Source organism: Macaca mulatta, chromosome 3 (genome assembly GCF_049350105.2).
Source record: "Macaca mulatta isolate MMU2019108-1 chromosome 3, T2T-MMU8v2.0, whole genome shotgun sequence".
Lineage (NCBI taxonomy): Eukaryota > Metazoa > Chordata > Mammalia > Primates > Cercopithecidae > Macaca > Macaca mulatta.
The window spans coordinates 5719147-5790188 of record NC_133408.1 but is presented as its reverse complement, the minus strand read 5'-3'; the positions used below and the strand labels follow the sequence as shown (position 1 = coordinate 5790188).

Here is a 71042-nt window from a genome sequence, read left to right as displayed (position 1 = left end):
AGCATTCATGATTCCTCAAAGAATTAAACACAGAATTACTGTACTATGTAGCAATTCCATTTCTGGATTTATACTCGAAAGAATTGAAAGCAAAGACTCAAACTGAAAATCACACATCCATTTCATAGCAGTGCTAGTCACGGCAGTCCAAAAGTGGAAGCAGCCAGGTGTCCATTGACAAATAAGCAGATACACAAAACATGGTCTGTCCATACAACAGAATATTCGTCAGCCTTAAGGAAGAAAATCTTGACCCATGCTCCGACATGGATGAACCTTGAGGACATTATACTGAGTGAAAAAAGCCAGACAGAAAAGAACAATAATGTCTGATTCCACTTATGTAAAGGCCCTGGAGTAGTCAAATCCATAGAGACAGGAAGTAGAAGGGTGGGTGCCAGGGCTTGGGGAGGGGGAATGGGGCGTGACTGCTTCGTGAAGTGAGAGTTTCGGTTTGGGAATATGAAAAAGTTCTGGAGGTGGATGATGGTGATGGCTGCACAATAATGTGAATGTCCTTAGTACGATGAACTATACACTTAATAATGGTTAAGATGGTAAATTTCATGTTAGATATTTTATCACAATAATTTTTTAAAAGCAACATTTAGGGGAGGAATAATTCCCCAACCCCTAAACACCTGAGTGAATGTCCATCCATATATCATCAACTTGTCCAGGGTGGCAAGGACCAGGTGGCAGCCAGGCCTATGAGGGAGGGAGTCGGGGGAGCCAAGGTCCAGGAGACGGAGGCTCACTCCCGCCCCAGATGACAGACCCCTTGCATCACACACCACGCTGACTCCTCCACACCCAGGTGTGGGAGGTGGGGAGGGGAAACACCCGGCCAGCGAGAGACCCGCCTGTCAAACTCCCCCCACCCCACCGTGCCCCCGCCCAGCCTGGCTCTGCATCTGCAGTCCTAACTAAGCTAGGCCACTCTGCCCATGGCCCCTTCAGTGCCTTGGCCTTGAGGAAGCCCCATGTTCTGGGAAGTTGTGGCAGGCAGGGCCGCAACCTGCAAACCTCCCAGCTTCTCGCAGGACATGGCTACAGTGGGCACTTTCCCAAAGACCCAGGTGAGTTCAGCTGACGGGGCCAACCTGTTTGTCTTTGTGATCCCAGTGCTGTCACAGGCCCAGGACTGCCTGTCCAGGCCTGGGGAGGAGTTTCTTGGCCCCAGAATAGCCCCTGCAGGAGGTGAGTAACTACCTGGGCAAAGAGAGAGAGTGTAGGTGTGCCAGGCAACTCACATACCTGACCTCAAACAGACACCACGGGGTTCAGGGGACCTCAGGGGGCCACCCACTTATTGGAAAACTACATTATATTCATAATGATCGTTACTATTTATTGAGCTCTTATTAGGTGCCATCCAATGTGCCTAAGTATTTTGCTAGTAATAATTCATTCATTCTCACAGCCACCCATGAGGAAAGCACTTTCACCCCCATCTTCCAGGTCAGGTAGCTGTTCCAAAAGGTCAAGTCACTTGCCTGGTGTCACTCAGTAAATTTAGAAGTCCATTCCGTGGTCCCCTCTGTGTCCCTAGCCCGTTGCTTGACCTCTGCCTTTCAAGGGTGGATTGGATTTTGGAGATCGACAAGTGCGGACTGAGCCAAGGGAAGGGAGTGATCCAGCCAGAGGCTACGCTATGAGTTCCGCAGCAGGTGCAAGCTCTCCAGCAATAAGCCAAAGCCTGGCCATGTGGGTCCTAAGCTTACCCTGGAGGCAAAGCTCCAGTGGAGAGTCTCCAGGCATTCCAGTTGGGTTCTCTGGGGTCTATCTGTCTCTGCTGTTAGACTGAGCGGTGCAGAGGACTCAGGGCTGCCCTCAGGACAATGCAGTCCTAGGAGGGCTGTCCCCCTCACACACACACACACACACACACACACACACCCCATGTGCAGCATGCCGGGTACACACACAGGGTGTGAGATCAAAGCCAAGCCGAGGGTGGTCGGGGGAGGGTGGGCTTCTGTAGCCTTCAACACCTACCTCAAAAGCCACAGAGCATGCAAAGGACCAGACACAAGGAAAACCCCCTCCCCCCAGGCACCTTCCTGAAGGCACGGGTCAGGCAGATGGTGATGGCGGAGGAATGTATCAGGGGAAGCTGAGGTATAAACGACCTTCAACAAGTTTGGTGACAAGAGAAGAGGACACAGTGGGACTGTGCTAGGGCAGCATGTTGATGAGAGGAGTTTTTAAGGGTGGAAAGTTCTGAGCAGCCATGAGAGTGGAGGAGGAGGCCAGTGATGAAAAGGCTGTGCATGAATTGTGTCCACAAATATGTCCCAGTCCTAACCCCAGTGCCTGTAAATGGGACCTTATTTGGAATAAGGGTCTTAGAAACGAATCAAGTTAAGATGCGGTAATGATGAGTTAGGGTTGGCCCTAAGTCCCATAACACTGGTGTCCCTGTAGAAGGGAAGTTTGGACACAGACCTGAGTGGAGGGAGGATGAAGTGAGGAGGCACACAGGAGCAGGTGGGCCAAGGCTAAGGCGGGGATGCGGTGATGCAGCCACCAGCCACAGAATCGCAGGACCACAGGCCACTGACAGACGTGGGAGAGATGCAAGGAACTGTCCTTCCCCAGAGCCTTCAGACTGAACACAGCCCCGCACACACCTTGATTTCAGACGTCTGACCTCCAGAAGCATGAGAAAGAAAAAATCTGTTGTTGGATTCACCTAGTTTGTAAAATTTGTGGCACCAGCCATGGGACATTCATGCAGAGGGTGACCGGCATGGCTCTAATTCACGAAATCAGCCATGACCTTGTGGTCGCGTCTGTTCTGAGCACAGGGATGCAGCCCACCCCTTCCCTTCTGCACTCTTCCCTGGGACAGCAGGGATCCGAGGAATTCCTCTAGGGGCCTGGCTGCAGGAGACTCTCCCCTTCAAGGCCCAAACGAGGCACGTGGGAGTGTGTGAACAGGACAGGAAACACCGAGCAGGAACCTGCATAGTGTTGGGGAGCTCCCAGGCCTGCCTACCATCTCAACACCAGCATTGGATTCCACTGGGAAGGAAAACAAGAAAACTGAAAAAGACAGAGAGGAGAAGGAGAGTGTGCAAGGGACAGTCTCCGTCTTCCCCATTGGCTGTTTGCCAGAGCGTGGCCTGTTGGCACCCCTTGCTTGTTCATAGCTGGCTGGCAACATAGCCATAAATCCACCTGTGCCAATCCATGAATCGACGAAGGGCAAGAGATGACCCTGCTTCAGCCACGGAGGCCAGTGCTCAGACTCCAGCAGGCTGGAAGCTCCCAGAGGAACTGCTGGACGTAGCAAAAGGCTCCCAGGCAGGTGAATGGGCTTGGGTTTCTAAGACCAACACAGAAATGCCCAGGTACACTTGTGCTGCTTTTCTCTGGAGGAGAGAGAATGTCGCTTTCACCAAGTTATTATTTCTTCCTTTTTAAACGTGATTGTTATAACATTGTTTTAAAAGTTAAGTAGTGCTGCAGGGCTTGTGATAATAAACAGTTGTTATCACTGCACCTCTTCCCACCTCCAGCTCCCTCCCTGTGAGTCATCTGCCTTCAAGTCTCTCAGCTGTTTCTGTTGACCTTGACCTTCACACTTCTAACATGATTACAATACTATTCCTTTCGGTTTTATCTCACTTACACCACCACCTCCCACACACTCCTACCTATTCTACCTACCCAGCATCTTCACAACTTAGAGAATTACACAATTCACAACCTTTGGCCAAGTCAGTATTTAGTTCTGATATTACTATGACCCCCATAAATGTTGTCACAACTAAACCACTTAGGGAGCTAGGATGGTCTTTCCTTTTTAGTACAACTTTTTGTTTTTCCTGAGGTTAACTATTGCCTCATTTTTTCATAAACTTAATTTTTTTGTCTACTACTTACCAATTATCTGCACCCCCCCCCCAATTTGCTGATAGAGCTATAAAAGTCCTCTCAACAAAGTCAAACATACTAAGTAATCATTCTTTTGTTGTTGCTTGTCCTTCCCCTTGGAGACATTCTCTCCAGAGCTCTCTGTCCTCTTATTTGCATCTGGGCTGGCTGACCTCTTGGCTTGTGGCACAGCTCCCCCATGAAAGTTCCCTTCAACTTCAATGAGAATTCCTTCATACTTTTCTGGTGCTAGATCTAATGTGTCCTGTGCCTCACATCTTTCTCTTTTGGGGTTTACTTCCTTGTGCAAGTGACACCCATATCACAGGAACTTCCTGAGAAAGAATGCATGTGAGGTTCAATGATTTAATCCTGCATACCTTCAAACATCTTTGTTCTACCCTTACATTTGACTTTTCATTTATTATTTGAAAATGTGGCTAGCCTTTTCAGTAAGGAAATTCATGTCCTGCAGGTCTGTATTGTTTTGTTTTGTCTTTTGACATCTTTCTCCTCTTTCTGCTCTGCTCTGAGTGCCAACTCCAGAGCTGGTCTGGCTCAATTTCTCTATAGTGTGCACTTCCTGAGTTCTCTTCAGTGAGGTGGATGAGTCATCTAGCCAGGTGGATGACAGAGGAAGTCTCAGGGACTAAGTGTCTCTGACAATACATTCAACCACTACTACAGTGTGAAGCCAGCCCCTCATCCCCACCTTCAGAGACCCCTGGTGCCTCAGATTCCTCGGCCATTCTGGAGCTGCTGTGCCCATGGCTTGTGTAGTCGGCGGTCATTTTGGCAATCAGTGCTGCTTCAGCTTTCACTGTTCTGCCGTGCCAGCCCATCACCAGGGATCACTTTTGGCTGCATGAACCAGAACCCCGTTCCAGAGCTCAACCAAACAACATTTTAATTTTCTTACCCAAGCAAGCAGTCCTGGCTTGTACAGCCTCCCCAGGATGCCACCAGGACCCCAAGCTCCTTCTATCTCACTGCTCTGCCATCCTGTGTCACTTTCTTCCTCATAGAGGCTTCCTGGTCATAAGACAGCCACTCCACCTCCAGCGTCTTGTTTACAATCCAAGGAGATGGAAGGAAAGAAATGATGAGGAACCAGTACTGCTGCAATGTCAGCAACAGTATTTCCCAGGATCTCCAGCAGATTGTTTTTTTGGGTTTTGTTTGTTTGTTTGTTTGTTTTTTGTTTTGTTTTGTTTTTGAGGCAGGGTCTCACTCTGTCACCCAGGCTGACTGGAGTGCAATGGTGCAATCCTGGCTCACTGCAGCCTCGACCTCCCAGGCTCAAGCAATCCTCCCAGAGGTCAAGCAATCCTCGCATCTCAGCCTCCTAAGTAGCTGGGACTGCAGGCACACACCACCATACCTGGCTAAATTTGTTTATTTTTTTTTATAAAGACAGGTTTCACTATGTTGCCCAGGCTGATCTTGAACTCCTCGGCTCAAGCAATCCAAGCTGGTGAGAACATGGAGCCAGTGAAGCTCACACAAGTCACCAACAAGAATGCAAGATGCAATAGCCACTTTGGAAAATAAGTGGGCAGTTTCTTATAAAGTTATACAGATACTTAATGAAGGACCCAGCAATCCTAATCCTAGGTATTTACCCAAAAAGTAAAAACTAGTGATCAGGCCAGGCATGGTGGCTCATGCCTGTAATCCCAGCACTTTGGGAAGCTGAGGTGGGCGGATCACTAGAGGTCAGGAGTTCGAGACCAGCCTGGCCAACATGGCAAAACTCCGTCTCTACTGAAAATACAAAAATTAGCTGGGTGTGGTGGTGTATACCTGTAGTCACAGCTACTCGGGAGGCTGAGACAGGACAATTGCTTCAACTCAGGAGGCAGAGATTGCAGTGAGCCAAGATCATGCCATTGCACTCCAGCCTGGGCAACAGAGCAAGACTCTGTCTCAAAAACAAAAACAAAGCAAAATGAAAACAGAAACAAACAAACAAACAAACAAGCAAAACCTAGAGATCACAAAAAAACTTGGACACAAATGTTTCTGGCAGCTTATTCATAATTGTTCCAAACTGGAGACAACCCAAATATCCATCAATTGGGACATGGATGAGCAAACTGTGGGGAATCCCAACAGCAGATATTATTGTTCAGCAACAAAAGGAACCATCTACTGACACTTGCAGCAACATAAATGAATCTCAGACGTGTTATGCTGAGTGAAAGATGCCAGACACCAAAAGCTACACGCCGAGATCCCATGGAGACGACATTCTGGAAAAGGCAAAACTGTAGAGACGGGGAACAAATCGGTGATTGCAGGGGCTGAGAGAAGGAGCAGGGAACTGGCTGCCAAGGGGCGTGGGGGTGATATAGATATGGTCTATGTTTGGCTCTGGTGGTGGTTACACAACTGTGAGCATTTGTCAAAACTCATAGAACTGTACACTAAAACAATGAGTTTGACTGTATGTTGATTATATCACTCTCTCTTTTTTTAAAAATAGGGTCTCACTCTACTGCTTGTCACTCAGCTCAAGCAATCCTCCCACCCCCGAATTCCTGGTAGCTAGGACCTACAGGTGTGTGCCACTATGCACAGCTAGTTTTAATTATTTGTAGAGATGTGGTCTTGCTATGTTGTCCAGACTGGTCTCGAACTCCTGGCCTCAAATGATCCACTCACCTCAGCCTCCTAAAGTGCTGGAATTACAGGCGTGAGCCACCTTGCCAGCCTATATCTCAATAAACCTGACTTTTAAAAGATTTCAGGCTGGATGCAGTGACTCACAAGACCAGCCTGGGAAACATGGGGAGACCCCATATTTACAAAATGTTTTAAAAATATTAGCCGGGCATGGTAGTATGCACCTGTAGACCCAACTACTGGAGAGGCTAAGGCAGGAGGATCACTTGAGCCCAGGGTTTTGAGGCCACAGTGAGCCATGATCATACAACTACACTCTAGCCTGGATGACAGAGCAAGACCCTGTCTCTAAAAAGTAAAGTGAAAATAAAATTTGTAAAAGGTTTCAATCAACACACTTGTGGAATGCTGCACACCACACCTCTATTTATTGACACTCTGATCATGTGAGCTTAGTCAAGGCCCTGAAAAGTCCTGTAGTTCATTTAACCAAGAGTATTATCCTTTAAGTCTCTTTCCAAGTGACATGTGTTGGCAAGCATCAAGCAAGATGATCTGGAATGTCTCCCTCCGCACAAATAGTCTGTGATTGTCAAGTGGTCAATGGCCTCCCTGAAGGGGGCTATGGGAAGTGGGAATCAGACCTTGTGTTTAGGTTTCTTTGCAGAGAGCCACCTCTTCTCCTCATTCACGTGCTGACTCAGGTCTTCTCCAGCCAGGAAACATGGAAGGAGGGAGCAGACCACGTGTATGTCCACACCCTTGGAAAACAGCGGCTCCCACGAAGGGAGACAGGCTGAGCCCCAGCCCTGTGGATGGTGGCTGCCCAACCCTGGGAGGCTGGGGGCAGCCAAGAGACCAGACCCTCTCTGCCCATGGCCCCACCATCAAGGCCGTCACTGGTGCGTCACTTCCTCATGGGCTAAGCGCTGCTCATCCATTTCTACTTTGACTTTCACAAGTGCCCCTTGAGGCAACGTGGCATCATGTCCATGTGTCATGAGATGTGGCAAAGCCGCTCACCACCGACCAACAGGCCTCCCAGGGGTCAGGAGCCCAGTACCAGACGGGGCAGAACCGTCCTTCCCAAGGTCTGGGCCGTCTGTCCTTAGAGTCAGAGCAGGGCAGGGCCCAAACCCTCAAGTCACTTCCCATTTCCCATTTCCACATCCTTCCAGGTGTTTAGGGAGACAGCTACAACTCAGCCCCCGGGGAAGCACTCACCAGGAACTCCAGCAGGAAAGGAGGGCGGCCAGCCAGCGTGTGGGTGCCTTCTCCTCCAGCTCCACTAGCAGCAAATGGTGTTGGCCTTGGCCCTCCCTCTGCCTCACCCCCAGCCTCCTGCTGCCCAGTCCAGATGCTAAAAATAGCCCCAACCTGCATTCAGAATCCAGCACATCATACCTTCCACACCAGGCATCTGTGCAGTTGAGAGTGGAGGCCACTGTGGCTCCACTACCTCCCCAACACAGCCTTCCACCCACCATGGCAGAGGGAGCTTGCAAAACCAGAGGGTGGGTGCAAGAACTCACACCCTCTCCAAACGCTTTCCAGAGGTGGGCCAGGCGGCCAATGGTTGCCCCTGAAACCCAGGAGAGGAACTGACCTCACTGGCTTTGTAAACACCATGATATTCAAGTTCTCATGTTTCCTATTTCTGAGCAAGCCAAATTAATGTCAACATACATGAAATACATCTATGAATGTGGTCTACAAAGAGATTCTTTATTTTGCAAGACAAGTCCATAGCAAGCAAATCTTTTGATTCCTGAAAATATATTGTTTTTCAAAGTTCCGAGTGACTATTTCATAAACTGGAGCCGTGATCGGGTATACTATTACCCCTTCCTCTAGGTGGTATTTCAAAGGATACGTATTTCCCCCACCGTTCATGAATTAACTCCTTGTTTTACTTTCCTAGGGTGGCAGTCTTAAGACACCACAGACTGGGTGGCTGAAAACACAGAAATGTGTTCTTTGGCAGTTATGGAAGCTACCATGGAATCCTGAAACCAAGGTGTCTCCCGGATGTCTCCAGGGAGAATTGTTCCTGGCCTCTCCCCGCTCCTGGTGTCTGCTGGCACTGCCAGGCGTCCTTCAGCCTGTAACGGCGTCACTCCCATCGCAAGCCATCTTCTCCCTGCCCCTTTACTCCACCTTCCCTCCGTGTGTGTCTGTGTCTGTATCCAAGTTTCTCCTTTTTGAAAGGGCACCAGTCATACTGCACTAGGGTCCCTGCTGATGACCTCATTTTAATCAGATAACTCTGTAAAGGTCTGATCTCTAAGCACAGTCACATTCTAGGGGACTGGGGATGAGGACCCCAATATACCTGTTTTGGGGGGACACAATTGAACCCTAACACTCACAGTTTCTAATAGAAGAGGAGAGGGGAAGGAAGGAGGGCAGGGGGCAGGGGGCGGAGACCTCGGCAGGAGAGAGGGAGAAGCCAGCCTGCTGCCCTGTGCACACTGGCGGTGTTTCTGAGCATTGCGCTTTGGTTCTGCATGCTGGGCGGGCGAAACAGGGTGCTGGCATCCAGGCTCACCCAGAAGGGAGGGGGACCTGTAGGGGGAGGGGAGCACCCAGGGGATCAGGGGAGGAGAGTGTGGACCAGGTGACCTGCCAAGCGAGAGAAAGTGGGGGAAGCTGGACAGCATTTGCAGACAGCATGACAGCAGCCGCTCGCTCCCCTCTGAGCCCCAGGCCCCCAACAAGCGGGCCTCTGGCTCCAGTTCTGGGAGGGGCGTGGAAGTGGACCTTGGCTCTCCCTCCCTGGCAGCACCCCCACCTCCCTTTGTCTCAATTTCCAATAAATAAATGTTGCCTGGGATATACTTATATCAAAAAGTTATGTCACTGACCTAGCATTCACATTTCACTGGGCGTCCTAAATTCTATGTGGTAACCCGACTGCCACCAGACATGCTGTTTACTTCTCTATCATCACGCAACCAGTTGCCACATTAAACACAACACTGCAAACATTGCCAGTGGATCCTGACTTCCTCGTGGACCCTACTGTGTCAGGGAAAAACGAACAAATGAACCCCAGAAGGAAACGCCGTGAGTTGTTAGCAGTGCCTGTCTGGTTGGTGGGCTTATGGGTGGTTTTCTTTTATTTATTTATTTATTTATTTATTTATTTATTTATTTGAGAGTGAGTCTCACTCTGTTGCCCAGGCTGGAATGCAGTGGCGTGATCTCAGCTCACTGCAACCTCCACCTCCCAGGTTATAGTGATTCCCCCACCTCAGCCTCCCAAGGACTGGGATTACAGACGTGCGCCATCATGCCCGGCTAATTTTTGTGTTTTTGGTAGAGACAGGGTTTTGCCATGTTGGCCGGGCTGGTCTTGAACTCCTGACCTCAGGATAGCTGCCTGCTTTGGGCACCCAAAGTGCTAGGATTATAGGCATGAGTCACAGGGCCTGTCTTTAATTTTTTGTTTATACTTTTCTATATCTTTTAATTTTTTTCAACCAACACATATATCCCAGAAAATGTTTTAATGATTAAAATAAAACAATTGCCCTCTCCTCCTTGGAGCCGGGTCCACAAGAGCAGCTTCTGCAGATGTGGGAAGGAGAAGACTTTGTACCTGGGTCCCGGGACACGTGAATAATTAACCTTGTGTAGGGAGCCTTGGGGGTCTGATGAGGCCAGGGCTTGAAGGAAAGCAGCAGACCATGGGAGGATCCAGGCTTGTGGGTGCCAGGGTCCCCAGAAATGGTCCCCAGATGGGGGAGGAACCAGTAGCCCTCACCCCCAACCCCCAGCCACTCCCCTGCCCACTGCCATGTGAGCATCTGGTTTTCCGCACACACCACCCCATGTCACTGGACACAGGCAGGGCCGCCCAACCCCCAAGTCAGAGTCACCCATACAGACGGACACCAGGCACCTTAGCACTTCCATGACCAGAGGCCTCCTAAGGTGGGAACTGAGTCCTGGCTGATCCCAGGCCATCCCCCCAGGACCTTCTTGGGGGAGCGGGGAGATCAGGCTTAGAGGAAAGCTCCACGCCCCAGGTGCAGCCAGGGGTGAGGGGGAAGAGGGGTAAGCACCTGTGTTAGGCACTTTGAACCCCCAGGTCAGGTGATTGCATCCAGCCAAGACTCCTGGAGCCCGGCCTCACCTTCAGCGCGGAATGAGCAGCCGGTCCTGTCCTGTCCGCCCTTCCAGTGCTGCGGAACAGAACGGGAATGGCAAGTCCCCATGTGCTGTCTCCCCGCCCTTCTACAGCACCGGTGGTACAAACGCTGGGGACCGCTCACAGGAGAGCTGCTGGGCCGGCTCCGAGGCTCCCACCAGACCCCACAGGCGCAGGGTGAGCTCTCCTCAGGAGTGAGGCGCGGTGCCCTGCAGAGCGGCCTCCACATCTTTGGCAAGTTGCACCCCCACTTAAAAGAAACCTTGGGAGAGGAAGGCCCTTACTGTTGCCTTCTTCTAAGGATGTCAGCCCCAAGGCCACCTTGGAGGCCTCTCCTCCCAGGATCTCTGTTTATAGGTAAGGAAACTGAGGCACAGAAAAGCTGGGTGACTTCCCAGGGTCACAGAGTGGCACTGTAAAAACAAGCCTTTGTGGGATCTCCCAGCTCCTGTTTCCCTCCCACCCGGAGCGGCTCCTCGCTCCTCCTCCCCTCTACCCTTCTCTCCTCTTTCCACCCCTCCCGTGTCCTGGAGCAGGCAGGTTCCACGTGTCTCCTGTGCTGAGAGGAGGAGGGGGCAGGAGAGGAAGAGAGGGGGTGCAGGGCATGGGGGAGGTGCCTTCCAGCGCCAGGAGCTCACGAGTCCATTCAGGAGTGCCCTTTCACCGGGCCCCACAGCTTCCAAAGAGTGGCTGTGATGGGATCAGTGATTGGAAAGTTTTGGGTGCCAGTTGGGACATCTTACGTGAGTGGATTGTGTGGTTGGCAGGTGGGGCTGCCTGTCCGGTGCCCACAAAACTCAGGCAGACGACAAGGAACTCAGGGAAACCCAAAATTCACAGGAGCCAAAACAGCTGCTAAATAAGCTCTGTTGTGTCTATACGATGGAATACTACCGAAAGTCATGCTGCAGAAGAACCTGCACTGATATAAGAAAGCTTTAAGTACCTATTACGGAAGCAAACACGGAGATTGCGAGGTGGGACATGGATTATGACGCCCATTTATCTAAAAGGAAAAGAATAGGAATTCAGCTGCATAGACAAGAATCTGCAAAATGTTAATTTGTAGAAAGAGAGGAGTTTTTTCCATGTATTTTCCAATTTTTCTACAATGAGCAAACACTGCTTTTTTTTATATCATTAAAATGACACTTTTTTGATGGAAGAGCGGAGATCACCCGTGTAGAAAGGACTGAGAACACGTCTGAAAGTGAATTCAGGTGGCCTGTGTTGAACGCCTTGGAAGAAATCTCACATCTAATCAGGGCCTGTTGCAAGGTTCCTAACCACTGTTTAGCAGCAAGTCCAGACCTCAGGGAGAGCAGGAGTGAGTGGCACATCCACTCCTGGACCAGGCCCTTTAAAACGGGACCATCACCAAGAAGAAGGGCAGCCAGGTTCTGGAAGGGCTGGTCTCTGCAGCTGGCAGCCTGTGTCATGCCTCCGTCCGTGGTCTCTGCAGTAGACAGTCTGTGTCACACCTCCATCTGTGGTCCCTGCAGTGGACAGTCTGTGTCACGCCTCCATCTGTGGTCCCTGCAGTGGGCAGCCTGTGTCACGCCTCCATCTGTGGTCCCTGCAGTGGGCAGCCTGTGTCACGCCTCTATCCATGGTTTTTGCAGTAGACAGTCTGTGTCACACCTCCATCTGTGGTCCCTGCAGTGGACAGTCTGTGTCACACCTCCATCTGTGGTCCCTGCAGTGGGCAGCCTGTGTCACGCCTCCATCTGTGGTCCCTGCAGTGGGCAGCCTGTGTCACGCCTCTATCCATGGTTTTTGCAGTAGACAGTCTGTGTCACACCTCCATCTGTGGTCCCTGCAGTGGACAGTCTGTGTCACACCTCCATCTGTGGTCCCTGCAGTGGGCAGCCTGTGTCACGCCTCCATCTGTGGTCCCTGCAGTGGGCAGCCTGTGTCACGCCTCTATCCATGGTTTTTGCAGTAGACAGTCTGTGTCACACCTCCATCTGTGGTCCCTGCAGTGGACAGTCTGTGTCACACTTCCATCTGTGGTCCCTGCAGTGGGCAGCCTGTGTCACGCCTCTATCCATGGTTTTTGCAGTGGACAGTCTGTGTCACACCTCCATCTGTGGTCCCTGCAGTGGACAGTCTGTGTCACGCCTCCATCTGTGGTCCCTGCAGTGGACAGTCTGTGTCACACCTCCATCTGTGGTCCCTGCAGTGGACAGTCTGTGTCACACCTCCATCTGTGGTCCCTGCGGCAGGCAGCCTGTGTCCATGGTTTTTGCAGTGGACAGTCTGTGTCATGCCTCCGTCCATGTCTTCCAGCAACACCACCTCACTCTGCTTTGCACAATCACTCCACCTCCCCACAAGCCCTGCCCCCACTTTGTACGCACACAGCACACACCTGCGCCCACGCAAACATCCGCTTTCACACATGTCCACTCGCCGAGGTGAACAGGCACACTTAGGTACAAACGCACTCACATTTGGTACATGCAGTTCCAGAGGTGCAAGACTGACCTCCGTCTCAGGAATGGACACGTGACTGAGGGCTGGGTCACTCAGACACTTTGCCCCTCGGGCCCCAGGGATTGGTTTAAACTGTGAATCCCTGTGAGATCCCTTCCTGCCACACATTCCTGCTGATGGGAAACAAAGCAAAGACTTTGAGGGCTTCTGGATGAGGAAGGAGTTTGTGATAAAACAGTTGTGAGAGGAGAAGACCCTTTGCCACCTGCCCTCCTTTCTGCATTGGATGTTGTCCTCAATGGACATGATGCTTGGAGCCCTGCAGCCATCTTGCCTCCATGGGGCAAGCCAGGAAAATCTCGCCGACTTAATGGCTTCCCTCCAGCCTTTCCAAAGCCTTGCTCTGGCCTCAGAGAGTTAGGAATTCTGTCACTTAAGGCCCAGATCACCCTGCTGCTCCCTTCACTCCATAACCAGAGCCACACAGCTAACAGGCAAAGGGCCAGGAACATAGCTCATGTTTTCTGCTCTCTGTACCTGGTCGTTCTGCACAGAATTTGGCTCCAAGGCTTGGCCTGACACCTTTGCACCAAGGTGCGGTAAATGAAACCTTTACTCCTGAGACTTCCTCACCTCTGCATTCCCATGTATCCACAATCTTCTATTTGTAAAATGATTCCCAGTTGTCACGGAGACCAGGGCACCGCAGTGGAGCTGGAATGTTAGGTGGGGTCCAAGGTTCAGTCCTGGGGGTAGGGAGTGGGGCAGGCAGCTTCACTGGGCCCTTTATCTGCCTGATTCTCATCTTTCTTACACAATAGTCTGCTCATTATTCCTTCCCTAAGGGCCGGGACACAGGCCTGCCCCAGGTCACAGGCCCTGTCTTTACAAGTCCTCTCCTTCTGACTCCTGGGTGTGCCTGAGCTCAAAGGAGCCTCCAAGCAAACTTGGCAGGGGGTGTCCCCCAGGGCAGAGGTGGGGCCCTGGCTCAGCACCCCCAGAACTCACAAGGTGGGGGTGGGGGATCCTGCACCTGACCTTCACCTTCGTGTGGATCAGATCAGAGCAGAAGTTCTATTTCTGGAACTGTCAGACCTGCTGACCTCCAGTCAATGGCAGAGGAAAGAAGGCAGGCAGAAGTACAGGACGCAGCTCTTGTTACACCTCCTGCACAGACCAGCCTAGTTTTGGCTCCACACAGCCACTCACAATTTCACTCAATACGTGTTTCTGAGCATCTTCTGTGTGCGTTTTCTCTATCATCAGGTGGGGGCCCCTGCGGTGGGCAGAATAACGGCCGCTGCAAAGATGCCAAATCGAATCCCCAGAGCTTCGGCAGAGATCTTGCAGATGTGATGCAAGTGAGGATCTTGAGAGGGGAGATTCTGCTGGGTCAGCTGGGGGGGTCCGGTGTCCTCCCAGCGTCCTTATGAGAGGGAGGAGGGGAGGCAGAGAAGGAGATGCAAGGACGAAGCAGAGGTCGGAGTGATGTGGTCTGCTGTAGGGACCATGAGGCATGCAGGTGGCCTCTGGAAGCTGAAAAGGCAGGAAGGCAACTTCTCCCTAGAGCCTCCAGAAAAATCTGGCCCTGCTGACACGGACCCAGCAGCCCCTTCCCTCATCGGGATTACAGGCAAGAGCCACCACCCCTGGCCGAGATTCTTAATTACGTCTGCAAAGACCCTCTTTCCAAATAGGTCACCTTCGCAGGTACCAGGGGGTAGGGGCACATCTTTTGAGGGGCCACTACTCACTCTAATACATTAAATTCGAGAAATTATGATCAAGACCAACCCCTCATTTTACAGAAGAGAAAAAGACCTGAGAAGGGAGCCATCTGGCCCCAGCCTCACGGTGCTGCCACCACATGCAGGCCAGTGCTCAGCCACAGCAGCTCCCCCAAGCTTGGACCATGAGGCACCTGCTCTCACCCCTCGCCCGGCCTGTTCCAAAGCACTATCTGAGGCTGGCTATTTGCTTTGCTTTTATAACTCTAGAAGAGCTATAAGCAAACGTAGCTTTAATCAGCATTTACAGTGTGCAGGAGCATCTTTCCTTTAACTCTGCAGGAGGATTCGTGTCCTGTGGGTGCCATAACAAAGTATCACAAACCCAGAAGTCAGGAATCAAGGTGTGGGTAGGGTGAGTTCCTCCTGGAGGCTCCGAAGTCACGTCTCCTCTGCGCCCCCCTTCAGCTTCTGTTGGTCGCTTCCAATCCATCAGGAAGCCAGGGGGCAGAGGGGCAAGAACCTCAGCGTCAGAGACCAGGGTCTCTACCCTGGCTCTGCCCCCTTGGGTGTCATTCAACCTCTTTGCCGCAGGGTCTCCAAAGGCTCTGCCTGCATAATGTGCACAGAACATCTCCTGTGCATGGCCACAACCACAGTTCACAGAGATAATGTCATTTGCCCTGCATGAGATTAACCCTCAGAAAATAGCAGTTAACATTTCATCCAGAAGGCCAGTGCGGTGGCTCACACCTGTAATCCTGGCACTTTGGGAGGCTGAGGTGGGCGGATCACTTGAGGTCAGGAGTTTGAGACCAGCCTGGCCAATATGGCAAAACCCCATCTCTACTAAAACTACAAAAAAAAAAAAAAAAAATTAGCCAGGCACAGTGGCGTGTGCCTGTAATCTCAGCTACTCAGGAAGCTGAGGCAAGAGAATTGCTCGAACCTAGGAGGCAGAGGTTGCAATGAGCTGAGATCATCTCACTGCACTCCAGTCTGGGCAACAGAGCCAAACTCCGCCTCAAACAAACAAACAAACAAACAAAAAACACATTTCATCCAGGCCTGTAAGTCCTCAGGGCGACCTTCCCTGTGAAGACAAGGTCAAGAACGTCAGATCCTGGAGGCTGCAGGCTGCCCACTTGCAGACCTGGATGCTGAGGAGGAGCACAGGCTCCCAGGGACACTCGGAGGGGATGCTGGAGGGAGTCTTGCTGCAGGATGCGGGTGAGGGGGCTCCTCAAAGCCTCCCTACCTCGACGCGTGGCATCTGTCCAGGGAGCTGCTACATCCACAACCAAACAGCCGGAAACAGGACAGTGTGGGGGCTACGGTTCAGCAGCAATGATTTTTTTTTTTATTTTTTGGTAACAGCTTTATTGAGATATAATTCATCCACCATAGTCACCAGGTAAAGTCTCCCAATTCAATGGCTTTTACAATATTCAGTAGTGCAACTATCAACACGGTCAATTTTACTACATTTTTATCACCTCAAAAGAAAGCCCGTAGACTTCGGCTAGCACCCCACAGTTCCTCCATGTCCTGCCAGCCTCTGGCAACCATCAGTCTTCTTTCAGTCTCTGCGGATTTGCCTATCCTGGCCATTTTCTATACAAGGAATCATATCATTGGTGATCTTTGTGTCTGGCTTCTGTCAATGAGCACAGTGTTTTCAAGGTTCATCTACATTGTAGTGTGTGTCAGTGCTTTGTTCCTGGCTGAGTAATATTCCACTGTATGGATGGGCTGCATTTATGTATCCCTCCCTCAGTTGATGGACACTTAGGTTATTTCCACCTTTTGGCTATTAGGAATAGGACTGCTATGAACATGCAAGTTTTTGTGTGGACATATGTTTCCATTTCTCTTGGGTATAAACCCAGGAGTGGCATAGCTGGGTCGTGTGGCAATTCTGTGCTTAACTTATTTGAGGAACAGGCACTGCAACCATTTTACATTTTCATGTATAGCATCCAAGGGCTCCAATTTCTCCACATCTTCTCCAGTTCTTAATATTGTCTGACTTTTTGATTATAGACATCCCAGTGGGTGTGAGATGGCATCTCATTGTGGTTTTGATTTGCATTTCCCTAACAACTAACAACTGTGAGCATCTTTTAATGAGCTTGTTTGGCCATTTTTATATCTTATTTGGAGAAAGCTGCAATGATTTTGAAAACAGGTAAACCTGGAGGCAACAGGGTGTGGAGTAACAGCTGAAACCCTGGAGGCAGGAGGCCTGGCTTTCCGTGTTTGTTCCAGCACTTCGCCGGTGGGTGATCTGAGCCAATAATGACTTTCTGAGCTTCCTGGTGAGGAAAGCCAGAAAAATAACACCAAACCCCCCCGAGTGGCGAGGTGAACTTTTCCACTTACTCATAATGTGGGTCTAGTACCTGGCGCCAAAAAGTTGGAATCTAAATAGCTATTGCTGTTTATTGTGAAGCAAATGAGATTTAGCAGCGCTGGCAGTGACGAGGCTTATGTCCCAGTTTTCAGCAACTGCTCAGGTTGCTTCAGAAAGATCCCAAATCACAGACACCTGTACATACCTTCTGTTGCTGCATAACAAGTTACTCCCAAACGCTGCCGCTTGCAACGCCCATTGATTGACTCACAGTTCTGCAGCCCAGCAGGGCTGGACTCTTCACTCAGGTTCTTTGAGGATAGAATTTGGATGTCGGCCCAGGTGCATTCCTGTTGAGAGGCTCTACAGAGAGTCCAAGATACAGTTTGGGCCTGTGTCCCCACCCAAATCTCATCTTGAATTGTAATCCCCATAATCTCCATGTGTGGAGGGAGGGAGGGAGCTTGTGGGAGGTGACTGGATCATGGGGGCGGTTCCCCCATGCTATTCTTGTGACAGTGAGCTCTCACAAGGTCTGAGGGTTGTATAAATGTTTGACAGTTTCTCCTTTACACACTCCTCTCTCTCCTGCCGCCTTTTGCTTCCCCTTCCATGATTATAAGTTTCCTGAGGCCTCCCCAGCCATGTGGAACTGGGAGTCAATTAAGGCTCTTTTTTTTTTTTTTTTTGAGACAGAGTCTCACTCTGTCTCCCGGTTTCAAGCGATTCTCCTGCCTCAGCCTCCCTAGTAGCTGGGACTACAGGGGGATGCCACCATGCCCAGCTAATTTTTGTATTTTTAGTACAGATGGGGTTTCTCCATGTTGGCCAGGCTGGTCTCAAACTCCTGACCTCATGATCTGCCAGCCTCAGCCTCCCAAAGTGCTGGGATTACAGGTGTGAGCCACCACACCCAGCCCCTCTCCTGTCTTACTGAAGTCCCTTGCCAGAGCTACTGGCCCTCACCCTGCCCCAGTGCTGGCCCTTGTCCCCCACCCTTCTTCCCTCCTCCTTTTCGTCCTCAACATTCCCAATTCTCTACCACCATTTGTTACATCGATCTGCCCGGAACCTGCTGTGAAGAAAAAGACCTTTCTCTTGTTGGGAGGTGCCCTCTGTTGGAAATCTCTTGGGCGCTAGAGAAGAGGTGTCTGGGGACACACCCTCCCTGGTTGCCTTGACACAGATACACAGGGAAGTACCACCTTGAGATAAAGTGCCTTCTCCTATGGGGTTTAAGGCAAGGACATCACACCTGGATGTGGGGCCAGGAGGCTTCCTGGAGAAAGGCAGCGGCCGGGCAGAGGAGGGCAGGGCTTGTGGCCAGGCAGAGGAGGGCAGGGCTTCAGGCCAGGCAGGATGCCCCAGGAGGAGGGGTTGAGTGTGCAAGTCGGACCACGGGAGACGCGGGGCCTGGGACGAGGGTCTGGAGGGGGATCAGAGATGGGGCTGGAGACAGGGTTGCTGCAGGGAAAGGGGCTGAGAGAGGCCGGACGGAGGGAGGCCTAGAGACCTCGAGCCTCTTAGAGCCCTCCCCAGAGAGAAGGAAAGCAGGCGTCAGGGCTCAGATTCAAGGGAGATTCAGGGCAGAACCCAATGCTTGGTTGGATATGGGGAGGAGCATGAAGAGAAGGAAGGCTACCCCAGACTCAGGGGGACACCAGGGACTCCCAAAGGGGCAGGGACAGCAGAGCCCATGGCACGGTTGAAGGACAGATGATGCGTCCTCCTCATGCTGCCTGTTGCTTTGACACCCACCCTGCACCCACACCCCCCCACACACACATACACACTCCCACTCCGGGCATCCGAGGGGCAGGCCTGGCCTGGAGGAAGGATGGATGGACGCACAGCTCTGGATTTCGGCACGGTGTGGGGGGCCTGAAGTAGCAGGCACGCAATCAGCAGCTCGCTGAGATTTTAGGAAAGAGAAAAACAACTCCGCCCGCCCCCAGCTGCTCTAATAGGGTGAATTCACATTAAGACCCCAAAGATAGGATCTGCCCTCAGCTTAACTGCAAGCATGGAGGTTCGGAGCCTGGGCTCTGGGTCTGACCACCCAGGTGGGAACCTAGCCTCCGCTGTGAAACCTCTGCTCTGAGGAAGGTGTGCAGCCTCCCCGACCCTTAGCCTCCTCATTGGAGTGCAGGGGTGAGAATTCCGACATCCGGGCCTTGCTTTGTAGGAAAGGGTGAAGACGCAGGTCGAAGCCTGAGGACCAGGCTCAGCTGAAAGCCTTGCTCAAAAAGGCTCGGTAGGATGAGTGGGAGACGGCTCACGGCTCCAGACCTTGCGCATACTCGCTCCTCCATGTGGCCTTCTCAGTGCTGCAGGCAGGCTGGGGTCTGTATTAGTCCATTTTCACACTGCTGATAAAGACATACCCGAGCCCGGGTAATTTATAAAGAAAACGAGGTTTCGCTGGACGCGGTGGTTCATGCCTGTAATCCCAGCACTTTGGGAGGCCAAAGCGGGAAAATCATTTGAGGTCAGGAGTTCAAGACTAGCCTGGCCAACATGGGGAAACCCTGTCTCTACTAAAAATAATAATAATAATAAATTAGCTAGGCATGGTGGTGGACGCCTTTGTAATCCCAGCTACTCTAGAGGCTGAAGCAGGAGAATTGCTTGAGCCCAGGAGGTGGAGGTTGCAGTGAGTTGAGATTGTGCCATGGCACTCCAGCCTTGGCAACAGATCAAGACTCCATCTCCAAAAAGAAAAAAAAGAAAAAGAGGTTTAATGGACTCACGGTTCTACGTGGCTGCGGAGGCCTCACAATCATGGCAGAAGGTGAAAGGCACTTCTTACATGGTGACAAGAGAGAATGAGAGCCAAGCAAAACCATCAGACCATGAGACTTCATCAAACCATCAGCCCTCATGAGCCTTATTCACTACCACGAGAACAGTATGGGGGAAACCGCCCCCATGATTCAATTATCTCCCACCAGGTCCCTCCCACAACACAAGGGAATTATGGGAACTACAATTCAAGATGAGATTTGGGTGGGGACACAGCCAGACCCTATCAGGGGCCTTAGGAGGAAAGAGCTGGTTGATGCCTGCCCTTCTCCCCCAGTGTTTCCTCCACCTTCAGTGAGAATCCCCATCCTTCCCTCACCTTGTGGGACCGTCCTGGCTGACTAATCACATTAATAGGAAATTAATAGGAAAATGCTGACGACACCTTTGACCAACGGTTAACAGGACTTGAGCTGGTCCTGCCAGCCAGATGTGTGCCACACTGTCCACGTGAAAGTTCACCCAATCCTCCCAGCACTCTTCTGCATCCAGCACTGTCCTCACTCCGTCCTGTGGAAAAGACTGAGGCTGGAAGAGGCTTGGCACTGCCAGGTTCCTGAGCCCGGCTACTGTGGGGTAGTTTTGCCCAGGTCCAGCTCCGTGCCCCTGTCGCTGGCCCCTGGCCCCTGGCCCCTGGCCCAGCACTCAGGGTGGAGCCTACAGCCCCTGCATGCAGGTCTGGGTCTCCTGCGGTTCTGTGACCCTCATAGCGCTCCCCTAAGTCCTGGCCATTGGTGTGCAACAGGAGACTTGCCACTGTGAGGAGCATCCCTCCCTGGACCCCTCCCACCGTGTGCAGCTTTGCAGGCGACAGAGCATGCTGCCTCTGTCAGGCAGGGAAGGAACCTCTCTGCTAGTGGGGTATAGTTCAACCTGGGGAATACACTTATTGAGGGAAAATCCAAATTCCAGAGAATTTAAAAATAAATTTAATTATTTTCTAATAACCAAGCATTACTAGGAAGATGTGACATAAGTACAGATGCCAGATAAAATATAAGGCTCCCAGCTAAATCTGAACTTCAGCTAATTATAAAAAAAAAAATTTAAAGGCTGAGTATGATGGCTCATGTCTATAATCCCAGCACTTCAGGAGGCCAAGGTGGGAGGATCACTTGAGTCCAGGAGGTTGAGACCATCCTGGGCAACATAGTGAGACCTTGTCTCTAGAAGAAAAAATAATAATAATATATATGTATGTGTATGTGTGTGTATATATATGTCTATATATGTGTGTATATATATGTCTATATATGTATATATATAAAATTCCAGCTAAAACAAATAACTTTTAGTATAAACATTCATAAATAATAATGTATAAGTTACAAGTATTCATAGATTATTCATAAACTTTTATTAATGGTATCAGTACATCCCATGCAATATTTGAAATATACCTATGCTAAAATATAATGAATATGTTTAGTAAAAAATTTTAAATAAAATTTTAGTAAACTTGAACTGTTAAACATTGAATTAAATACATAATGAACGACTTTTTAGTATAAGTACATCTCATGCAATAAGTGGGACATACAGTAACAATGATTTGTCGTTTACGTGAAATTCACAGGTAACTGGGTGTCCTGGAGTCATTTTCGTCCTGTACTTTTATTTGGTGAATCTGGCAGGCAGCTTTCCCGGCCTGATGAAGCTTAACAGTTGCTGCAGCCCTCTGCCACAAGGTTGTCTGTGTCTTCCCCTGCTGCTCGCAGGTATACACAGGGTGCATGAGGCAAACCAGCTGCCAGACGCCCTCTGAGTGTAACGGTGAGAGCCCCTGCCTGAGCATTACTCCTGCCCCTTTTAACTCTGCTGGGAGCCTGTTCTTACCTCCGGTGTCAGCCCCACCCCCCTCAGTTCAGCCTTAGCACTCCTGCAGCCCGGGAACCACAGCTGACTCCCTGAGATCCCTCCCTGCAGTAGTGCCCACTGCTCACTCTTCAGGGGACAGGGTGGAAGCCCCAAAAGGGACGAAAGACCCCAAGCTCTGGGGTGAGGGTTGAGCTCAGCCTGTGCTGGCCTGACCCAGTCCGACTCAGGACGGCCGGAGCCTGTGGTCAGGAGGCATGCGGGGCTGTGCCCAGAGCAGCGGGTCCGTCTCTTTGGAGCACTTCCCTTCTGCACACGTCCAGCACCCTGGAATTGATTCACAGCCAGTCTGAATCTGTTTTCTAACCAAGCACCTTCCTCATGATGAACACTGGTGTCCTTTAGAAGAGACCCAAAGCTTAAAGTTGCCTTTGTCAGTTCCCTAAGAACCCACATAAAACTGGCCATGTCCAGGGCTTCTCCTGGCCTCCCCCATACCTCCTGCCTCCACGGCACAAAACAGGCAGGCTGCAGAGCAGCAAGGCCAGCCTGGCCTCCCCACAGAAAGCTCTGCCTCCAGCCAGGTCAAGGCCCTCTTCTCCTCAGCAGAGGCAACCCTAACAGACTCCCTTTCCCAGGAACTGATGGGCGAGTGCCTTAGAGCCCTGCTTTCAGAGCCAGGCAGGCCGCTGCAGAGGCTGCAGGGACCAAACAAAATCAGGTCTGTGAAATGCTCGGTGCGGGGCCCACAGGGAGTCTGGGTTCTCTACATGTCCTCCCTCCCTCCCTCTGGCTTTCCTCCTTCCTTTCCCTTCCTTCCTCCTCCCTCTCTCCTTCTCCTCTTCCTCCTCTTGTTCTTCTTCCTCTTCTTCCTCCTTCTCCTCCTTCCTCCTCTTCCTCCTTCCTCCTCCTCCTCTCTTCTTCCTCTTCTTCTTCCTCCCCCTCCTCCTTCTTCTTCTTCTTTCTTCTTCCTCGACACCACAACACAAAGCAGAATGAAATTCATGCCATAGAGAAGTCCCAGCAAAATGCTGCCAGACCTGAAGAAATGGGGACTGCTTCTGCCTGGATGGCAGGGCTGGAGCAATTTTTAGAGGAGAGAGCAGGTGGCCTGCAGGGCTGGCGAACGGCAAGAGGGACTTGTACGCGCAGAGGTGGGAAAGAGCCATGGCAGCCAGGGTGCCCCCTCCCCTGCGGGGGTGTCATGGAACCTGCACCCTCCCCTGCCGGGGTGTCATGGAACCTGAAGGTCAGCTGGAGGATGGGACACTTCAGAACAGTGTTGTGGGTCCCAAGAAATTCTCTGGAGAAGAGGCCGGTGGCAGGATGAGGCCGGCAGCAAGGACAGAGTGCAAGAGTAGAAGAGGTTAGGAGGTGGCAAGGCTGGGCTAAGTGGGCCAAGAGAGGAGCCATGGGAGACTCCAGGGTTCCCACCAAGGGGGCGGGGCAGGCGGGGGCCTGGCACCTCCAGGAAATGCAGGAAAGGACCGGCAGGTCTGGGGAAATGGGGGCTGGCGTGGATTGATGGAGGGTCCTGTGTGCTGAACACTGCAAAGGCATGACTCACCCTGACCCCGGAGTGGCAGACCGGGACTCAGGCCCAGGTCTCACTGACACCGAGGCCTTGCACCTCTGGGCACCAGCCTCCTGTCCCTGCACTGGGAGAAGTGGAACCCCAGGCCCCTCACCTGGTACCCACGGGCTGCTCAGGCCTGGCTCCCACTGCTAATGTCTCCCCTCGCAGGGATGCACACAAGGCTGGACTCTCGGCCTGTCTTGGGGCCTGAGCTAGTCCATGTCCTAGGAAAAGATGACCATGGCCTCCGTTTTAACAAACACAGACTAGATCAGTTGTCCCCTGGCTGTCACGTCCTAACCCTCCCAGTGGGTGGCGGGACAGCACGCCCCCTGGCCCTGAGCTGTAAGGAGAGGGGAGGCCTGCAGGTAGGTCGCCCACTGGGGAGGCCACCACCGCCCCAGGGAGGCCTGCTCAGGTAGATCACGGTGATGATTTCCGGTGGCAGGTCGCAACAGGCTGCGCTGGCTCTGAGAAATGAAGGAAAAATGTGCCCGGATAGGTAGAAGCGGTTCCTGGTGTCTTGGCAGCCTCAGAGGCTGCCCGGCTGTCTGGTTAACCCCTTCCCTCCTGAAGCGTGGCCCAGCACACATGTGGGACTTCCAGGTCACCCTGCACCCCTGGGAAGCCAGGCACACTGGGTCCCCCTCCCCTGAGTTCGCCCCATGCAGAATGGAAATGATGTTGCCTGTCCCCCAGTAGTGGAAGCCAATAGGAGCTGGGATGGCGTGCACAGCCCTGAGGCCAGTGCAGACAGGAAGGGCACAGGCAGGCTCCTTGGGGGCTCACAGCTCCCCAGGCACAGTGAGGGTGGAGGGGACCTTCAGGAGGGTCAGATTGTGGCCAAAACATCACCCGGAAGACCCCACAGCGCCCACTGTGGCTCCTCCTTCCTGGGCCGACCCCGCTGCTCCACCCGGGCGTCTGGAGCTGCTCATTACAGCCGCCTCCACAGTGCCCTCCAGGAAAACCCACAGGGCCTCGCCCCACAGAGTGCTTCTGTGCCCGGCACCTCCCCGGGCCCTTTGGGAGTCTTTCTGATCTGCTCTTTTAGAAGCGCTCCCAGGAAGGTGTGGTCTTCAGGGCGCCCCCCTGAGCCACCCCTTCCCACAAACGTGTTTCATGGGAGCTAAGGTTTGGGCCACGCAGGGAATTCTGACCAGGGAGACTTGGCTGAGTGTTCCCACCTGGCACCTGTCTCCCAGCCAGACCCGGCCAGACGCTCTCCTCATCAGCACCTCCTTCCTGTGCTGGGGCCCCAGGGAGAAAGCTCTAAGCCACTGCCCAGCTGGCTCCAAAAAGGGTCCAGAAATCACTTTGAGGGTGACCCTGGGGCTGCTCCCAGCATCCCCACGTCCTCCCCAATTCCAACGAGCAGCACCTGCCCCTGGGCACTCCCCAGCGTGCCCTCCTTCTCCTTGGCAGAGGGTCCTTCCTGCTGCTTCTTCCTGCAGGACAGTCAGGTGTGTGAGGGCGGGCCCTCCAGCCTGGGCACCTCCTCATGTGGCTCCCTTGGTGAGCCACCATCACACAGTAGGTGGGTAGAGGGAAGAAGGCAGTGGACTTGGTGGTCCTGACCCTTGTAAACCCAAGGACAGGAAGTGACCACCAGTGCGCTGAGCTGGGTGTCTCTGGGAGATTTTGGGCTCCCTGGTGCCTTGACTGTCCTATTGGCAGCCAACTCCCTTGGCGTGTGGTCCCGTGCAGTACACATCTATCAAACGACTGCAGAAATGAATGAATGAATGCTTTAGTCTGACTTCATACCACATAGGTAGGTTTCAGGATGTTAGCACAGCTAAAAAGCAATCGGGCAAATTACGAAACAAAAAAAGGAAGGTTGGAAAAAAAAAACTGTCATGAGCATGCCTGGCCTCACAGCAACCCTCCAATGGGACCGGAAGAGTCACGTGAACACACGCCCATTTGCTGGCTTTAGCTCATGTCCTGGCCATATAGGACTTGCCTCTGTTTCGCAGCCACATTGGTGTTGAATTTATTCAGGGAGAATTCATATAGCATAAAACCGAGCATTCTAAAGTGAGCAATCCCTGGCACTTAGTGCATTCACAATGTTGTACAACCAGCCTCACCCTCTAGCTCCAAAACATCCCTTCTCACCCAAGTAAAACCCTGGCCCTGTGAAACAGTGTCTCCCCAGCCCCTGCAGCCACCAGTCTGTCTCTGTGGATTCACCTGTTCTGATATAAAATGGGTGGTACCACATGTGGCCTTTCCACCTGCCATCTTTCACTCAGCATCGTGTTTGAAGGGTGTATCCACATGGTAGCCCGTATCAGAACTTCATTCTTTTTCATGGCTGAATAATATCCCATTGTATGGGTAGACCACATTTTGTAGGTCCATTGATCTGTGGATGGGCATGAGGGCTATTTCCTCTTTCAGTCCTGTGAATAGTGCTGCTATGCAAATACACACGTGTACATGTAGTCATTGGAGTCCCAATTCTTTGTGCCACCAACAGTTTTTCATAGTTTATAAAACATTAGATCTGTAGAATGTCTACCTCAACCTCCCTCCGTTTCCAGGCATGACTTGACCAAGGGCACAGAGGGTCAGGAACAGCAGGGCCAGACCTGGGACCTGGTCTTCTGATCATACCCTCCACTGCCATGAGGATGAAGGTCCCCATGGAAGGAAACGGAGGGTGTGACCCACTCACCTTAGCAGGTTGGGCAACACCCACCAGGCCAGGCCGCAGGCAGTGCTGTTAAAGTCGGGGCCCCATCGCCTCCCACCACCCACTAAGGTCACAGGAGGCAGCCAGGCTTGCCCACACATGGGGGCAGCTAGAGGAAACCTGGTTAGGGCTTCAGACAGGGGTCAAGGTTGGAGCCACCCGAGGGGTCAGAGGCAGGAGGCAAAGGGCCCTCTGCTTCCTTCAGTGGCAAATTCAGAGTCTGGGTGCATGGAGGCGAGCAGGAGGAACAGGCTCATTAGAGAAGCCCCACCCAGTTACTCAGCACCTGGTAAACATCGATTATTCCCACTCCGGGCTAAAGGAAAGGGAAGGAAAATTCCCTGGGAATGCCACCTCCCCAAGGAGCTACCGTGAGCCTTTGAGGGTTTGTTTGCATGGAAAGAGAAATCTGGTGTGGATGATTGTACGTCAATGAATCAGCTCTAAATCAATGGAGCAGGTTTTATGGTATCCCTTATGTCATCAACTAGGAGGTCACTCATGCACCTGGGACGTCACCTGTTCTCCACGAAAGCTGTGAAATTCTCAACACCTAGTCCAGTAGCTGGCATGTAGGGGGTGTGGGAAAAAATGCTTGTTGTAGGAACTAATGCTGAAACCCAAGGTAGCCCTGATAGAAAGTAAAAGCAGACGCCCTTGATGCCTGTCATTCTGGGATCCCTCGGAGAGAAGGCACGCCCACCACTTCCCCACGCCTCTGCCTGCCCCCGGCTCACTCCTGTTCTGAGCCCTCTTGGACCCTCCTGCCGACAAAAACAAGTCTAGGCAGCATTTTCACCTCTCTCATGTTAATATCTCAGTGGATATCTTAACTACAGAATAGACATAACCTCATTATAACAAAGTTAGCTCAACTCAGCAACTGGAAGGGACAGTTCCCATTTAAAGGTAACTTATGCAGAATATACCACAAAGAGATAGAAGATGTTATGAACAGGAAGTTGAGATTTGAAGGACAAATTGGAGTTCTAGATTGAAAATCACTTTCCTTAGAATGTTGACAGCATTGTTCTCTTGCCTTCAAGCTTCCCTTTTTATTGTCTGTGTCTTACCAAATCAGTAAATGCACACAGTGCAAAAACTGAAAAACTCAGGGCAAGAAAACACAATGCATGCAGCCCTGCTCTCCCACCTGCTCATACCCGAAATCCAGGTCTCACACCATAGGCAGTCACACTCCAATCTTGCAGCACTTTCTTCTAGTATCCCCCTATCACATGGTTACACTGATGTTTGTTTGCTTTTTTGTTTAAGATTTTATGTATTTATTCCCAACTAGGGAAGATGAAGATTTAGTGCTTTCCTGACAGCCCCACCCACACCCACAGCCACCCTATAGAGTTATGTCATCATTTACAATGAAATCAAAATCCACTGTTTGTACATCATTGTGATTCAATGTGATTCCACCCAACCCAGGCCTGCTCATTTGGCTGGATGTTGAATTCTAGCTTGGAGGAGGCATTCTTTGCTGCCAATTGCGTGGACTAAACATGAAAACATTCCTACTGCACAGCTACAAGTGTTGGATAAAATGTGAGACTCCTTTTAAATAACTAGCTAAACATACAAGAAGAAAAGAGACAAAATATCCAGGGACCAAAAGAAGAGGGAAAGAAAGCCTGAGTAGTGAACACCAGCTGGGCTGAGACTGACGTGGGGATTGCACTAATACTGGCACCCAGGGACCTTGAGTTGAACAGCCCAGAGACAGAAGATAAGGCCAGGGGCCCCAAATGAGGTAGGATATTATAAGCAAAATCCTTGAAGAGCCACCCTGAGAGAAAATGCTGGCCACCCACCAGCAAAGGAAGATGGCCTGAAAGCATATCTATCTCAGACCATGCCAGGAGCAAAAAAAAAAAAAAAAAAAGAAGAAGAAGAGAGGAGAGGAGAGGAGAAGGGAAGGGAAGAAGGGAAGGGAAGAAAGGAAGGGAAGAAGGGAAGGGAAGAAGGGAAGAGAAGGGAAGGGAAGAAAGGAAGGGAAGAAGGGAAGGGAAGAAGGGAAAGGAAGAAGGGAAGGGAAGAGAAGGGAATGCCCCTTAAGAATGTGTAATGATGGGCCTGTCTTGTTCAGGTTTGGGATTTGAATTTATACTCCCTGCACAGTTCAGGACTCACAGAGCCACAGAATTAGCACAAAAAATGATCACAGGCTGGCAAGACAACTGAGAATCTTGCAAACACAAAAATCTCTCAGTAAAGACAGCTTCAGCCCAAGCACAAAAGATTCTCACAGCTAGAGCCCCACTGAAAATGAACTCACAATCCAAAATTATGAAACACATAAGGAAACAATCCACCAGCAGACCCAACAAGCAGAGGAATTAGATCCCTAAGAACTGTAGGCAATAGGATTATCAGATGAATGCTTTAAACGGGTATGTTTAAAATGATTATAGTTGTAAAACAAGGAAATGAGCACAAGACACTACCAAGAAAACAAGGCAGATTCAGAAAGAATGGAGTAGAACTTTGAGAAATGGAAAGTATAGTGAGTGAAATAAAAATCTCAGTGGATATCTTAACTGCAGAATAGATACAGCCTCATTATAACAAAGTTAGCTCAACTCAGCAACTAGAAGGGACAGTTCCCATTTAAAGGTAACTTATGCAGAATGTAGCACAAAGAGATAGAAAAATGGAAATATGAACAGGAAGTTGATATTTGAAGGACAAAATTAAAAGGAGTTCTAAATTGAAAATCACTTTTCCTCAAATGTTGACAGCATTGTTCTCTTGCCTTCAAGCTTCTCTTTTTGTTGTCTAGAAGTCTGATGCATATGATATCTGATTTAGTATCTCCTTGCACTCCACCCGGAAGCATTTAGGATCACCTCTCCAGCCCCATCCTAGCATCACCTCCCCATCCCTGTCCTGGCATCACCACCCCATCCCCAACCTGGCATCCTTCCATGCTAGGCTTGTGATGGCCATTCTTCTAGCCACTAATCTATGGATTTGCTGTGTCCTCTTTATGTGAAATTCCTGTCCTTTAGTTTGGAAACATTTTCTTCTTTTTCTTTTTTTGAAACTCCTATTATTGGGATGATGGGCCTCCTGGAATAATTCTCTGATTTTCTTTCCTTTCCTCTCCTATGTTCCACTTCTTTGTCTGTTTGTTCTTTTTTCTGTGATAAATTATTATCGTTGATTTCTTAGACTTATTTTCTACTTTCGAGAGTTTTATTTTTCTCATCACATTAAAAAAAATTCCATTTCTGTTCTCTAAATACACACACACACACACACACACATTCCTGAGCTGGTGTTCATTAAAATGTATGTTCTCTCTGAGATATTATAGATTTTGAAAAAATCTTCTTCTGATCCATACTTTGTTTTCTCTGATTTTTTAATCTGCTTGTTGGATTGGTTAGGATGGTCGTGTCTTTGTCTTTCATGTTAGAGCTTTCTTTGTTCTAGTGGGCTCTCTGTTCATTTTTCAGATGAGTTAGCCACAGACATCTGGAAGTTCTGTGTGTAGGAGAGCTTATCACTGGGTGACTGTCACTGCAGCATGATGGAGGGAACCTCTAAATGTCAGGTCTGCAGATCTTTTCCTGCTTGGAGGTGCTGAGAGAAGGGAGAGAGGCTGCAGGGGTGGAGGTGGGGTGCAGGTGACACCTTGAGTACATAGAGTCTACTCAATTTCCTCCTGTTGAGTTGCTTCCCCCAGCCCCTCTCTGGATATGCCTGGAGTCATGGGGTTCAGGCACACCTGGTTCAAACTTGTCCTGTCTGCTGATGGAGTGGAGAGTGGGAAGCCATCTGGGTGTCTACTTGCTCCTGGTGAGGGCGCTCAGGTAGTCCTCTCCTGTCCCACTCTTCTCTCTGTCCTCCAGAGTCTGGTGCCTCCACCCCTAAAGATTGACATTATTGGTGGTAGATTCAACGGACAACATTATTCTGTCTAATGAGCATACATTTTCTAAATGCTTGTTCAGCTCATCGTGGTCTAGGAACAAACGGTTTTCAGAGCCACACGGCCCACAGACAGACTCGCATCACCTCCCAGTGTGGTCTCCACCGGGCCCATGGCTGGCCTATAGGCAACAATATCCAGCCACAGCCTCATTAGGGCACCAGGTGGGCTTGTCAGTCACACATCTTGGCTGATCAACAAAGGAAGGGAAATGCCAGCAAATCTATTTCCACCATTATCGTGAGAGGGTACTTTCCAGCTCTTCTTCGGGGACACATCCCTCTGCACCCTCCCTCCCTTCCTCCTCCTCCATGCACCCCTTCCCACGCACCCTGGAGAGACCAGCTGGGCTGGCTCCTCAGCAGACCCCTCCTCAGGGGGCCTGGCCTGGCTTCACTGAGCCCACAAAGGTGATGGGTTTGGCTGTGTGCCAGCATGCGGCCATGCCCTCCCCTGGGCTCCAGCATCATCCCATGTATAAAGGGTCATTCCCTGAAGGCAAAGATGGGGTCCCACATTGCCCAGTGTCCTTCCCCACACCAACCAAGGCAGCCCTCGAAGAACAAGTTCTTCCCCACAGCCACCAGGAAAGATGCAAAGGATAAGGAGAGGCTCTGCCTGAGTTCCAAAGTCCAGGAGGAGGCCACCCCATCCTTTCTCCTGGAAGAAGGGCAGCCTCCCCACCAGCCCCACCTGCAGAGCTGCCAGGTGCCAACTCCCTGAGTCTAGTTTTTCCAGTAGCACCACTGGGACCAGGCAGTGATGTAAGGAGGAAGGAAGACACCGCAGAGAGACCAGGTTCCTCTGGGTTGCCTCAGAGGGGCTGAGGTTGCTGAAACCTCCAGGCTCTATTCCAAGGGGTGAGGTCCATCCAAACATGACAATGTAAAGGGAGGTCCTCCCCTGACCCTTGAGTCCCACTTTCTGGGGCCAGCCCTGCTCATGCTTTGGGGAATGCCTTTCTGAAGAGCTCCATGCAGCTGTACGTTCATACTGTTGGGTTTACATCATGCTGTGTGGAGAAATGAGAAGCCAATAATTCATCGTGCCCACCCCCTCACCCCCCGGTTTCCCCACTTTCTCTTCTTAATCCAGCATTTTCTTCTTAATTCAGCATCCAACGCATTTTTTTTTAAATTTAAACTTCCTTCCTTTGTGTGCTAACATTTTACGTGTAGATCCTAGCGTGTTTCTTTAGGAAACAGACCCTTTATTGAGCACCTTCATCGTGGCCACTGCAGTTACCTGGAAGGCTCCGGAAGGTTTTTTGACTCCTGAAGCCAGCTGAGGTGCCCAGCTGAGCAAGGGGGTGTTCATCCCAGGGCTCACCCTCATTCAGGGCCATGACCTTTTCTAGTAAGCGTGCACTCTCTTAGGTCCCACCCTGGGTTACCCTGACTCTCGGAGTTCAGCATGTGGAGATGACTTTCTTCCTCACTCTGGATGCCATTTGGGAACTTCACCAAGGATTGTGGCCAGGGGCTCTTCCCTCACCTCTGACGGATCCAGTGGGTGGTCCCAGATTCTCACTCTGACCCACCCACTATGACTTCAAAGCTGCTGTGCAGAGTTTTCACTGCTGGGCAGACCTTCCAGAACCTTCCAGAACATCCCATGATTCAGAAGGAAGACACCCTGGATGAGGGAGTCCTCCATTTTTCTGAGCAAATGCATGTGTTCTACACCCAATTCCAGGTCATTCTCCAGTGGTACCTGAGCCCTCCATAGGGCCCCTGTGAGGGATCCTGGGTGGGGACTTCTGTGGCTGTGACAACTGGCCTCTGGGCCACCTTTTCCAGGAACGGCATTCCTGATTCTCCCTTGGGAAACCACCACCTCCCTCTACGTTCAGGGTGGCATCTGCCAGCCTGGCCCAGCCCGGGCCATTGGAACCCTCCATCCCCGGGCTGAAATGCTGGCTTTTGGGGATGGGCGCAACCTGCTGCGGGGTCACCACACTGCATCCATTCTGAGGTGCCATGAATTCTAAATGTACTGTTGTCCTGATCACCTCCAAAATAGGAAAAAATGCTGCCAATGACTATTGTAAGAGGCCATTGACTCCCTCATAGCTGTTAGAATGCAGAAAAAATAACATCTAAGAAACTATGAACGATGTTTAATTTGGAGTTTGGGAAAGGGGAACTATTGGGAGAAAGAAGTTCTCTTTCTGCTGAGATCCTCAGGCCATTTAACCTTGGAGACAAGAAGACAGGGATATATTTTGCAAAGGGCTCACCCATTACTAAAGGTGACACAGGGAAAGGAGACACTGAACATCTGGATCCAGCCATTTCTGACATTGGATTTCATGAAGCAGTACTTATTATTATTATTATCATCATTATTATTTGCCTGCAGGGCCTAAAGCAGTGACTAGCACCATTCCTGGAACAGACTGGCCACTTAGTGCCTCCTCACTGTGCAGTAAACATTGGTACCGCTGCCCTCCTGAACATCAATGTCCGTGGACAGGTGTGCAGTGCAGAGAAGGTCAGAGCCCAGGCACCTGAGAACAGGGGCCCGTTGCCTCGTGCAGTGGAGTTCTGAACTCCTGACCTTATGCGACAATTAGTTATAAAAGAAGGGAGAAGCAGGGAGAGGGAGAGGAAGAGAGGGAAGAAAGAAGGACAAAATGAGGGAGGAAGGAAAATTTGTTCAGGGTTGATAGTCCAAGATGTCAAGAACCTGGCATCCAAAGTGTCACCTTTGGGTCAGGGAATCTGTCTTCCAAGTATCACCTTGTGCCAGTGCCTGCCCCTCCCTCTGCAGTGCCAGTAGGAGGCCTTCACACACCACACCCACTCTTTTGAAATGAGCAACTAACCTTGGCACTGTGGATGGTCCTGGTAAACAAAGTCCCCTAAGTACTGGGGTCAGTCAGGTTCAAGGGCCTGGGAGAAGATGGCAACTCTTGGTTCAACAGCCTGGGAGTGGGACAGTCTGGGTAAACCAGTTGTTTGCCAAGGAAGCCCTCAGGTATACAGGTCCCGGTGCTGTCAGCCGTCTTGGTGAAGCACCAAGAGGTTGACTGGACACTGCCCTCTGCTCAAGAGGGACTTCAGAAGGATTCTGAAGTGGGGCCCAAAAAGTCCTAAGATTTATAGGACAGGGTACTGAAACCATGGAACCAGAAGTGACATGCCAATCGTGGGTCAGGTGTTCCCCTCTGCTCTCCAAGAGCGTGGCTTCAGGTGTGGGTCTAGGGGTGCTGACGATGAAATCTTGGTGCATCTGAGCCCAGCAGGCTGTTTCTGACTTGGCTGGAGCTGAGGATGGAGGAGCATAGGAAGAAAGCATCGCAAGGACAGGAGTTTTCTGAGCTGGTGTCATAGAGGTGTGAATGAAGCAGGGCAGAGTGGGAAGCCTGGGTGGAATCCTCCACTACTACTCTTTGGCTGGTACCTGAACTGGATATCCCAGTCAATAATGAGGGGGAGTTTGGCACCACATCCCCCTGGTCCTGACCTCATCCCCCGGCCACTGGGAGGGCTGCAGTGAGCTAAATGGTCTGGGGGCCTGGATGTCAGCGCATGTGGACCTGTCTTGCACCTTGGCTTGCCCCAGCCAGGGAGAACCACTTTTCTCCTAGAACCTACCATCTCCACATGTCAGAGCTGATGAACGCAGGCTGTCATCATCTCTCTGACATTGCTCAGGGCTGGGGTTCTGGAGGGAATAGCCAGGGGTGTACTAAAAGACCCTTGGCCCCAGAACAACTGTAGAGCATGTGAAGCATAAGACCCACTTTTGTTTCCTCCCAGGAACAAAGGGGCAGACTTTTCCTAAAGTGGAAGATATAAAAATGCATTCAATCCTCAAACCAGAAGATGCTCCTGAACGAAAAAACACAGAATAGGAATCAGAGGGGAAGGAAAATGCCCGAATTTTCTGGGAAAAGAAGAAGAAAAATGGGAGGCTTGTTAAATTATCACTATTTCAAGACAGGCAAGGAAAAATGTAGGTTCCCAAATGAAAAAACAAAAGGGAAATTAAGCCAAATGACAGTCTTAGTAAGAAACAGTTCCTAGGCATCGCTACCTGGCATAAAAATCTTTAAGGGTGAGTCACCATTCTGCAGGGCCAGGGAGCCCGGCTGACAGGGTCACTAGGCACGGCGCAGCCAAGAAGGCCACCAGTGTGTCAGGGAGATCATCACACACCTTGATTGACCTCATGTGTGTGTTTTGAGGATGATGGGAATGGCTCTCATAGCCAGAGAAAAGAGATACAAATACAGACCAGCAAGAGTGACTGCTGGGGTGCTGGGCTGTAACCGAAGGCATGGATGTGAAATCTGTTTCTAATAAGACACAGAAATGTATATGTGATATTCGCATAAGTCACACACAGCTTTCTAGGTCTGTCTGCTGAGGGCCTAGAAGCAATGACAGCCCAGGAACAATGAGCACCTCTAGCACCCAGATCTTGGCATCTAAGAACCATTCTCCACTCAGAGAAACGGTTTCCTTGGAGAAATGCCTGCTTCCAAGGCTGGGGAAGTACGTACAAGGTGGGCCTGGAACTGTGTCAGAAAGCAAGAAAGCACTCAGAGAAAGATGGGAGGTGAGGGGGCACAGGAGCCTGCGTAGAGGTGCCCAAACCAGCCAAATCAGGGCTAACCTGACCATCAGAATAATTGAGTATAACCCATCGATTAAACAGGGATCCAAGACTGCATACTGATGTAAATAAACAAAAGTGGGAGAGGAAAAAGCCCTCCTTGGTACATAGTATCATGTCTGTGGTATTTCTGCCAAAAATGTGTAACCTAAACCATATCTTGAGGAAAATTACATAAACCTAAACTGAGGACATCCCACCAAATAACTGGCCTTACTTCCCAAAAGGTCTAAATGAACCCATGAAGGAGCCTCATGTCACAAGTTAATTCAAAGTCAGAAAAGAGAAGACAGAACTGAGGATTGATGAAAACGGAAGCCACATGGCAATTGAAACACCATGGGGTCCCAGGCCAGAGTGAAAAAAAAGAGGTGCTGCTGTGTTTTTCAACTTTCTTCTTCTATAAAGGACAGTTTTGAGATAAAATTAGCAAAATTTGAAGAGAATTTGTGGATTTGATGGTAATATTGTACCAATGTTAATTTCCTGAATGTGATGAGTAAACTGTGGGTGATGTAGGAGAAACTCTTGCTTTTAGGAAATGTACACATAAGTATTTAGGAGTAACAGGGCACACTGTCTGCAACCTACTCTCAAACAGGTAGGTGGGTGGATGAGAAAGTCAAATGCAATCAAATATAAGCAAACAGGGAATCTGGCTGAAGGGTTACCAGAGTTCTATGTACTATTCCTGTCACTTTTCTGCAATATGACAATATTTCAAAATACAGAACATAAGAACTATAACATTTCAATAAAAACTTTAGTGTTGGGAGCTTTCATCCAGACACATTTCTCTCCCCGACTGGATCACCCGTGTGTGGAGGGACCCAGGCAGAGGATGACGCCCAGCTCCACCCTCTGCTTTCCCATGGCCCCACGGCCTGGGTTAATTCAGGACACAGGGGCCCTTCCAGAAGGCCATCTGCAAGCTTCTGTCACTGCCTCAAGCCTTTGGTTTTCAGAAATCAGATTACATGAGCTTGTTGATAAGAAAAAGCAGTCTCAACCAGCTTCAAAAAAGCAGGCAAGTACTTTGCTTTATTGACACCAAATGGAACTTTTCGTCCCTCATGCAGTCCACACAATAGTAGCATAACACAGTAAAGGCAAAATGAGGCATATTAAAACATAGCCAGTTTTAACAGCTTGGATATTTCCTGTCATGGAAAAGTATCCTGCCCACAGATTCACATTAACATACATGGTACATTAATATCAATCTCTATCATATACCAGGCCACGGTACATGTTTGCACACAGGGTCACGTTCTGCAACAAACTTATTCTAATAACAGTATTAGGAAGGCACCCTATGGGACACAGGTAATAGTTAAGTTGTGAGACTAGATGGGCCGCATCTTTTACATCCAATAACCGCCCTGGGGCCACACCCCAAACTGCTGAGGTGCGGATGCACGTCTGCAAAGCAGGTCAGAAACCCTCCCCCTATAACCCCAAAACACTATCCTTATCCCAAATCACCTACCAAAAATGAGAGCTGGAAAGGACGCAGATGAGCAGTGCATCTACCTAGGTAATACTGTCCATGTCTAGGTAATACTACATAGTTCTATCTTCATACTGTCTATGAAGATAAAAAACACAGTTTCTCCTGCACCTCTTCCCCCAAGACTGGTGCACTCCAGCGACCTGAGGGGGCTCGCCTCAGTCCCCAGGACTGAGGTTACAAACGGAGAATTTTTTTAATGACTCTTATGCCTGTGGCTCTAGAGTTCCCAAAACACCTTAGACAATGAGAAATGAACAGCAGCTAGTACCATGTGAGCACGTGTGTGTGGTTGTCCACAAGGACTCACCAAAGTAACAGACTGGAATGGTTAAGAGCTGGCCACACACACGTCCCGCAATGCTGGCTGCTACCATTTACTCCTTGTTGCATAAAACTTGTTTTCAAAGCCAACCCCACTACTTAGTCATCATTTACAGACTAGACTATCCAATGTTATGAACATTTTTAACAGGTTTCAAGCAGCAGCTGATAAGGCATTCATCTCTTAAGATATTTTATAAAACAATTCCATGGAAACTTTAAGACAGGCCTCTCTGCCCACTGCTGTGTATGAAGATAAAAAACACAGTTTCTCCTGCACCTCTTCCCTCAAGACTGGTGAGCTCCAGCGGCCCAAGATGGCTCGCCTCAGGAGAGAGTGGATGCTTCCTCGCCTGGGGCTTCATCACTGAGAGACCAGCCTCAGCAGCCCATTAGGAGCACAACGAAATGACTCTGACCCACGGTCCTTTCAGACAGCAGGTGCCTAGATCGGTGATGGAGCGGGCACATGCACCTAAGCCAGCTTCGCCTGGAGGGGACACTCCGGTCAGCAGCAGCCACCTCCCGATGGCACCATGTCACCTCCGCTTGGTCAATGTTTAGGCAAGCCACAACAGGGCCCCACGCAGGATCGTTCCATCCCCATGAGGAAGACAGGACAGGACCAAGAGCCCCACATGGACCCCTGGTCTCCACAGGCAGCCAGTTAGGTCTTGCTTCGCTGCAGGAGGGTGGCGGTGGGGCCATGGCCGCCCTGGAACTTGAGGCTCTGCAGGTTGATGTGGGCCCCATGCCTGAGCAGAGTCTCCACTGTCTGCGCATGCCGGCCCTGGGCGGCCAGGTGCAATGCGCTGAGCCCCTGCTCATCAAACAGGTCAATGACGTCGGTGCTGACCAACTCCTCCACCACCTCCGAGTGCCCGTGGGCAGCGGCCAGGTGCAGCGCCGTCTGGTTCAGGGGTCCCCGGGCCAGCACATCGGCCTTCTCCTCGATGAGCAGCTTGACAGTGGCCAGGTGTCCGTTGCGGGCAGCCAGGTGCAGAGCAGTGTAGCCGTCGGAGGTCACGGCCTCCTTGCCGGCGCCCCGATGCAGAAGCAGCCTGGCAGTGCTCGTGTGCCCCGTCTCTGCGGCCACGTGCAGGGGTGTCTGTGCCAGCAGGCTGCAGACATTGACGTCGGAGCACAGGTCGATGAGGATGCGGGCCACGCGGTAGTGCCCGCGCTGTGCAGCCAGGTGCAGGGGCGTCCTCCCATCCAGTGTCTGGGCGTTCACACTCACCCCCGGCTGCTTGGCCAGCAGCTTGACGATGGGGAGGTGGCCCTGCCAGGCGGCATAGTGCAGCGGCAGCCAGGCATCCTTGCCCTGCAGGCTCACGTCCACGCCTCGGCGCAGCAGGATGCGCACGATATTCTCCTGGCCATGCTGGCAGGCCACGTGCATGGGCGTCCGGCCCTCAAAGTCCACCTCGTTGACCGAGGCATTCTTCTCCAGCAGCAGCCGCGTGCTAGACTCGTCCCCGTTCTGGGCTGCAAAGTGGAGGGCCGTCCACTGGTCCTCATCCTTGGCGTTGACACTGATCTTCCGTGCCAGCAGGAGCTCCACGACGCCCCGCACCTTCCTCTCCACGGCCATGTGCAGCGGGGTGGAGCCCCTCCGGTTAGTCAGGTTGGGGTTGGCATTGTTGAGCAGCAGCCACTTGACACACTCCTCTTGCCCGGCCTCCACCGCCAGGTGCAGCAGGCTGGCGCCACCGTCCAGCGCCAGGTCCACGTCCTGTGGCTGCAGGATCTTCATCAGCTTGCTGGTGTCCCCAGACACGATGGCATCCATGAGCTTCTTCTTCTGGACGTCTGTGGTGCCCAGATCTGCAGGGAGAGGAGAGGCAAGCGTCAGAGCGCGGCTGCACATCCAGGGACGCAGCGTCTCTGGGAGCCTGGCTGTGGCGCTCAGGTGGAGGAGTGCCAAGGCCTCCAGGCTGTTCACTGGACACCTGACCATGTTTGAGCATTATCTGTGCCTCCTGATTAAGGTCAGTCCTAGTGGGAGCCCCGGGGCAGGCCGGCGAATGTCTTTCAGGTGCTCGTTAGTTGGTCTGCAGAATAAAACCCACTCTCGCTGTCCTGCGGGGTGCTGAACCCCCTTGGTGCCTAGAGATGGCAGTGACTGCAAACATTCCTTCATTAAAGAAAGAAGGAAAAAGGGCACAGACTAAAAGACCAGGCCGGAGACCCCTTCGCCTGGAAGCCTTGGCACTTGCCATCCACGGACACCCCAGGCCTAGCAGCCTGCAGAGCTGGTGCCCAGAGCTGGAAGGGGCTGCTGCAGCTCCTGCCCCACCTCGAAGTGGCACCTCCTGACCTGGGGAGGTCAAGAGGGAAGTTTGCTATGATAATCCTGAAGGGACCGAGCCTCTTGTTTCAGGAAGACGTTAGTCCAGCACTCAAGATGAAAAGTTGCATTTACCACAAAAATCCTACTGTAGTGCCTGGAATTCTGAGTCCCTGAAATAAGACTCTCCTCCACCCTCATGTGAAACACATGGGGACTTGGAAGGTGGCGGTGTTAAGGTGTTAAGAAAACGGAACCCTCCCAGTCGGGCTTGGTGTTTGAACACTGGTATTCCGAGTAGAGCCAGTAAAATAATCCTCTCTCGAGCATGAAGACGATATGCCATTTCAGAGTATTAGACCCAAAGAGAATTTTCTAGAACGTACTTCTCCATGGGAGATGGTAGTATTTCTTTCTGCCCAGTCTTAGACTTGGCCCTGACTCTCTTCCTCAACCCCATCACCTACTGCTTATCTGCCGTCACACCAGGTCTTCCCCACTGTGTCTATGTAGCATTTCCTTAACCCAAGACACCCTCTTTTGCCCCCAGTATTCTAATCTAAAAATCCCAGGAGGTCTGTAAGATCCAGGAAAAGTCTTTGCCTCCAAGAGGATGTACCAATCCACCAGGAAAAGCCAGGATGGATTGGTACATCCTTCCCCCCAAGATCACAGCCTTGGCCCTCAGCCCCCGTGGCTGTAGCCCTGAGTGTAAATCCCTGTATTTTCCATCAGAGCTGCAGCCCCTTCAGGAATAGGGCAGGACCACATCTTACCACTGCAGCTGGCAAAGAGGAAGCCAGAATGACCACTAGGCCCAGCACCCTGGGGCAGGGATAGGAAAAAAAGCACCTTCCAAAAACAAAAGCCATCAAAATTAACATAAAAAGATAAGATTCGCTAAGTGAGAAGTGCTCCTCCCTAACAGGAGATTTGCAAAGGTGGCCTGGTGTTAAAACCTCCAAGGATAACCAACACATTACAAGGCCTGGACTACCGTGAATGGGGAGCCCACATATGCGAAGGCATGGGTGTGTACCCAGCAGGATCTGAGCAGAGGGTGTGGGACTGCCATCCTGGAGACAGGAGGCCCGCCAGGGAGTGGGGCTCAGCTCCTCGCCGGTCTCACCGCACTGGATGGGGTTTCCAATCTGTAGACCAGAGGTCAGCCTCTACCCATGGCACTGGCACAGGCAAGACTGTTGCATGGACTGGTGATGTGGCCTGTTCCCCACGTATGCTAAGCGACACAGGATGGAGCCAAATGCCCAACACCCAAAATTAATTACTTCAGACAGAGAGAACACAAAGAAGAATTATTGTTGGGTCGAGAAACTTCCCCTTGATTCCGTTTAGCTGCTCACTGAGTCCAGTCAACTTTCCCGCCGAGCCCAGCATCTCCCGGGACACAAAGAGGCGTCCCCACTTACCGCTGGTCGAAGGCTCCCTCTCAAAGGACAGCGACAGTGATCCTCTGGAAGAGAAGGCGGAGTCCACCGAGGACACCCCCGAGAGCCTCTTCCCACTGCCGGACGATGGCAGCTTGGACTCAGAGGAGCTGCGGCTGAGCTCCTCCGGGCCCTCGACAGCCTGGGAAACTCCAGAGTCCAGCTGTGAGAGCAGCTCGGAGAGGCTGTAGTCGTTATCGAAGGTGGGGGCGGAGGCCCGCTTGAGCCTGGCAGACACAGGCACCACCTGCGAAGATGCAGAAGAAGGGGTGGGTGAAGACCCTGCCATACCCCGCATGGCCCGCCCATGACACAAACACGGAAGAGCAAGGTGGGCCATGGGAGGGAGGTGGGGGAAGAAAGGACGGAACCTGGAAGCAACACAGATAACCTATTGGTCCCCCAGCTCAGACCCCGCCTCCGCACAGCATTAGGGAGCTCAGACGCCGAGTCTGCACAGCACCCGGGTGCTCAGACACCACGTCGGTCCGCACAGCACCAGGGAGCTCGGACTCCACAGCCGCACAGGTGGAGCTCAGACGACGCAGCCGCACAGCGCCAGGGAGCTCAAAGACTTGGAGCTACAAAGACTTGCGCTGGCTCCACCCAGCCCAGAAACATTTTAAGGAAAGATCGACTTCATAAAAGTGCAAAATCCAGCCTCATGCAGCTCTGGATGCCATCTGCTCAGTAGCACCGCGCACAGCGTCACCCAGACAAAAGGCAGGTAATGTCAAGCTGCAGAGTGTGGTGAAGCATGCGTGGCAGGACACAGCTGCCCAGCACAGGCCAGCATTGGCAGGAAACAAGAGGACAGACAAGAACTGGGCAGGACCCCCACAGGTGGCTACAACTGCGACCTCCCCGCGGAACCACGTGGGGCTGGCCTGGGGGCTGTGTGGGGACAAGGGAAGGGGGAAGGGCCCGGCTACAAGGATGAGGGATAATCCAGTCCGACGCACACCAATGACACCTTTTAAAGGGTCTCGCTTCACGGACTGCAGGGGCAGCAGGTTTCTGGTGGGTAAGTGGAATCTGACAGGATTTCACATTTCTTCCCTTAGGCACACCTATTTGCCCCAAATCCCCACCCTCTGTGGGACGGCTCAATGTCCCGCACTCTTGCTGGGTGCACCAAGCCACCCCCACATGTTGGTTGCCTTCTTTCCCTTATCAGGGCCCAGGTCTGCCTCTTCACCAGCAACCCCCAGGCACCTTTGCTCCCAGACTCACTGGCACGCATGCACTTTATGTTGAGACAGTGGGCACGCCATACATGTTTCCGGCTCTCCTGAGCTCACACCGACAGGCTGGGATCAATTGCCCAACACCAGATAACACGTTATAAAGCTCACTTAGCTCTGCCTCACAGGTCTGCTCCAGTCTCATCACCTGAAAGGGTATTTAGCCAGCCCTGGCACTTGGAACTTCTTATCACATCTGAAATCACCTAGGTGGCACTCATCAGAGTACAGACCATTTATGAGCAGCTATAAAGGGACTGGATCCCCGAACCAGAGGTGCAAAAACACCCAGACACCAGCTCTCCCTCCCCGTCTGGGGCTGGGCCTTCTGATCCCCGTGGTTCCACGCACATCCAATGAGTGGCTATTTAGTGTCAGGGAAGCCCTTACATTACTCATGCAGAATCACAGACAGGAGGTGGGGCGGGGATGCAATCGGGCAGGTGGACCTGAGCCCCCGTGGGACCTACACTTCTAACGGAGTTGGGTGCGGGATGGGCTCAGAAGAGAGGGAGAGTGGTCCCGGCGCGGAGGAGTCTGCAGAGAGGAGGAGTGGTTTGGAAACCCTGCCTGGAAGCCGAGGAGACAAAAGACCCCTGTGGGAAGGGCCCATTACCTCGCTCCTGGGCTCTGGGGGGCTTTTCACGTCCAGGTCGTGAGTGGTTTCTTTCACTTCATCATCAGGCTTTTCACACAGGTCCTCGGTTTCAGAAGTAATTTCTTGTGGGGAAGAAAGGGGACATGTCACTCGGATGATAACTTCTACGTACACAAGCCTTCCATTTAAACACGGGCGGGGCCTCCACAAGCTGGGGGATTTCTCACATGCCTCGGCCCAGGCTGAGCTCGCCAGGCAAGCCCAGGGGCCCTACATGGGCGATTTGCTGGCCAAACCCAGGCCCCCCGTTGGTAATCATTTGCAGGCCTCACCAGACTCAAAGCAGAAGCCTTCCCCGGGAAAGCCCCACCTGCCAGTTGCAGGGAGCAGAGCTGCCAGCACCTGGCGGAGGAGCTCCCCATTCATCCCGTTTCCTGCCGTAAGCTTTACATGCAGCAGTTTCCATCTCATCAGGGTCACTTTCCTATGCCAGAGACACATCTGTCCCAGGAAGTCAACTCCCCAAGGGCAACACCTCCAGCCACCAGCCAGGTGAGTCCCCGGGAAGAGCATGGCTGCACCTGAACTTCAGACTCCCATACAGACTCCTCTGGGCAGCAAGCCCAGCCCTGGCGGGGAGCAGGGGATGGATGGTTGGAGGCGACTCAGTTCCAGCTGCTGTGGCCGAGCCTTGAGTACCAGAGGCCACAGGCAGGTGCTGGGGCCAACCTATCTGTGCAGGGCTCATTTTGGCCCACCTGTTACATGCCTCGTTTCTCACCCAGGCCTGGTCCCTGACCCTGTCCTGTCCGTCACCACTATCTCCTGTGACACCCACAGACCGTGCTGGGGAGACCCTGGGGAACTCACCTTGGAAGGTGGGCCGAACTCGCGGATCCCCCTGCCAGCACCGCTGCATGAGGCGTATCAGGTGGCTGCAGGCGCGCGGCCGGGCTCTGCACACGGGCGGCAGCTCAGGGCGGTGGCCCTTCACCACCTTCACCATGATGTGCAGGATGTTCTTCTCATCTGCCAAGGGAAGGATGCGAGTCAGGGGCTCTGCAGGGCTGGGTGGCAGCGTCTCACTCTTGGGAGGAAATGACACACTTGCCGGGGACCACGGTGGGACCATCCCCACACCATCCCAGGGAGACGGCTTCCCCTCCCGTTCCATAGCCAGAGATTCCTGTAACCCTCATCCTCACGGGGCACCGTGCTCTCTAGTTTACTAGTTTTGAAATCGACCTCTTTCCTTGGGTTCTGATCTACCAGATGGAGTCAGTGTGTTTGGTCACAGAGATCTTTCTCGGCATCCCACCCAAAGGAAGATGAGGTTCAAAGAAGAACAATATCTTATGAGGCTCATTCCATCAACAGCCCAAGCCAGCAAAGGGAATGAGGTTCACGCACCATGGAGGAGCCACAGCGTCCTGCATCCACAGAGACCCAACTCTCTCTACAATGGCGAAGAAGTCTTCCTCAGTTCCAACTCCAATCCCAAGCTCAGGTCCCCAGCTGGCCTCCCCTGCAGCTGCACCAGGGCTGGGGTGTGTGGGAAGGCTCTTTCCCTTCAATTCACCATGTGGGGCCGCACCTGTCCTTTCTGACTGCCTTCACTCGTATGCATGGGCTCTGGCATACTATTATTATTATTATGGCCACAACTTCCACCCTGACTGGGAAGGGTTCAGGGTGACCTCCAGTGGGCCAAGTTCTTTTTTCTGCATAGCCTGGAACCCTCAAGGTGGACTTCAAGCTTCTTGTTCCCAACAGCCCTCTCTGCGCTCCAGATACAAACACGTCAGCCCATGGAACGGCAGCTCTTTGGAGAGGCCGTGTGCCCCAGCAGGTGTGGAAAATCCGCTGAGAATCACCCACAGCTGCCAGGATTCCATACGATGTTTTGCTCCACTTTCCCATTAAATCTTGTGCAATAAATACCTTAAGTATTTAACAGGCTATTTCCATGATTATTCAGACTTCCAAAACCAACAGCTCTTCTAAATAAAACGAAAGTGAACTGACGTAAACACCTGGAATATGTCCTGCTGCCAAACGCAGACTGGAAAAGCTGGGGAGAGGCCTTGTTCTCCTGCACCTGGAACCCCCTCCTATCTATTAACCCGTTTATGCCTGAGGCTGCAACTTTTTGAATTTGAAAAATCAGACCTTGGTGATGACCTTGAGCAGTAGGATATGAATAATTCCCACATGCTTAGCGTTCCAATAATGGAACACTAGGCATATTCAGCAATAAAGCACAGGGACTTGAGCCTTGATCTGTCCCCTGTGCCTAGCTTCGAGTGTCACATCTATCAGATCCCCTCATCTATCAGACACCGCCACATTTCACAAGCATTCGGGCCGTAGGCACTGTGCGGGAGAACGTACAGAAGGCAAGAAAGGCGACAGGCGGTCAGGCAACACAGAGAGACACCGGCCGGCAGAGGCCTGGCAGAACGTGTTCCGTGCTTTCTATTGGCATTCTTTCAAAGCTGCCAAGATACTTGACCTTGCGATGCTGGGAAGATCTCTTCTCGCCCCATCACCTTTCCCATACATCAGCTCCTAGTCTGAGCCCCAACTAACAAGGGGGTAGGCCTTGACTCTCATCTTCATTTTGAGACATTTTCGGTCACACCACAAAATATCATAAGTAGCCCAGAAATGCCTTTAGAGGAAAAGGGAATCTGTCCAACAAAGCTAAAAAGTCCTAGATTTTTATGATAAGTAAGTCAAGGTGTGACAACTTTGAGGATGATGTTCGGAACGGTCGCTGCCTGGCTGGGGAAGGAAACAGCACAGCTCTCAGGCTGGGGCAGGGGCGCTGCTTCCGCATGCGAATCCATGACACTGAACGGCTGTGGACGTTGGCTGTGCAAGCACGTGGGCACACATAACACTCCTGAACTGCACGCTTCACGCAGTCAACATGCTAAGTTTTGTTATGTGTATTTTATTACTTTTTTTTTAAGTAAACAAAAAAGAATTAGTTGGAAATACCAGCACAGGCAAAATCATGGAGACAGAAAGCAGATGAGTGGTTGCTGGGGCTTGAGCAGGAGGAAGGGAGAGGGACTGCGGAATGGCCATGGGCTTTGCCTTCTGGCATGATGAAAATGTTCTGGAATTAGACAGTGGTGACGCTTCTTCAACACTGCCGATGTAGTTAATGTCACTCAGTTAAACACTTTAAGCGGCTAACATGACCAATTTTATGTTATATATATTTTACTACCAAAAAAAAACCAAACAAAACTAGCTGGCACCTACAAAAATTCCATTGAACAGGCCCCTTCAGATCTGTGCCTTTTCCCGCGTGCAAATTACACCACAGAGCAGCACCTACGGCGGCGTGGATCACGGGCTCTGTTTTAGGATAGAGAAAGGACAACAAGGTGTCCCCCCATTATTCCAGGAAAGACAAGCACATTACACCTCCACTCACCTGCAAACGGCTTCTTCTGTGTGAGCACGCCCCAGATGACGATGGCAAAGCTGGAAGAGAAACCAGGCACGTTAGCATCTGACAGCCAGAGACTCAAAGCTGAAAGCGCTCATGCACAGCAAGAGGCATGAAGAAACCTGTTCTGAAGCCTTCCAAAGACAGAGCCATGACACTGAGATATTTCTCCTGTTTTTAAAAAGAGAAAACTCTCTATAGTGAAGCCCAGCATGTTGACAGCTCAGATGTCAGACAGACTCAAGTAACTTCGTCAACTGGGCTACAAATCTTCAGGCAGTTTGAGGGACTCCCAGAGAGGGTGCCACCCTACATGGGGCATGAGCTCCTGGGGAACAGCACCTGTGTGCCTCACTGTCATCTCCTCGCAAGCACCAGGCACAGAGCACCTGTGCAGGCATTTACTGAAGAAATGGGTGAATGAATGATGGGCAGATCCCATGTCCCCCTCCCCCAACAATGATTTCATTCTCTGAAAACACGGATTCTGGTTCCTAACTTAGGCTTGCTGAGATTTCAGCGTTCCCAACTGAGGCTTGCTGACATTTCATTGTCAGAGGGTTGTTAAAGAAACCACACAGAAAACACAGGAGGCAATACAGCCAAACGCCCCAAAGCCTTTTTCGGGGGCTGCTTAGAAATATATAGATATATGAAGGATATGTTCATGTACATTACTCTGGATACACCAAAAAAAAGTGCCCAAATTGATTAAAAAAAAAGAAGAAGAAAAGAAAAACAGAAGTCCGAAAACTGAGCCTCCAGGGAGCACTGAGTTGGTGAGAGTGGCTGTTTATAGACACCGAATTTACTATCAAAAATTAGTTCAAACGGCAGGTTCAAAAGCTGAAACTCCAAACTCTAAAATAAATGGAGAGGATCTTAACTCTCCCCTAACTCTACAAGCTGTGACTAGCCTCCAAAGTGACACTTCCAGGCAACTCTCAGCTTAAAGCCCCAGCTAAGCACATGCACAATGGCTATTGTCAAACCAGTCAGCCTGGGCTGCTGCTGGTGGCAATGACCAAAAGGCAGAGCTCAAATGCTGGATCAGAGTCACAGTGCTGCAGGATAAGAGACACAACGGGACGCTTAGTGCTGGCTCACATGCTCCCGCCCACTTTTCTTCTCCAAGAAGTCTGTGTGATTAAGACCTTTACAATTTGAAAAAGGAAGGGACCAGGTGACTTGGGGAGTGATCTCTGACCAACAAAGGTGAAGTGCCATGAAGAAGATGAGCTGCTCACCTCACAAAATCAAGAGTGAATTTCGGGAAGTACAAACATGCGTACAGACACCCAGACCACTGAAAGCAGCAGGTTCTTCCAACAGACAAGCCATAAAGCCCATGGGTCATAAAATCGCCAAGGCTCTGACAGGGCAGAGCTGTCAGCCTGGCTTGAACATGGACCCAGGAACATTCTTCCTCCTTGGCCAGCAACACTCACAGCAAAGAAATCCCTGAACTCTACAAGCACCCACCCGTTTCATGTGGACTTAGCCCCCTTTCTGTTTTTATTTATTTATTTTTTTTAGACAGGGTCTCGCTCTGTTGCCCAGGCTGGAATGCAGTGGTGCAATCATGCTCACTGCAATCTCTACCTCCCGGGCTCAAGCAATCCTCCCACCTCAGTCCCCAGTAGCAGGGACTACAGGTGCACACCACCATGCTGAGTTAATTTTTGTATTTTTTGTAGAGATGAGGTTTCACCATGTTGGCCAGGCTGGTCTCAAACTCCTGGACTCAAGCGATCCTCCCGCCTTGGCCTCCCGCAGTGCTGGGATTACAGGCGTGAGTCACCGCACCTGGCCTGAACCCCATTTCTGACTGGCAGTAAGAGGCCCCTCTGAAAGCTGCAGCTCAGGGCATGAAGCATTGAGGTTCAGAGCCCCTGGCACCCATAGGGGATGGGGGTGGCATGTCACACACCTGTATACATCGTGCTTGGTGTCAAAGAGCCGGCTCTTCTCCCTGATGCGCTCCGGAGGGAGGTAGGCAATCGTGCCAAACAGGCCATCCATGCTGAGGTCATGCGAGTGGGATAGCCCGTTGCACTTGGCCAGCCCAAAATCAGAAATCTGCAACACAGCCATCAGAGCAGGGCTCATTAGCCTTCAACAGTGACATTTTATGATGCTTTATCAAAAGCTGCCCTCTGCAATCTGAGGGTGGGTGAGAGCTTTCCAAGAGCCCCTGAGAGCCATGTCTGTGCCTCTCCAGGTAGCCCTGCCCCAGGCAGGGAGGGAGACAGATTCTGGGGCAGAAGCAAGCCCGGAGGCATAGGAGCAACACATTTGACGGGCAGGTTAAAGAACTGTACTGTAAGGAAGGAGTTCTCTGAGACAGAACTCAAGAAGAATTAGAATCCACCTTCTGTAAGGCGTCATGTTTGCCACTGCGGTTGACAGCCAGCTGAGCCGGCATAAAGGGAAAAAAGCAAGCCTTAGAGGGTTCAGGTAAAGAGAGACACATGTGAAGATCAGGTCTGCTCCTCGGGAAGCCGGGGAGCTGGTTATGCAACCTGCCAGCTGGGGAAGCTGGCGGGCAAGTGGCTGCAAGTCCTTTAAAGGGGAACATACCTTCAGAAGCTTAAACTTTAAAGCAAACAACACACACGCCTCGCAGCCCCGTCCATCTGGAGTGTTTTGTGATCAGACACTGGCTGGCTGCTTCAAACACATGTGTTCAAGCAAAGGTCTGATAAACACCTCTGCTGGCAGGGCCCAGACCCCAAGGAGCACCAGCCACCAGCTCCTCCAGGAATGCCCTCAGCGTCCACATTCGGGGGAGGCAGGTCTCAGGTCTCCTTCGGGCAAAGGTGACCTTGGAGCTCACTGGGGAGACTTCACAGACCCCCGGCCTGACCTCTCTCAGGGGCATCCCCTTTCCTGCCACTGTCCTCCCCTCTCCAGTGTAACTCAGTCCCCTCTGAAGCTGCTGAAAACCGTGTGTGGGATGAAGCCACAAGTCATTAGCATTAGTAGGACTCTTGATCCAGGGGGAGTGCCGCCCTCAACTCTCCTTCAAGGCATATGGATTTTTTAAAAAATCCTTTTCATTAACTCTTGAGCTCCTCTCGAACACACCCATGGAGTGACAGGAAATGAGGCTGAGTCAGGCCTTAATTCTGGGCTGGCCGTGCCCATGTGGTGAGCCAATAGGGCTGCTGTCATCAGCACCAAACAGCAGGGAGAATTTATGACCCATGACTCGGGCTTCCAGGGATCCTGAGCACATCTGCAGGGAGGTGGGGGGAAGGCCTGTGAGCAGGGACCAGCCCTCCTCGTCTGCAGCTAGGAGCACCAGGATAAGGCCCCAACCCCAGCGGCTCTCATGTCCTCCCACTTCCGTTTCTCCCAGGGCCTTCAGGCCTGCACCGCCTTGATAGCCACACTCTGCACCCCAGGGAAAGCGTCAGCTCCCCAGAGGAACGCCATCACCCGATTGTGCAAACCCCGGCGGCAGCTGGACACTGGGACACAACGTGTCCTAACTCTCCAAATAAGCTCGAGTACAGGAAGTTTCAGTTCAATGGTGATCGGTGGCTTGAAAGCCTTCAAATTCAGAAATGGGTTGAACAATGAGAACACATGGACAGAGGGAGGGGAACATCACATGCCGGGCCCTGTCGGTGCGTAGGGGAAGAGGGGAGGGAGAGCGTTAGGACAAACACCTAATACATGTGGGGCTTAAAACCTAGATGATAACCTAGATGGCTGATGGGTGCAGCAAACCACCATGGCGCATATATACCTATGTAACAAACCGGCACGTCATGCACATGTATCCCGGAACGAAAAGTAAAATAAAAGAAAAGTAAAATAAAATACAATAATGAAGAAAGCAACACACTCTTTCTAGGCAATTCCTTCATCCCCCTGTATGGCTGAATGTAGGAAAAAAGTATCACCCTCTCACGGTTAGTTAAGGATCAGACTCACTGTTCTAATCTTGCCTGTACAAGTTAGTAGCTCTGTGGTCCTGGACGATTAGCCTCTCTGTGCCTGTTTCCTTTTTTCATAAAAGGAGGCAATAACAGTACCGCTCCTGTAGCTTTGTTGTGAAAATTAAACGACATCTGGGATCATTAGGAAAAAAAAAAAGAAAGAAAGAAAAGAAAAAATGAGAGGGACTGGGGCACAGAGATCCCAGCCTGGTGCTTCCCCAGCCCTGTAGCCTTTTCTCCTCCTCTCTGTGTCAGATAGAGCCAGCCACTCAGACTATACTTGGTGAAAAGAAAATAAGCAGCAATTCTCTGCAAAACCTCTGGCAACAAAATGCAAGCTCGGAATTGAGCATTCTGGAAGGGCTCTGGCTCTCTGTGTTCTCCTCCCTCCACATCTCAGACCCCAGGCCAGCTGCATTTGCCCTCCGCCCTTCCTCATGTTCCCACCCAAGCTGCCCCTTGCCCCGTGTCCTTAACAGCGAGCCACTGTGGCATCCACTCTGACCAGCAAATGCCTCCACACTTAAAACACTATCATCAGCACCCGACTCTGCATCTCTAAGAGCTGAGGGCTCACAGCTGCCCCCAAGCACATGGCCCTTCAACTTCAAGGTCCAGCTGTCAAGACTAAGAAAGTGGCCTGCCGGGGCTTTGCTGCCTTTAAAAGAAAGACACGGCAGAACGTGACCCACGTGTGACCCTTTGAAAAGCGTCTGTTCTGGGCTAACCGGACATATAAATGCAGCCTGAGATTTTAAACCAAGTATTTCATTTTTAACTTGAAATTGATTCCAACTAATATCTTAATATTGGTATTTAGTATATTTAATGTCGAATAATATCAAGTAGTAATTTGATACTATTACTTTATATACTATTTATATTTATATACTTTGTGGAGCAGACAGTTGCTGTGATATTTTCAGTTTGAATCAAGCCCTGGGCACCGAGGTAGCTCATCTCAGAGGCAAACGGCAGGACTGGAATGGCGACTTAAGATCTAATTTCAGAATTCTAGATTACAGTTTTCCTGCATTGAATAACTGTCTACTGAGGACTGCCCAGAAGCCCAGTGGCCAGTCCGTGCAGAGCTTCCACACTTTGTCTTCAGGATCAACGGTGCTGACTCTTAGAACCCCAACACTCTCCCTGCTGCCCTCTACATACCAGTAGCTATTTCTAAGAAAAAATAAGTATGTCATGTAAATACATTTTTCTGTTTGTTTTTGGGCTTCTTGATGGTGACTAACATGCCTGATTAAGAAGGATGTCACACAAAAGCAATCTTTCCTGCGGCCTGTCAGGGTACACAGAGCCTTAAGATGTCCCGGGGCGCCAGGCAGAGATGTCCGTCACTTCCTGGCCAGCACCCGGAGTGCCTTCGACAGCAGCCTCCCTGAGAAAGCAGTTCCAGGCAGTATCTGTCTGCGGCAGCCATCCTGAAAGACAGGGAAGCCCTGCGGCTGCTACCCCTGCAAGAAAGCCCAGAGCTCTCCCTGCGTCTCTTGGGCTGTTTCCTTCACCTAAACGCTCTGCTGCTGCCTGCCCCCGACTCCTGAGTGCAGAAAAGCCGGACCTTGTGTGAAGGCCCAGCCCCAGTAGCACTCCCACCCCCTCCCACAGGGCTGCCTCCGAGCCCTGCCTGCAAGTCACATACTCTGCCCCCAAGTGACCGCTACGTGCAGTGGTCATTTGGTTTCTTTCATGTCAAGCACAGTGGCAGGCCAGGTGGAAATCAAGGTCTCCGCTCCACGACTTACAGCTGGACGATCCTGGCTGCTAATTTACTCACTCTGAGCCAAGACTCAGCGAGAACCAGAGGCCACCGTCCACTCTGCACCTCTGCTCTGAGGATGAGGGCAGCTCCCGCAGGTGAAGCCTCTGGCATGCCCTTTCTGGTATTTAGTGCATGTTGCACAGCAGACCTTACCAGTCATTAGGGCCCCAGGGCTGGAGCTACCTAGAAACGAGCCCATAAATGTTGGCGGGAATGGAGGGTCCGCATGTGAAGCCCAGCCCTGCCTGTCACAGGAAACAGGAATCCCAGGGGTCCCAGAACATGAGCAGATGCGGGAAGCCACCCTAGAGCCCATTCAAGCCCAGTCACTTGATTTTTGTCTCCATTATCTCAACTTCCTACTTCACTTAGCAGGACAGTGCTTCATCTTCTAGCTGAAATCTTATTACTGGGCAACACCCACCTAAGAGACAACTTATAATTACTGCCCAAAGTGAAAAATTGACCTCCTCACCGCCGCCCTGGCTGAGCAAGGCACGCCAGATGCACTCGGCCGCAGAGTCTGGGCACAGGGAGCGGCCGTGCACATGCCACACGGGCCACCACTCCCATCCCCACCAAGAGCTCAGGGGCAGGGCCAGGCCCTGAATTCAGGTCTATCCTAATTAATGGTCAGGCCATCAGAGAGGCCTGGAAGTGCTGTGCCACCAGGAATAGTAGCACAGCCAAGCCAGGCGGGGACTCCTCTGCTTGTCCCCTGCATGAATTACATGGCTCTCGGCTCCTTCTCACTCCCAGGGCAGACATCAGTGTCGTGTAGACCAGCATATCACCCTGGGCCTCCCAAGAGCATGTGAACGTCACCACGTGGGAAAAACTACAGCGTGCCAGGTGTAACCACCACATGTCAACGACAGTACAACCCTAGCCATGAAGGCCATCACAGGAGATACAAGGAAATACAGCCCTGATGCAAAGGTGATGATGCTAACACCTGCCAAGGCCCAGCAGCAATGCTGGTTCTCAGTTATATTATCCCTCTTACTTTTATGTGTTTCAAAAACCAATCAGCAAAGCAAAAGCAAGCTCCAGCTCCCAGGCCTTGCACTAATACAGCACGCTGCTCCTCCGCACTCTACGCAGGGGCAGACAGAGGCAACGAGACCCTCCTCACAGCCTGTTTCCACAGCACTGTGAGGACCCCACTGCAGAGAATCCCCACATTCCCACCACCCTGAGCTCCTGAAAACACTGAGGGAAACGCGTCCCTTCGTTGCAGAGCCTGAGGTCTCGCAAGGACACACCTGGCCCACGGGCTGATTTCTAACCTGATTTCGTAAGACCAAAACCCACAAACCCGCAATCTTTTTCCGGAATGAGTCATATGCCAGGATTTGGGGGAACAGCCCCCGTGTTCACCAAGCCCACCCTCCAGCTACACGGCGTGTGGTTTTCATACCGACCAGGACAAGCTTAGACTCCTGGAGTCCTCATGCTGCAAAAGTCCCTGGTTTCAAGTTCTTTCCTCCAAGAAGAACCACCTCCTCTTCCGACTGTGTCCTGACCTCAGGGCTTCACCCCTTGATGCCCTGCTCCCCAAGACACAGGCACCCCCTGCCCAGCTCCCTCGGGCACCGTGCGGCTCCCCACCTTGACGTGGTAGTGGGCATCCAGCAGGATGTTTGCGGGCTTGAGGTCCAGGTGCAGGAGTGGCGGGGCCATGCAGTGCAGGAAGTTCATGCCCACCGCTGTCTCGTGGATGATGCGGAACCGGAGATCCCACGGCAATGGCTCTGAGGCCAGCAGCTTTTCCAGGGAGCCCGTCTCCATGTACTCCATGACCAGGCCGACAGGTTCGCGGCAGATGCCGTACACGGGCAGGATGTAGCGAAACTTGGCCATCTCCATCTTCTTGGCTTCTTCCAAAAGCTCCATGCGCTCCCTGAAAAAGTTCAAAGGCATGAAGAACACGCAGTGGTCACTCAGCCACAAACACAGAACAGTAACCTGGCCAGAAGACAACTGGCTCCAGAGGGCTGAGCAAATGCCTCAAGTGCACACACACGGGGCACACTTTACTGTCACATCACTAACGCAGGCCTTTCCAGCATCTCTGTCCTGAGGCTGCTGAAATGTACCTGTGCAACACAGAGTTATCAGAAGTGAGAAGGAGGGAAATTCTAATTTTATATACACACACACACACACATATATATACACACACACACACATATATACACACACACACACATATATAGAGAGAGAGAGATAAAATGTAGTAAAATAGACATAACATAGTATTATTTTAGCCATTCACAGGTGTACAATTCCCTGGCATTACACACATTCACAATATGGTACAACCATCACTACTATCTATACCCAAAACTTTTCCATCAACCTCAACAAAAAGTCTGCACCCATTAACCAGTAACTCCTCCCCTCACCCCCATCCTCAGTAACCTCTTTTCTACATTCTAGGCAAATTCATATATGTGCAAGCATATAAAATTTGCCCTTCTGTGTCTGGCTTGCCTCATTAAGCATGTTTTCAGGGTTTATTCACGCTGTAACATATATGAAAACTTCCTTTTCATGGCTGAATAATATTCCGCTGCATGAAATGTACTGCGTTTTGTTTATCTGTTCGTGGGTGCAGGCCATTTCCACGTTTTGGCTCTTGTGGATAATGCTGTACAGCTGCACACATTGGGGGACAAATGCCTGGAGATCTGGCTTTCAATTATTTTGGATATATACCTAGGAGCAGAATCGCTTGGTCACATTCTATGTGTAACATTTTGAGAAACTGCCAAATGGTTGCCCACAGCCTGCCACCTTGTTTGTATAAACTTTTACTGGAAGAAAGTCTCACCCATTCATTTAAATACTGGCTGTGGCTGCTTTTGCACTTCAAAGGGGAGAGGAGTCCTTGCAACAGAGGCCCTGCGGCCTGCGAAGCCTAAAATGTTGCCTCTGTAGCCCGTTGTGGAGAAAGTCTGCCAACCTCTGGTCTAAGGTCACTTCCCTGGTGCAGCCTATGTTTTCACAGACTGGAATCCCAGTGCAATGGTCTGTATTAGTGTCATGGGTCAAAAGTCTCAGAATGCGTTCAGGGTAAGAGGCTGAATCCGAGGATGCACGCTGGCCATGGAGGATCTAGGTCAGCAGTCCCAAACACAGACATGGTAGAAAGCACCTAGGAAGCTGGCTGGAATGCTGGTTCCCAGGCCTCACTCCTTGAGAATGTGTTCCAGGTTGGGGCTGGAAAATCTGCTTTTTTTTTTTTTTCTTTTTTGAAACAGAGTCTCGCTCTGTTGCCCAGACTGGAGTGCAGTGGCATCATCCTGGCTCACTGCAACCTCCACCTCCCGGGTTCAAGTGATTCTCATGCCTCAGCCTCCAGAGTAGCTAGGATTACAGGTGTGCCACATTCAGCTAATTTTCTGTATTTTTAGTAGAAATGGGATTTTGCTATCTTGGCCAGGCTGGTCTTGAACTCCTGGACTCAAGTGATTCGCCTGCCTCAGCTCCCAAAGTGTTGGGATTACAGGCATGAGTCACTGTCCCCGGCCAATCTGCTTTCTAATAATACAATAATAAGCTCCCTAAAGGAAACGTTCAGAACCACACTTGGAGAGATCTGACCTCCTAGAGCAGGAAACCCAGCAGCTCCATGTCCACACACAGGCCATGCAAGGCAGCTGGCTGGGGTGGCCCTCAGGTAATTCCCCCAGAATCCAGAGTCCAGCCCAAGTCCCTGCCTATAACCCAGTCTCTGCTGCCACAGCAGGGGGCTCTTCTGCAGCCTAGACACAGGCCTGCTCCTCCCAGTGACAAACCCTGGAGCAGGTGCTGGGAAATCACTCAGTGGCTCCCATTTCCTGGCCTGCTGGAGAATCCAAAACAAAACAGTGCCAACAGAACGCATCCATTTCTTGATGATCTGACCTCCCCTGTGAGATTCAGCCCCTCCCAGGCTTCCCTTACGGTAGTGAAAACACTCTCCCCGCAGGAAAGGCCAGCAGGAACCCAGGGATCCTACTGTTTAGCTCCTGCTGTGGAAATTCCCATACATGGGACAGGTACCAAAGGCTTGGAGATCTCAGTCTGTCTGCCCCCCACAATGCGAGCCCTGCAGCTAGGGCTCTGCGTCTCAGGGCATAGCCCCACTGGTTCTCAATTAGAGGCAACTTCACCCCCCAAGAAACACTGGGCAATGTCTGGAAAGATTCTGGTTGTCACAACTGAAGGATCTACCAAACATGCTACAATGCATAAGACAGCCCCAAGGCTAAGAATTACTCAGCCCCAAATGCCAGTGGTGCCAAGTTTAATAACCCCGATGTAAACCAAGTGAGTGCATTTTCAGCCAACAAACTACTACTGTCCAGAATCACCACTTCAGTACCCCCAGCACTCACCTGACCTTTATTTTAAGCAGTTCTGTGTATGGCAAGCGCTCGCTGGAATCCACTATATGTCAGAACTAAGGACAGGAGGTCCCTTTCCTGTCTTCACGGGGTTTACGTGTACCCTCTAAGGGAGAAGATGGAGAATTACCCCCAAAAGAGAAGTGTGGTTGAAAAATCTAAGCCTCTTGAAAGGAAGGTCCAGGGAACTATGGAGAATCAAGAGAGACCCAAAGTCAGAAGTCAGCGTCAGAAAGGGCCCCTGAGAGAGTCGGGAAGGCTGAGACCTGCACAGAGTCCAGGGGCACCCGGGAGGCCAGCAAAGCAGAACGGTCACTGTGGACCCCCTTGGGCTTGGCAGAGCGGAGAGGGGAAGCCAGCAGAGCACACACACTCCGTAGGAAGAATCTGCTGGATGGGTCCACTGACTGCATGTGGAGGAGAAAGGCTTACAGGACCTCTCTGGAGCTGTACAAGGGGTCGCTACGCAGCCCCCCATGGTGGACGTGGGAGCACTCCAGGAGAAGCAGCTGGGGGGGTGTGGGGGGTGGGCAGGTCAAGAGTGTGTCTGAATACACTCAAGGAGCAAAGAATCCCACTGGCCTTGGGAACAAGTGAAGCAGGTATCAGGAATGAATGTGAAATTATTATGAGACAAAATGGAGGGTAGCATGGCCTGCTTTTCCTAGCACTCTGGTTAAATGACCAATTAATGGAAAACAAGATGCCCACCAGTGTGCAGTGCTGGCCTGTGGGGGTCCCTGGGCTGAGCTGAAAGCCGCCCCATCACCAGCATACCGTTGGCTGCTCCCTCCCTCCAGGGGAAATCCCTCTCCCTGCAGCCACCGGCGTGGGCCAGGCTCTGGGACCCATCAAGGGATGGGGGGACTCTCAAGCCAGTTCCCAGTCTCAATGAGCATTGGGAAAAAAGGAAGAGGGCCTGATGCCAATGTCAAGCATCAGCTAAAACGAAACCGGTCACCAAAGAAGGAAAATGACACCTCTCAGCTCCCGGCCTTTCTCCTCCTCTGGGAACACCGGTTGGCTGAGGCCCTCATTTGTTATTTAAAGGAACACAAGCACAACTTCCACCCCAGCAACAGCCGCTAACTTCCAAACTGTCGGACTGGGACGTGGTACCAGCTGCTGCTTCTGTCTTCTGTCTTGTTAAGAATCAGAGTTATGATTTGCCTGTTTCCGACTGCTCAAATGTGGCCAGCTTGCCGCCCCTCCCCTACCAGTGCGGCCTCCCTCCTCCAGACACTCTGCCCGGGGGAGCGGGCCAAAGTCCTTACACAGGACTCAGACCCACATCCACTGTGCAACCCTGTGAGGCACACCCTCCTCGCCGGAGGGTTTTGAGGAAATGACAATTCAGGTGTTTAGAGGCTGGCCATTCACAAGGGTCATTTTTCTACATTTAGTAGACATTCTGTGTGTGAACTCTCTAAGCCAAAGCTGACTGATAACAAACACGTATTCTGAGAACAAAGTCAATCAAAGGAAGGCTGAGTAGCTTATTAAGTGGAAGCTCTGAGCCACTCTGCAAATAGTGTTTTCTTCTTTTTGCCCAAGGGCTTAATACATAAAACTCAGGTGACTTCTGATTGCAGAGCGAGCTCATTAGCAACTCTAACAGCTACGGGCTGGCGGCAGAGCACACCCCTCCCCAGCGCACCGAGTTCAGCAAGTACTTTACTCTCCCTGCCCCGGGCCCTATCTGCCGAACAGAGACCCCATTTACCTTACTTTAAAAGAAACAACAAACAAAAAAGGGCCACTGCTGCCGGTTGGCTACCAAAAGCAGATCCCTGCTAGAATCTCCTAACGGAGTCCACCCCATCTTTGCACAACTGCCTGAAGGGAGCCGAGCACGACTTCCCCCTTCCACGGGCCACACATTTTCCTTGAGGAAAATCAGCTGTCCTGGAAAAAAAAGTCATTGTTTCCGTGGACAAAAGTGTCTTCTCTGTGACAGCACGATCCAAACTGGCTTGGGGTAGACAGGATTCCAGCTGAGGAAGGGGGTCCCGGGACCGCCCCGTGGAAGATCTGAGGCCCAGGAGTGGAGGTGGAGCGGCTCTCTTGCCTACCAGCATGGATTTCGTTCAGAAGCACCGGCATATCCTCAGAAACTTTCCATGCTGTTTACCATCCAGTAACCACTGGCCAAAACCCACACGACCCCTCCTTCCAGCCTCTCTTCAGGTGCTCGCTAGGCGACATCTGGGAAACTCCAGTGGCTTTAGGAAGCTCCAGCCCTCCTGGGGTCAGGTGTCGCCCGGCGGCATCTGCAATTCAATAAGCCTGAAAGGGCCTCCTGGCAAGCTGCAGGAAGAGGTTTCTCTGATGGAGGGAGGTTACGAAGTGCTCAGGTACTCTGAGCACAGAAAGAACCCACCAACTGCTTTTTAGCAATGGCACTATTTTTTTAAATACATTTTTTCTTCTAAGCAGTGTTTCTGGCTTGTTTTGATGACCACACAAAAGGAACTGTAGATTTATTATTATCATTATTTTAAGACATGGAAAGATGCCGAATCCAGCCTAGGTGCTGGGGTGGTGGCCAGGGAGCACGGAACATCACATAGTCACGTTCGCACTGTCTCCAAATCGCATTTCTTACTGTTGACAGTGAGGTCAGCGTTTCTGGGTTGACCAGAACCCCCTCTCGCCGGTGTTAATTAAAACACAACCTAAAAACTGTGCCTCGCTCCAAGCGCTGATAGGCTTAGGCATAGTTCAGTGGGGGTGGCGCCCTGTTCCCCTCTCCTTCGCTGCTGAGGAAAGCGCTGCTAATTCTGCTTCCGTGCAGGAACAGGGAAAGCCCCCACCCCACAGTCCCCTGGGCCCTGTTTTGGGTTCCACATGAAAAATCTCTGGACATTAATTAGGATTAACTTGTGGTTCAACTTTTTAAAGATATGATGAGTAGCACTTACATGAATTCGGGTTTCTCCTCATTTAGGGCTAGCCAAAGTGTATTTCCCCCTCCTAGGGAGGGCACTGGAGTAGCAAGAAATACGAGAAATATCATCACACCAACCATTTCTAAAAGGAACTTCCTAAAGTCCCAGGGTTCTTCTCCAGGCTCAGAAACCCCAAAGACCTGTGGAACAGGCCAGCTGCGGTTTCCCCTGGAAGCACGCAACCTGGAAAGGGGGAAAGAACAACCCCTAGACGTGGTCTTGTGCAAGTGGAGAAGCAGTAAACGAAGGGAAAAGTGAGAAGCAGGGAGGTGGGGGAGGCGGTGAGACCGCTCAGGTAACAAAGAGCTCCTAAGGAGAAACCTAGGAACTACCTTCGGGAAAATGTAGCCGGAAAAGTGTTTCATCATCTGTTAGCTGATGCCTCGCAGTGAGGCCTTCTGCACACGAATCCAATTATGTTCCCAGGGAGCCTCGGAGGGGTTCCCACACGGCTATTTTTAAAACTGACAAGAAATGGGCTTGTCCAATTGTCAGCTCTGTTGTTACAAACCTGGGGTTTGCTCAGGCTCGCCCCGACCAGCCAAGGCTGAATGCGGCAGGAGCAGGAGTGGCTCCCAGCCGGCGCCCCGCAGGCACTGGCTTCTTCTGAGCATCCCCTTCGCTGGGGGCTGGCAGGGGAAGAACGAGGCCTTTGGGATCACTTTATTCTCTCCAAACTGGTCACAGCACCCATCCCTACACCCCACCCTAGGCCCTGTGACCCCCCACAATGAGGGTCAGCCAGGGAGGCCAGCTGTCTCTCCAAAGCCACCCCATAGGACCCTCCGAGGCACCAAGCCCCATGACGAAGGGAACCTCAGATCAATGGGGTATCACCTGTGAACTACCAGGAGCCCTGGGAGCTCCTGGGAGCCCTGCCAAGTGTCTAGGGGCTAGGCAGCCCCCCGACCTTTCTTGCATAGAAAAGCATGCTCACATGGCCTGGCACAGCCTGCTAATCAAAGAAGTCTTGGGCAGGTGCTGTGGCCAAGGGGTGGCTAAAGGCTGGGCCCAGGGGAGCTGCAGGGAGCCAGGAGACCCCAGACCACCTTGAGAGGCAAGCAGCCTTGACCAGTGAAAATCAGCCTCACCTGCACCTGTACCTGTGGTGGCTCCTATGCAACAAGTGGAGAGGACCACAATTGACCCCAGGCAGCCTGGAAAAGGCTCAGACCCATGTGGCAGGGGTGAGAGGGGCTGTCCCTCCAAGAAGAGAAGCAAGACTTAGGCAGAAGGGGTACAGGGCTGGGGCTGCACACAAAGACCCCAGGAAAATCCTATCTCCCAATTCAGGGAACATCTTGCAAATATGAGGGGCTGGGGTGGAAGGCAGCTCGTCAGAAAAACACTGAGAAATTTGGCAGGGCACATGACACAGCAACTACCTTAAGGCACAGCAGGACTGTGTACATTCCTAACAAGAACCTCAAGCCGAATACAGTTAATAATTAACCTAAAGGAATCAACTTCGCAAACAGCCGGGGTTTGACCATCTTCTCAGAAAGATCAGCCACTGCTGCACACGGCAAAGCCCCAACCTGCTCTACCAGGCCCAGGAGAGCACAGCAGGTGAAATGCTTCCTGCTAGGTGATGCTGACCTCGACCTAGCCACCTGACATGCCACCACCTGTCTGCTTTGGGCAGGGCAGGAAAGGCTTCCAGTTAAAGTACAAAACACTTTTCAACCAAGCTATGCAATATCCTAAGTGATCTGCCTCAAGTGTAGAAAGCCTCCCTCCAACTAGGCCACCCAAGATATAGGGACTGGTCGCTAGAAATAACAGAAGATCCTAAGGATGTGAGCTGGTGAGTCAGTCTGGGGAGGTGCTTGTTTACTTTGCTCTTCCAATACAAGAAAGTGGTGTTAAAATTTTCGCTGATGATTAAAGCTCACTGCAACTACAAGACTGTCAGACACACATCCCCAAGAGAGAAAACGAATGCCCCTATGGAGAGGGTTCCCTTTCAGAACCTAACCACTGGCTGGTACTCAAAGTGCTTTGGATTTCATCAAAATAACCACAGCACCCCTCCTGGCCTGAGAAGTTCCCAGGATCTGGGGCAGGGGAGAAAAAGTGCACAGCCTGGGCCAGCATCTCACCTTTGAACTAGTGGTGACTGGATGATACTCTATTGATGTTTCCAAGAAACACTGCATTTGAAGGTTACGGCAAAAAGCCACCAATAGCTCTGCTGTGTAGTCTCCTAGCCAAGGACGAAAATGCAAAGGGAGAGGCCGGGTCTCTCATCCACAGAGGCGTCATAGTCACGACATGGGGCTGCAGCGCGCTCCCACCCCAGACACAAGCATCACAACGATTCTGCAGAAAAGCTGGGGCTTAGCGGCCCCATCACTCAATCAGCCAAACATTCAAAACCAGGTCTGCCAGGCAGCAAAGGCTAAATGGTGTTTTTAAAAGTAGCCGCTTCTGAGTGTATGTGTCCGGGGAATCTCTAGGTAAAATACAAGCATAGCTTCCATGTAGAATGTAAGCTTCATTAAAGGATAAGTAATTAAAATGTGCTAAATTAAGCCTTACATATAAACCATCAAAATCAACTGTAAACAGTGAAATCTACAACAACAAAGAGGTGCTGTTCAAGAACATTCTCCCTATCTCTCAAATTATGCACAGACGACAATCGATCCACCGAATTTAAGAGGGGCGGCTCTGCGTCCTTCCCATTCGTCTTTGTTACCTTGAACACTCCTGCTAGGTACTAGGTACAGACAGGTTTCATTCTGACTTTTGGACAGAGAAAATGGGTTGCAGGAGGGCCCCATGGCACGGCCACAGAGCATTAACGCAAGGCCCTTCCCCAGCGGTTCGGTCTCGAAATTAAGTCAGCTAAAACGAGAGTGTGCGGCAAGAAGGGGCTGGGTGGACGGATCATGCCGGACCCCACGCCGAACCCCACTGCCAGGTCCGAGCCCTGGAGTTCCAACGCGCAAGCGTCGGCCGCCCGGGAAACCTCGCCCGAGCCAAGCTGAAGCTTCCGACCGAAATAATTACTGTCTTACACCAATTTGTGTTCCAACGTAAATTACTAAGTAAGTCGAACGAAGGCTAACTCCACTCACAAAGCCCAGAGGCCCACACAGCAATTTTTCTAAGCCCTGCGCAGACCGCAACTTCCCGGTGGGTCCCGGGCGGGCCGGACGCGCCTCCCAAGGGCACGAGTCCGAGGCGCAAGGCGAGCTGGAGACCCCAAAAAACCGGGGCCATTCGGGGAGTGTCAGGAAGCACGACTGGGCGCCTTCGGACGTCCGGGCAGACGCGGCCCTCGAGGAGCCCCAGAGGAGCCGCCTGACCCGGCCCCGATGTGCGCGATCGCGCCCGGGCTCGCCAAAGCCCCCGCACCCCTCCGGCCGGGACAGGCCGAGTGGTCACTGCCGGAGTCCCGCGGCCTCGCCGGCAATTGGTTTACCCCCCTAAGCTGCTCCGGGGGTGAGTTCGGGAGAGAGAGGCAGGACCCCGGGACCCGACACCCCGACCCCGGCTCCGGCCTCGCCCGCCCCAGCGCCCCGCCCGGGCCGCTCACCTGTCGTCGACGTGCAGGCTGGGCGAGCACTTGATGGCGAGCCAGGTCTTCCAGTGGACATGGCGCACCTTGTACACCTGCCCGAAGCCACCCGAGCCCACCTTCTCCCAGCCTGTGAACTCGCCCGCGTCGAAGGTGCGCAGCAGCCCCAAGGCCCACGGGGTCCCGCCGTCGCCCTCCATCGCGCGCGTCTAGCCAGCGCCGCCGCGGCCGCCCAGGTGCCCAGGTGCGCGCCCCGCCCCGTTACGTCACTTCCGTCGATCGCCCCGCCCCTCTGCCCCGCCCACTTCCCTGCCAGCGCCGGGTGACTGCGGACCGATGAATAGACGCGCGGGGTCACTGCGCTCTCCCCTGGGTGTTCAGGGCGTGAGAAGGGCCTCGACGTGCTCATCAGCTGCCCTGCTTTTCTTTGCTTTTTTTTCCCTTAATTGCGGAGTCACATGCCGTTGGAAGAAATCATTCACTTTGCCCAGTTTCCCCCAGTGCTATCACTTTGCAAAACTTTATCAAAAAAAAGTACAGTCTCACAGCCAGGATATTGACTTTGATACAGTCACCGATCTTATTAGTTTTGCCCTGTTTTACTCGTCTTCCTTTGCATGTATTAGGTTTACACAATGTAATCATCTGTGTAGCTTCTCGTACCCACCCCCACCTGGCCCCTCCTGTGGCGATTTTACAGCCGCAGCCGGAGCCCTGGCATCACTAATCTTTCCTCTATTTCTAAAATTGTTTTATTTCAGAAATATTATGTTTAGATACAGGAATCATGCAGCGCCTAGTTTTTTGAAATTGGCTTTCTTCACTCGTCAGCCTAATACCCTGCAGGTTCATGTTTTGCTTTTTTACACGTTTCCTCTTAGAAACTAACTTTTTAAAAAAAATTACCCAACAGCAAATCTAAAGTACATTTCAAATGCAAGAGTTCCCTCATCCTTTCCTAAATAACAGCCTCTTTTTACAGATGGTTTGAAAAGGAAAGATTTTTTTTTCACATATGAGAAAAAAAAAATTTCCAGCCTTGGAAGGATGTTTGGGTTAGAGGCCGAAGTGCATCACAGATCACGCACACGTCCACACCTCAGAAAACACTCACACATTCCTGAGACGCAACAGTGAGTGAAGGCTTATTTTTGGCCACAGGAGATGAATAATGAAGACAGGAGGGAGGAGCTAAAGGAGAGGGTATTTTAACGACATTAACTGTGTTTTTGTGTTAGTCACTCGGAAAGAGAGAGGCTGCCCCAAGTCAGCGCATTGGAAGCTGCAGACCTAGCCTCTCCAGGCTCCCCCTTCCAATCGGGCACGGACCTTCTTTCACAGCCTGTAGCGGGGAGCCGCGTCTCCCCACTGCCTCCCCGCTCCCATCCGGCCGCTCTTTGGAGCGAACTCACACATCCCAACATGACGATGCTTGCTCAGGGGCCTCCTGGGGGCACCAGGGAGCCACTTCCTTTCCCACATACTCTGGAAATTAAAACTGGTCTCCTTAAGGCTGGAGTGGCAAATAGTTGTTTTAAGCTTGTCACAAATGTAACTTACATTTGAACTAATGTTTTAAAAAATAATTGAATCTGTGAAGATAACTTGGAAGTAAACATAGTTATTATTTTGGTGGGAAAAAAAAATGTATGGACTGGAAAGTGAATCATCTGCACTGTTTCCGGGGCTCAGCTCTAGCAAAGTACCTTTCTGCCTCTACAGTCTCCAAGGCACACAGCTCCGCTGCTGGGGCTGACTAACAGCCCACACCATCAAGTAATAAAACGCTCCAATTTCATATATTTAATCACCTGTGTCCTTCATTTGACAAATATTTATGGAGTGTCTGCTGCTGGCTCAGTACCGGGTGCCTGGGACTGGAGACCAGAGCCCCTGGAGACCAAAATAGCCAGCTCCCAGCTGTGAGCAGATGCAGTCCAAAGATCACGGGCTGGGCTGCAGGAACCTGGTTTGGTATCCGGCTTCTCTGCAGACTTTGAAGTGCTTTACCGATTCACATGACAACTGGTAAAAGAAAAACAAACACCTTTACAGGAATTGTGAATTCGAGTTCCAGACCCGCTGGGATTCCCGGAGCGCAATTGCTGTTTATGTTAGCAGTCCTTGGTCCCAGGCTGGGAAGGTTAGCATTTCCAAGTATAAAAGTAAAGTTTCGCTTTAAATACATTTTAGGGCCAAAGAAAAGTGGACCAATTTAAAGAAAAAGATGAAATGAATAATAGGGCAAGTTGTGTATCTCAGACTTGGGAGGTGGCTGTCCTGAGGATTAATGGGGCAATATTAATTAACCTCATGAAATGTCTACATGGACAATGTGCCCGGTGTGGTTACAAACAAACCAATCAGCACAGATCCTGGGTGGAAAGCAGGGCGCAGTCACGGAGGCGCAGTAGGGGTGCAGACTTGAAGGTTTTCAGGTGGTGAGCTCCGAGGGCATGAAGCTCCACAGAGAGACTGTCGACCCGCCTGGGAGTGCGGGTGAGGAGGGGAGGGACGACCAGGGGAGACAATGGCGGATGGGAGGTGGGAAGGAGGAGTCGGGGAAGGGGGCTGTCTGCTGATATTTGCAAGCCCCCACTCCCCAACTACCCTGTGTGCCTCCTGGCCCCTTTCCCAGAAGAATTCCAAATCCGGTTTCCTCCTATACTGGATGTCCTGACTGCGAATCTAAATAGGTGATCCCTTGAGCTCCAGGTCCTCAAGCTGTGCCCTTCTTCATAGGGGGCCATTTAGCACTGACCCAGCAGGCAGCCCAAGGTCCCTGGTCTGGAAGTGTCGGGAAGCTGCCATTAACATCGTACCACAGGGAACAGTGAAGGTTGCCGGCCAGGGAGAAGACAGGATAGAGAGGTCTCTGGGTTTGCAGCCAGCCTGCCTCAGACGGGGTCCCAGGATGCGACCATGGTGCATGTGCCTGTCCCTGATGTGTGGGATAGAGGTACCTGCTTCGAGATGTCTGTGGGGATCCAAGCAGATGATAATTATATGTGTGTGGCACATGCTAGGCTGTGGATGAATAGTGAGATTTTAAACTGAGTCATTTTCATCTTTGTCCTTCTCAGGGTCCTAGAGTAACTTAGCTCTCATAAGCATATGGCTCAGTGACATTGTGGAGCCGACATGGGCTGACCTGGCTCTCAGAGGCCCCAGAATAAAGCCAGAGCCCCTGGGGTCCACCTGCTGGCATGACCATGGGGCAGGGGAGCGAAGCTGAGCTGGGCTGGCCACCTGGAAACACTGTCCCCTCCCACCAGGCCTCTGCACCCAGCCTCCTCTCTGTCTAGCAGGCTCCTCACTCCCCTACAACAGCCGCTCCTGCCACCACTTGCATGGTTGTTTTTGAGAATTCCCTGTGTGTTCTGTTATTTTCTAAAATAATATAACTTGTTCACTGCAGAGATTCTGCTTTCACTAATTCTGACAAAGTGATTTAAGAGAGACATTGAGGGCCTGATTTGCAAGGGCTCCCAGACCACCTCTGGGAGACCCATCTCCACCTGACACCCAACTCCTCGCTCTTTTACTCAAGCAAATATTTTCTGTTTACACAAACACTTCCTTATCAGAGACAGCTCCTCCTTTGACCCAGTGGTTCCATAAGTCTTCCTGCAGGATCATTCACTCCGTGTCCTGGGAATACAGAATGAGGGGTGCCGTTCAGCCACCTAGGGGCTTGTGTCTGATGGCAGAAGCCGTCAAGCAGACAGGGGATGAATTATAATTGTAATAATGCTATGTTGTAATCTCCTTTGCACCCTCATCCTCCACTCCGTAGTCTTTAAATGTGGGGCTTCTTAAAACCCCAATCTGGAGCCTCCCTGATCCTCCCCTTTTTCCCCAGGCAGCTCATCCAAGCCCACGTAAGCTTCCATGTATTCTACGAAGATCCCTAAGCTTCTCTCTGCAGGCCAGACCTTTCCTCTGAGGAAAACCCCCAAAACTTAATATGGTGTGCACAGTAGGATGTCCCTAAGGCACCTCTACCCATTTGAGATAAGCCTTTGCTTTTCACCCCCAAACTGGGTCTTTGCAGCATTCCTGTCTCTGTGAACAAGCTCTTTCCATTCTGAAGGCCAGGACAGAGTAGCTTATGGCCCCCACTGCACATTCAATCCAGTCCTGTGTCCCAGCACCACCCTGACCAGGACAAGAGGCAAACCTGCCCTGGCCCCAAATGTTAAAGGGCTCCAGTCTGCTGCTCCTTGGACCTTCCTGTGTACCCAGTGCCTGGAGTCCATGGGGCCAGGAGACACCCACCCCCATAGATCAAGAAAGCTCTGTGGACGCTGAAATTCCCAGCTCAAATGTTCCTCAGCTGCCTGCAGCCGCTGCACGTGTTCATTCCCCTGAGGGCAACTGCACGACAGGTGTGAGCACCTGAGCCCCCAAGTGCAGCCAAGAGAAAGCTGTGTGCAAGGGCCATGGGCGGAGCTCAGCCTGAAGCCCCGGATGTTCGCGCATGTGCCAGTGAGGCCGTTCGTGGGTTAGGACAGAGCTGAAGGCAGCAAGAGCGGGGGCTCTTCGGGGGCCAGAAGCTGAGAATCCTCAGCTGTGCTCTAGGCGTGAGAGTCAGAGGACAGAACACACTTCATTTAATTCATTGTTCGCTTGGTGGAGAACTTTCAACAATTCAGACATGTGGCCCCTAGGCCTGGTTATTGTAGCCTCCTCGAGTCCAGAAGCATCACCACAGGTCTGGTCACCAAGCCTGGCAGCTCTTCCATCCTGAGCCTCCCTGCCTGTGATTCTGTCCCCTGAGCCAGTGCCTGGATCCCAGTCAAGGTCACTCCCATCTGGTCATGACAGCAGTCACCCTGTCTCCAGAGGGCTCAGGAGGGTCTCCAGACACCCATGAGACCCTAGCCCCAGCCAGGGTGTCTTGACACAGTCTAGAGGGAGAATTCAGGGACAAGTGGTAATGGTGTGAAAGGCACCATTTGCTTTTATTGCAAAGAGAAAGTGGGCACTGGGAGAGAGCTTGGACTTGTGTGGGAGAACAAGTCACACACAGTGAAGTTTGCGTTTCTGATTTCGTGGGCTTCTCTTTAATTAGGGGGTGGAATAATCATTAAGTATTTTAGAAAACAGAGGAGATTTCAGGGACCTCCTGATTACCACCCTTTTTATCCCTCATTTGTGTTTGCTTGGAAGCGTCCTGGACGTGTCACCCTGACAGGGGTTTTGGCTGTTTTCTCTCCCTTATTTGGGTTTTCTATTATCCTGAGGTTCCTTTGCCTGGTACTCGTTTTAGCTGTGGTTTGGGTTTTTCCATCCTCCCACGACCACCGAGTGCTATTCCCATCTCAAGCCTGGCCCTCTTGGACCCATTCTTCACTTGCAGTGGGATGTCTGGAAAACATGCCCCTGGCCTCACTTTCAGGGTGGAAATGAGCCTGGCCCCTCCAGCTCCGGCCTGCAGCCTCTGCTGCTCCGGGCCCTCCAGCCGCCTCTGCCCTGACTGGGCTCCTCCTAGTTCCTCCAGCTTGGTGCTGCAGGACTGTTGCACACGCTGTCCTGGGGCCTGGAAATCTCTCTCCTTGCACCACTCCCTGATGCCTGCCTGGTCTGCCCCACTCAGCCCATCATGGGTGTCTCCCCCAGTCCCAGGCTTGGTCACATTCCTCTGTTACAAGCTCACCAGTCCGTGCACACACGTTGCCCTGCCTCCTCCACTCTAGGCTTCGTGGGGCGGAGCAGTCTCTGCCCCTTCCCCCACCATGCAGAGGCTCTCCACGACCCACCCCTGCCCACCTCTCCTGGCCAGCCTCTGCTACCCTCACTGTCTCTGCTGCAGCCACCCTGACCCTCCTTGCTTTCTTCCTCAACCCAGCGCCCTCCTCCCCAGGCCCTCTGCACTGCTGCTGCCTCTTCCTGGGGGGCTGTGTCATCCCACTGCCTTCACTGCTTCCAGTTTCATATCACCTCCTCACAGCTGCCCTCCTGGGTGACCCATCTAAGACAGCACTGGTCCCCTCCTGCTGGCCGCCACCCTTCTGGGAGCCACTCAATAGTTTAGGGGTTACCTCTCTACTGACACTCACCCTAAAATGCATGGTACTATTAACTTGAGTCAATATTTTGGTTACTCAAGGGTGAGCCCCACTTAGAGTCCCTCCAGAGCGCCCCCTACAGTGCCTCCTGAGAAGTACAAGCAAATGCCGCTAAAAATCAGAGGTTTTCTGCACATGGCACCTTTAGTACATCAGTAATCTTTTTATGGCATCCCTAGACCAAGGAAACGTCCAGCGGTTTCATTTATTCAGTGGTTAGGATCCAATAATTTTTAAAATATTGATGGAAAAATAGTCTAGCAGTTTCTCAAAAAGTTAAATATAAAATTAGCCTGTGGAATTGCAAACAGGCGTTCACACATAATCTTGTACATTCATGGCAGCTGTATTCACAATAGCAAAAGGTGGAAACAACCCAAATGTCCATCCACGGATGCATGGATAAACAAAACGCAGTCTCGGCATGCTGCGAAAATTCACCAGATCCCTAAGGGAAGTTCTGATACATGCTGTAATGTGGATGAAACTTAAATAAGTTCATATGTATGATACAGTCGTATGATACATTTCTATCCAATATTGTATATGGATGTTAGGTATACATACATTCATATGGTCCATTCATATCAAATATTCAGAACAGGCAAATCCACAGAGGCAGAAAGAAGATGGGTAGTTCCAGGAGCTGAGGGCCATAGGGAATGGGGAGTTAAGGGGTTGGAGTGTCCTTTCCGGTAATGACAATGTTTTAAAATTGGACGGTGGTGATGATGGTTGCACATCATTGTGAACGCACTGCACTAAATGAATTGTACATTTTTATTTTTTATTCATTTTTAGAGATGGGGATCTTGTTATGTTGCCTAGGCTGGCCTTGAACTATTGGGCTCGAGCAACCCTCTTTGCCTCAGCTTCCCAGGGAGCTACAGGTACACACTGCCCTACCCAGTTGAACTGTACATTTTCAGATGGTTAGTTTTATGTGATGTGAATTTTATCTCAACTGTTTTTAAAAAGTTACATCTTAACAACTTGGTAGCTTTTTAAAAAATGACCTGCATAAATTAAAAGAAAAAATGTTTTATCTCATTCTTAATAACAGTTACATACTTGTGGGATGGTTTCCCCTGTTCGGCACTATACAACTTCTCAAGCCTGGACATTTCCTGTTCTACGCTAATTTTCACTTACTGCTTTTTGTCACAGCAACCTCCAAAAACCCAACTCTGCAAAGATATGGCATCGCCAGAAGCAATGGGGTGCAATCTCATGTTGAAAGTGTAAGTTGCCTGGAGTGAGCAGTTCACGTAGTTTCTCATAGACTTTATGGGCTCCCCCTAAAATTTAAAATATCCTGCTGCACCTGCAGGAGTTCCCTGTGCTGCCCCACAGCGCCACAGCACCCAGTCTGAGAACTGCAGTAATATGTATATGCTGGGTTAAATTAATTATAAGGTTAACTCTTAAATACCTCCTTAAGATGTCTATCCATTGCTGCTTCTCTCTCTCTCTTTTTGTTTTGTAATCAACCTTACCTTTCAAATAATTTTGTAAATATGGGCCAATTCCTTCCCCAAAACACCCACTTCTGGAAGAAATGTTACACACCCTGGAGAATTTCTTTGCACTTACTGGCTCCCTCTCTCAACAGAGGTGGATGGGAGTGGGACACCTGCCAGCTGTTTGCATCAGCAGACAGAGCTCATGGAAAAAATGAGCCCAGAGGTTTTTAAACCACAACACAAGCAAAAGGCACCTGGTCCTGTTGCTCTGAAGACAGAAGAAAGAGGCATAAGACCAGCTCCAGGTGCCACCCTTAAGAAATGTTACAATGCTGGATGGGAAGAGTAAACCCTGAACGTCTCCTCTTAATACTTTACAGACTTTAAGTGTATTTTATGGTGACAAAGCATATTGAGGAAAAATGAAACTCTACAACCCTGAAAACCAGCCTGAATTATTTTGAGAGACAGACAGTGACTGCGAGGAGAAGTGTCGGGATTTTCTGGGCTGGCCATCTCCAGTGTCACTGACCCGGATCTACCCCTGCATGTTTGTTTACGGGAAAGGAGTTGAGGAGGAGGATGTATGCCTGAGAGGCTGAAAATAATCCAGAGCAGGTGGAATGAGGAGAGGCATTTACTCCTCACACTCATGCAGGCATCCTGAAAAGCCGCTTTTCTTTCCAAGGTGGGCACAGGCCTTGAGCTTGGAGTGGAGCCAGAGAAAGTTGTCTGTTCTGGGTCATCGGATGGAGATCTGATCTTGCCTCATGAGCGGTGGCTTTAGGAGAAAGGCAGAGGCTGGACCCATCTTCTATCTTGTGGGGAGGCCCAGCAAAGGGCTCAGAAACACAGCCACAGGCCTCTTGCAGCAGCTGGATGCAAATTTCAGGAGGTTGCCTGAAAGCAGAATTGACTTCAAAGAATAGGGCAGCAGAGCCCGGCCACAGAGTGGTCCCAGGAGCCAGGAAGTGCCACACAGCCCCTGGCTTATTTTTACTCGGTATGCCACGGAAGGCCTGACCTGCTAAAAATGCCCTTTAAGAATGGCTGGCCTGCCTTCTCTCAGAGGGTTCATGCTGAGGAGAGGGTTCCTGCGTGCCTCTAAGCTCCAAATGACAACCCTTGCATAGGAAGGCCAGTTACAGCCAATGGGCAGTGCTGGGTGCAGCCCAGGCCATTAGCTCATTCTTGAGCCTCAGAGGGACACAGCAGCACTAATGGATGCACAAATGGCCAGAATGTTGCACCAACTCCTCGAGGGTGGCATTGGACATTTGGGCAAGGGTCTTCTTGAGGCTGAGAGTTGACTGTGGGCTCATCACAGCTATTTTGAGGGTCTTGACAGCCCAACTAGCAAAAAATTCTGCAGGGATGAGAGGTCAGGGCAAAGGAAAATG

The 71042-nt window shown here is 51.4% G+C and overlaps 1 protein-coding gene and 1 long non-coding RNA gene across 2 annotated transcripts; one reads left to right on the top strand and one right to left on the bottom strand.

Annotated features, from left to right (window-relative positions):
- Positions 1 to 9509: 9509 nt before the first annotated feature.
- Positions 9510 to 19163, top strand: LOC144339643 (uncharacterized). The gene is made up of 3 exons (XR_013414898.1): positions 9510 to 9573; positions 10753 to 11017; positions 14363 to 19163. It is a non-coding gene; the product is annotated as an uncharacterized LOC144339643 (long non-coding RNA).
- Positions 19164 to 35653: 16490 nt separating this feature from the next.
- On the bottom strand, positions 35654 to 62412 carry RIPK4 (receptor interacting serine/threonine kinase 4). Its single transcript, XM_001107026.5, has 8 exons — positions 62127 to 62412; positions 52852 to 53143; positions 47447 to 47595; positions 45502 to 45551; positions 42924 to 43082; positions 42072 to 42175; positions 40194 to 40458; positions 35654 to 38300 (listed from the first exon to the last, which is right to left on the bottom strand). Exons 1-8 carry the CDS (start codon positions 62306 to 62308, stop codon positions 37141 to 37143), a joined length of 2361 nt encoding a protein of 786 aa, XP_001107026.1. The 5' UTR covers positions 62309 to 62412; the 3' UTR covers positions 35654 to 37140.
- Between the last annotated feature and the right edge of the window lie 8630 nt (positions 62413 to 71042).

Coding starts and splice junctions, on each gene's coding strand:
- RIPK4 (XM_001107026.5), bottom strand. CDS start 62,308: ATGGAGGGCGACGGCGGGACCCCGTGGGCCTTGGGGCTGCTGCGCACC. Junction 45,552..47,446: donor ACCAAGCACGATGTATACAG/GTGTGTGACATG, acceptor TTTCTCTTCCAG/CTTTGCCATCGTCATCTGGG. Junction 43,083..45,501: donor ACAGAAGAAGCCGTTTGCAG/GTGAGTGGAGGT, acceptor TTCCCTTGGCAG/ATGAGAAGAACATCCTGCAC.